This window comes from Lytechinus variegatus, chromosome 6 (genome assembly GCF_018143015.1).
Source record: "Lytechinus variegatus isolate NC3 chromosome 6, Lvar_3.0, whole genome shotgun sequence".
NCBI classification, from domain to species: Eukaryota; Metazoa; Echinodermata; class Echinoidea; order Temnopleuroida; family Toxopneustidae; genus Lytechinus; species Lytechinus variegatus.
In genome coordinates, this window is record NC_054745.1 from 26,492,233 (window position 1) to 26,564,321 (window position 72,089).

Consider the following 72,089-nt stretch of genomic DNA (forward strand, 5'->3'; position numbering starts at 1 on the left):
CAAACAGATTTCTGCGCGCTTTAACAGAAATGGACAGTGCTCACTCAGGTGTAACATTCTGTCAAAAATTTAGTTTTATTGGATAGATGAGACCCAAACCCAAGATTGTATGTGAAAATATTATCCACATGTTTTATATTTTTTAAATTCCCACACCTTTTTCAAAGTGTAAACTTTTTTTAATACGCACTGTACTGTAGATCGTGTTCCTGCTGGAATAACTTTTTTTAAAACAAGTTCACACCTAGTCACCAATAATGCATATAGCATTTCCATTTATTTTAAAGCAGGATAAAAGAGCATTGTAGATTAAATACCTTCCTCACGGGCATAGCTGCCGCGGCTGGGATCGAACCCCGGACTTTTTCATGCATAGCCAGGCGCCTTAGACCACTCGGCCACGGTACCCTCGAAAAAAATCAAACAAACAGCGCCATCTAGCGATAACATAATTTGTGTCGTGTGCTTTAAGTTAGTATACCTGGCAAGAGCTAAATTTGACCATTTGGGAGCCCTGTTTTGATCTGTAAGTTGTCAGAATTTGGTAATGTTTGCGCCATACCGGAAATTTGAAGTTGATGAAATTAGTTTTCTATTGTGTTTGTTGTCATTTCGTTCCATGACTTATGAGTGTTAGCTGATCTGTACTGCTTTCCTTGAAAAAAATAAGATAAACTGACTCGCCGCTGCCAGTGCCATGGCTGCGATTATCTGCCCGCGCCCCGGTACCGGTAGGCGCGTAAGCCAAGGTACGGTACCTTGGCTTAGCTTAGGCTTAGCGGCGCCACTTGTTCACTGCTACCATCTGGCCTGTGGAGAATCTACAGGTAGGACTATGGTTAGACCAAAAGCTTCGGTCTCTGTTATGTTGGTTGTTCAGCTGAACTTCGCTGGCTTCACTCACCAAATACATAGCATGCATAGACCCACTTGTTCACTGCTACCACCTTGCCTGTGGTGAATCTACAAGACTACAGGTAGGACTATGGTATGCCAATATTGTACAGGGCACACACTTTAAAAAATCATTAAAATATCACTTTTGTGACCAAAATTACTAATTTCCATACAGTTGCAATTTATTTTTCATTAGTAACTTGGGAATAATTTTTGTATTCACCAGAGCGCTCAAAAACTTGAATTTTGGGCATATTTTTGTGTACGCCCTCTATTGTTGGAAAGTAATATGGCAAGAAAATTTTCATTTTTTGATCTCTATTTTTAATTAAGAAAAAAATGATTTAAAGAATCAAATTTAAATAAGAGCCAAGTTGTATGAATAATAGGTGTAATGGAAACTGTCAGTGTAAAAAAATCAAGCATTTGCCCCAAAGAAAAAGAGAAAATAAGCCAAACATTGCCACCCTTATTTTGCCACACATGGAGATATAACTGAGAACAAGGTTATATTATAACCTTGTTCATTGAATGAGTGCATAGACCGAAGTTTAACCGTCGTCTGTACGGGGGCTCAATGGCCACGGCTAATTTCTTGTTTTTCTCCTCAATACCGTGATATTTTACACAAACAGTGCATTCATATGCACCTTTAGGTGATAATGTTTAAGTAACGACAGTTTCTTACCCTAAATTCCCGCTTTGAAACTGGCATTCAGAGGATTGTCTCTAAAAGTTGACACTTGCGACTCGGAGAGTGGGCAGCCATCTTGATAATGAATTATTCATGAAAAGTGGCCGGCGAAAGTTAGACTCCGCCCCATGACCTTTACGTCACACATATACAGTGCCCGGATGTTGAAGTTTTATCAGCTTGCCTGGCGAGCGCGAGCAAACGTTGAAAAGGAAAAGAATATTAATATTCATAAGCCTGACGTAAAAGAGATGATCTGATTGGCCAACGGTTTCGATAAGCAGTTGACCCGGAAGTTCATCCCACCTCATATGTTTGTGTACATTATCGACTTCGGAGGAACGAGTGAATTGGGAGCTACACGACAGCCGAGGAAAGTCACTGTTTTTGTTCCTTTCGAATTGATTTTTTACCACTTTGATGCCAATTAATGCCTAGAGGAAATAACAAGCTGCATTTTGGTAAGCTTCTTTTTATATATAGTTTTTTCATTAAGTTAACAATCGATGAGCCCCGACGGGGGGATTTTGCGTTGTACCTCCCCTAATGGCGGGGACACGCTAGCGAGCCGTCTGTCGACGAGGAGAAATAAAAAAATTAAAAAATGTTAAAAAACTCGAAACAGACGGCTGCCAGCTGTCTAGACTATGGTATGCCAATGCTGTATAGAGCACACACTTTAAAAAATTATTAAAATATCACTTTTGTGACCAAAATTACTAATTTCCATACAGTTGCAATTTATTTATCATTAGTAATGTGGGAATAATTTTTGTATTCACCAGAGCGCTCAAAAACTTGAATTTTGGGCATATTTTTGTGTACGCCCTCGATTGGTGGAAAGTTATGTAGTAGAATATATGCACATAGTTTCTGCGCTATATAAATGAGTATATTATTATTATTATTATAAGTTATATGGAAAGAAAATTTTTATTTTTTTATCTCTATTTTTAATTAAGAATAAATGATATAAATAGGAGTGGGCTATACATGGGTCAAAAATACTTTTTTTGTAATTTCAATATGGGAACAGTTTTTTTTTATTCCTTGTAATGTATCTCAACATGAAATGACAATATTTTTTGTCTTGGGTCCGAGAAAAAAGTGTGCCGGGCCAAAATCCAAAATGGCCGCCAAAACCACCCAAAATCACAGTTTTGGCCACAACTTCTTTATTTGGTGGTCTTTTTCTTTGGTTTTGGTGTCTATTCATATGTATTTGGGGGCAGGCAATTTGTTTTTCCTATAATTAATACTTTTAAACCATTATTTGTAGAGTTAAAAGGTAATTATACCTAAATTTTTCAATTTTTATAGCCTATTTTTTCAGCCAAAAAGTAGATTTTATCATCTTGGGGTTCTTCGATATTAGATGGTACGAGGTCAACAATAGCAAGCAGCTTCATAGAGCTATATCACTTTTATTCCTCTAACTGAGGGTTTTACGGATATTTGTGAAATATATCTTAAATAAAAAAAAATGTTAATTATCCATAGCGGCTATACAGTATACAATGTACTGTACATACTGCACTGCATAAATGCATTGGCCACCATGACAAGGCATGTATAAACTATAGTGTTATACATGTAGAAATGACCTCTTAGGTTTAGAATTAGATGCCTCAGAAATTGAAGATGTGTTTTGTCTCAGAAACTGAGGACATGTTTTGTCAAATATGCTAATTCAGGGGGCGGAGAAAGGTAATTAACCCCACATCATGGCATTTACACTGTAGATATTCTGGGTCCCGTTGCATAAAAATTTACCATTATGTTAACTTAATGGTAACTTACATGGAATCCTTGGTTCTGATTGGCTGTTGATCAACATTACCATGATTATATAGTTACCTGACCCCATAAACATAGGCCAGTTAGACACCACAACCAGGTAAAAAAGCCTCCAAATGAAGAAGATATGGCTACATGTAGATATGTGATGTACGTATATGATATGTGATATTTTATGTGCAATTCACGTTGCTGGTTTTATCATGTACATCAGCTGACAAGCAATCAAATTCACAATTCACAATCTAATTTTAAACTTTAAGAGCTTATTTCTATGACACTATAGTTTATATACAGGCCTTGTCATATGTCATGTTGGTCAATGCATGGAAATATGCAGTGAAGTATGTACAGTAACAGTACATTGTATACTGTATTGCCCCTATGGATAATTAACATTTTTTTATTTAATAAGATATATTTCACAAATATCCGTAAAACCCACAGTAGAGGAATAAAAGCAATATAGCTCTATGAAGCTGCTTGCTATTGTTGACCTCGTACCATCTAATATCGAAGAACCCCAGGACAATAAAACCTACATTTGTCTGAAAAAAGGCTATAAAAATTGAAAAATTTAGGTATAATTACCTTTTAACTCTACAAATAATGGTTTAAAAGTGCTAATTATAGGAAAAACAAATTGCCTGCCCCCTAAAACATATGAATAGACACCAAAACCAGAGAAAAAGACCACCAAATAAAGAAGTTGTGGCCAAAACTGTGATTTTGGGTGGTTTTGGCGGCCATTTTGGATTTTGGCCCGGCACACTTTTTTCTCGGACCCGAGACAAAAAATATTGTCATTTCATGTTGAGATAAGGTAAAAGGAACACAAAAAAACTGTTCCCACAGTAAAACCAAAAATCACCCATTTATAGCCCACTCCTAATATAAAGAATCAAATTTAAATAAGAGCCAAGCAGTATGAATTAACAGGTCTAATGGAAACTGTCAGTGTAAAAAAATCAAGCATTTGCCCCAAAGAAAAAGAGAAAATAAGCCAAACATTGCCACCCTTATTTTGTCACACAAGGAGATATAACTGAGAACAAGGTTATATTATAACCTTGTTCATTGAATGAGTGAGCGGCGCGGAGGAAGAACACAGGAGAGAGGTACCGTACCGCTTCTCGATTTAGCAAGCCGTTTAATCAGTATGGCCTGGTCACACCGCCCGAGCGTTGTTGGAGCGGTAGGGAGAGAGGGTCGAATTTCGCTCTCAAAATTGGGGAAAAAATCGTAAACGAAAATCTAAAGAAAAAAATAAAAAAATTTGGGTATCCTAGGGCCTAGCGAGTGGTGATGATTTTTTTCTCTCTGCTCCACGACCGCTCCAACAACGCTCAGGCGGTGTGACCAGGCCTCTCCGCTCCACGACTGCTCCAACAACGTTCAGGCGGTGTCTAAACTAGTAAAGGCCTGGTCACACCGCCCGAGCGTTGGAGCTGTCGTCGTGGAGCGGAGTCGGAGAGGAAAAAATCATCACCGCTCACTCTGTTCACCATTTTCAATTTTGATTGTTTTTTTTTTTTTTTTGATTTTTTCCCCCAATTTTGTGAGCAAAATTCGACCTCCCGCTACTGCTCCACGACCGCTCTAATAACGGTCAACGTTCGGGCGGTGTGACCAGGCCTTTAGTAGTTTAGTCATGTTAGTAGCTAACCCAGGGGGCTCCCGGCCGCGTAGCGGTCGGGAGCCCAGGATCGTACGTGCAATTTGGCATACTCACCTGACAAGCGTGAAGTATAGTCAAAATAATTCTCCGAATAAGTAGTTAAAACAGAAATCAAGCACTTACCACGATTATGTGGATGATGGTCTAACGAGTGGCAGTTTTTCTGACATCTGGGCACAGACTGGAACCTCAAAAAACGAAAAGTTCTCTCCTTCTACTCCCATCTCGATCGGCCATTTTTGTTATGAATTGTAACAAAATGGCCGATCGAGACAGGGAAGAAGGAGAGAACTTTTCGTTTTTTGAGATTCCAGTCTGTGCCCAGATGTCAGAAAAACTACAACTCGTTAGACCATCATCCATATAATTGTGGTAAGTGCTTGATTTCTGTTTTAACTATTAATTCGGAGAATTATTTTGACCATACTCCACGCTTGTCAGGTGAGTATGTCAAATTGCACGTACGATCCTGGGCTCCCGACCGCTACACGGCCGGGAGCCCTCTGGGTTAGTTAGTAGCGGGCCGAGCTTCGCGGCAGCTGCGGTGCTCAACATGTCGAGTTCTGAAGTAGCCTCTTGCTCTTAGGAGTAAAATTCATCTACTCTACGTAGGCTTACTCCCCATGCATTGTAACCCAGGGAGCACCGGCCCGCTTCGCGGGCCGGCGCCCAGGAGCTCACCGTTTATTTTACTCAAGGGACAAGGGTAGATTATGGTCAAAATATCTAGCAAGATAAATGGTGAAAACAGAAATTAGGGTCTATACACTTACCACGATAATATAGATGAAGGTCTATCAAGTGGTAGTATCCTGACATCAGGGCACGGACTGGAACCTCAAAAAAACGAAAAGTTCTCCCCTTCTACCCCAGTCTCGATCGGCCATTTTGTTGTGATTCATAACCATAATCTATACCCTTGTCCCATGAGTATACACGGTGAGCTCCTGGTCCCTGGGTTACAGGCATTAAAGCCTTGGACGCTAACCCGGGGGGGGGGGGGGGGGGGGGGGTAGCCAGGCGGCTTATGTAGAGAGTAAAAATCATTTACTAACGTAAGGTTACTCTCATAGACTCAATGAAGCCTGGTATTCCTATCCATTCATGTGTGTGTAGGCCGCCAAAACCTGAAACTTTCGCCCCAAGATTTCTACTTTCCTTCTAAAAGATCTAGCCCTAAATCATGTACATGGGATGCAACTTCCATTTCCGACATTTCTGCGCCAGAATCGATTTTATTTCTAAACAAGAATTCATTAAAAAAATGAGAAAAATATCATGACAAGACGGCAGAGACTTGCCCGATATTTACGCTGCCATCTTGTTTCCTATTGTTCTTCGCCAACGTTACGCGACTGTTTTACTCTCTAGAAGCCGCCTGGAGAGGGAGGGGGGGGGCACTTCCATTCACGAGTGAATACCATGCGCGACCATGAGATCTCAAAAAGCACCCTTAACACGTATTTTCCATATTCTGAAAATTGGTGTGTGAAACCCTACCCTTAACAAGTATCGGAAAAAAAACGATACTAAGTTTTTGGCAAGTATTCCCTAATCGTACCCCTATAAAACAAGTACAGCGATATTTCAAACACGGACGTCGGTCTTCGGATTTACCTTTACCAACATCATTGGGTTTAGTACAGCCCAACCCGCGCAAAGCGTACTCTAAACACGTATAGTGCTGACCCCTGGGGCAAAAAGTACACCCTTTATAAAACATTTTAGTCTTGATAGTTTATACCCTCGCAAATTTGACCCTAAACGTTATTTCCTAGCGAAATAGATACCCTTTTTTCATTATTTTAGTAGTGTTTTTTACACCCTTATTACGTTACGTACGTAATGTGCCCTATCTTGTAAAAGACATGCTTTTTACTTGTTTTTGGGGTCGCGCATGGTATCCACTCGTCAATGTAAGCGCCACCCCCCCTCCCCCCGGGCACTTGACCAAAAAAATGGTGGGGGTGTGCCGCAGGCGAGACAAAAAAACGGGGGCCTTGGAATGAGCTTATTTTGAAAAGGAAGGTCCTCGGAACAGACTTCGGAACTACAAACATTTGTGAAAACAGGGGTCCCTAGAACGGATCGCCAACGTGTGAATGCATACACTGTATATGCAATTATGCATCTCTATGGAAGCCAATAAGATGGAAGGATTTCAGTAGCTTTTAACCGTTATTTTATCAGCCTCTATACTGATCCTTGAATCATCATGTCAGTATCTGTATGTACATGTATTGTTGGTGGTAGTGGGGGGGGGGGGTGATGTTAATATCCCTCCCTATTTTAAGAGTAAAATCATAAAGAGTGCTGAATTCTTTCAATTTTCTTGACTTTCCAATGAACTTGATTTTTTCATGATTATTTCAATTTTACATGGCATAAGGCTAGTATTAACTTTGATGTTTGTCTCTTTAATAATTGTCTCTTACTAATTTGTTGGTTTGATTTTTGAATTGTAAAAGAATCTTTATAAAAAAAACCCTACCATATCATCGATAATCATTATTTGATTGATAATCATCACATGCATGTCGGACTGTCATCATGATGCCACCACAATTATTTCATTTTTTGCTCCATCATCATTATCATCAACCAGCATCATCATTAGACCAAAAGCTTCAGTCTCTGTATTTTGGTTGTTCCGCTGAACTACGTTGGCTCCACTCACCATGAATGGGGATTACAGTAAAATGTCAGCTATTGTTGAATAAATCTCCAGAAACAACGGGATAGCGTTCTGCGGCCACTTTTCACCAAAATTGCAGCTCATTGTAGCTGACCAATGCGACCTTAACTGCGTAACGAAAAATATGCGAAGCGTGGGGGCGGATTTCTTTTTTTCTTTTTTCTCAATGAAAAGAAAATGCTATGCTTTTGAACGGCTTTCTTTGTCCTTTTTCTCTAGAAGACAAAAATGCTGTGCCTTGGAACGGAAATTTGAGTGTAAAATGGGGGTTCCCTCCACAGCACACACCCAGAGCTGCCACGTAGTACTGATTTTCAGTATTTAATACTGAAAAGTTAGAAAAATAAAATACTGATTTATAAAGTTTCAGCTTTATGTGTTGTCCTATGGTATTTTTGTCTCAACTGCATAGCAGAGTGAGACTATAGGCGCCGCTTTTCCGACAGCGGCGTCAACATCAAATTTTAACCTGAGGTTAAGTTTTTGAAATGACATCATAACTTAAAAAGTATATGGATCTAGTTCATGAAACTTGGCCATAAGGTTAATAAAGTATTACTGAACATCCTAGTAGAGTTTCATGTCACATGACCAAGGTCAAAGGTCATTTAGGGTCAATGAACTTTGGCCGATTTAGGGGTTTCTGTTGAATTACCATCCTAACTTTGAAAGCGTGTTGGTCTAGTTCATAAAACTTGGACATTAGAGTAATCAAGTATCACTGAACATCCTTTGCGCATTTTAGGTCACATGACCAAGGTCAAAGGTCAATGAACTTTGGCCATAATGGGGGTATCTGTTGAATTACCATCATAACTTTGCAAGTTTATTGATTTGACTTTTGATACTTGGACATAAGAGTAATTAAGTATCACTGAATATCCTGTGCAAGTTTCAGGTCACATGATCAAGGTCAAAGGTCATGTGAGGTCAGTGAATTTTGGCCACATTGGGGGTATTTGTTGAATTACCATCCTATCTGTATTGGTCTAGTCATAAAACGTGGAAATAAAAGTAACCAAGTATCACTGAACATCTTGTGCGAGTTATAGTAGTTTTCAAAATCAGCAATGCTACTATGTTGAATCGCGCGATGCAGGTGAGACGGCCAGAGGCATTCCACTTGTTTTAAATTACTGATTTCCTCACCGACATACTGATTTTCAACTTTAAAAATACTGAAATATTCCTATTCAGGTTTGCAGCTCTGCATACCCACTATGTATTATATACTGAGTGCCCCCCCCCCTGGGTCATCACCATCATTGTATCATCATTATCATCATCACCACCAGGCTTCATCCTCATCATCATTAATATCATCATCAACATAATTATCATCATTTCATCAACAGTTTATCATCAATATCAGAATCATTATCATCATCATTATCACATCATCATTACATCATGAACATCGTCATCATCATCATCATCTTAGCTTTCATCATCATCCTCATAACCATCTCCACAAACATCACTGCCACCACCCTCACCGCATCAGGGGCAGCGGAATGATTGCCCGTTTCCGCAGCCTGTGCACATCATCATCACAACCACTACCTAGCTATCACCACACTTTCATCATAAATATCGCTAGCAGAGAATGAAATGTATTAACTCTTCATCCTTTACCTGTAAACCCCCTGTGTGTTGCATTATTTTAGCAGTGATCCCCTCTACGCAGTATAATACACTCTGTTATTTAGAGTGCCATATTAAACTTTTTATCTGATCATTTTGAAAGAAAATGTTGTGTAGCAAACTTGTAGAGTGTTTCCTGGGCTTTCTTATCATATATAAATTTATTGGATAAATTATGGAAAAATGTATAGTAAATTACATTTTCTAAATGCTTTCTCCTAATACTTCCAACAAAATTTAGCCCCCCTTTTACTTTGGTTCTTGTGTTAGTGGCATGATTTTTATTTATCCACTTGGACTCTAGCAGAGAATATCAAACACAAAACAAATAATTATCTTAACATGGAGGTCTCTATCTAGCCCCTCTACATGTACAGGTATCTATGTCACTGTCTCAGATTTTAAATTTCTCATTAGATCATTGTTTACTGCGTGTACATTGTGCTAGGGGAGTCGTGGTCTAGTGGTTTTGACACCCTTTCAATCTGAGGGACCTAGGTTCAAATCCCAGCCATGTTGCATTTTCCTTCAGCAGGAAATATACCCACATTGTGCTGCTCTCGACCCAGATAAGGTGAATGGGTACCCGGCAGGAAGAAATTCCTTGAATGCTTCATCGCCTATATGGCAGCACAGCTAAAGCCATGGTAATACCAGCAGCGGTTCGTATCCTCAGGCAAAAAAGGGCTAATGAATCCAGCCATTATAATTATTGTTGTCCGGAAACCTTGCCCTACATGTGTGTGAAGACATGACAACATGTTCAATTACAGAGCTGTATCAAAATGTAATGCATAGTTCATTTCAGTTCTTTGCCTGATAGAAGCTAATTAATCAATAACTAAGTATTGAATGGAAGAGGTACAAGCTTTGTCCTTGACGATCTACATGTACTCCAATGATCTTACATGTACATGAACCATTATCAACAGTCAACTTTGTACTATGAGTGTTTGATAAGAAAATCACAGCAGTCTAGTTATCTTGTGATGCGTATTCAAGAAGTTAACACTGTACTTGATATGTACAATGTGCGGTGTAAGTACCGTGCAGGCTTGATAAGCTCGCCTTGTTATTTGCACGCTATGGATCTCCAGGGGTCCCGATTTTCTGGGTGAATTCACCCTCCATCTTCCTGTAGGTACATACCACCTGTGGTGTATTGTCGTACTGTATTGTGGATTTGAGCGCTGAGTATCCACCGTTTGGTGACTTCCATAAAAAAGGTTGTGGTAAAAAAGGCCAACATATATAATAATATTTACAAACAAATGCAGACTAAAACATAGTCTGACATGTTGCACCTCACTCTTGAATATATTTGCTGAGGTGCTCTGTGCAGGTTATTTTACTTGATGTTGGGGGGAAAGTACTGTCATGTTATCGTGATTAATTTCGAGCTGGATACATTTATGGAGTTGATCACCAGAGAGCTATAGTCGAGAAAAAAACGCAAGTATATTGTACACTCTACTTGTTTTGATAACAACCAGATTGATTTTAAATTTGAATGCATGGTTGTACACATTGTATGGTCTTTATTATTCAGCAGCTGTTGAGTGATGAATATGATTGATTGTACAACAATGCTTTTGATAATTTGTGTAAATTTTAAGCAACAACTTTTCTCAGCAACGTACATTATCCCATGGCCCATGATATGATTCCATTTTGTAGGGTTAATGATGTACATGTACATGTACAATGTATGAAGCAAAATAGGCATTGCTTGTTGGCCTAGGTATAAAAGGCAAGTACTGTTTTAGTGACAAACAGAGGAAGTGGTCATGGCTTATTATTCATCCAAAGAGTCATGTGATTACTTGGTTAATTGGAGAGTAAAGTCTATTATACAAACGCAAAGTCCATTGCCTATAGATGGATTATTTTCATTTAGCTTTTATTTCTAATTTCATTTGATGTGAATTATGAGTGTTTTTCCTGTTGAAGACGGAGCCTGCATAAACTGTATGCGGGCTGTAGTCCACATGTGTTCAGCAAAATTATTCAGTCATTTGCTGTCTCCAATATGCAGGTTCAAGGTCAGAGGTCAAAAGATGTGGGTCATGTGTGTGATTTCATACAGAAGCGTGATTTTGAAAGTGTAATTTCATTTTGACTTTCCTTTTCATTCAAAATGAAAATTTAAACTTTCAAAATCATGTAGTTATGAATCTCTGAAATGTTTAGATTCATACCTACTCAAGATTTGCCCTTATGCGCATATAATGAGCACTTATAGAACATACATAAAAGACTTGTACGAGATGACATCATTTTTGACCTGACATATGCCTCAGGTCCTCACACACGTCCACTATCAGAATCGAGAACCTCGCCACTTCCATTCTACGGTTCTCCTAAATCATAGTCGAGGTGTACGTGAGTGACGTCATTTTAAAGGGCCCAGCAACTGACAAATCATGGGAAAATTGAAACAATGCGAAATTTGCAAAAGGCCAATTGACTTGCATAATATAATCCGTCCGTCATGAGGGCCCGTCGGACTAATGCTATATAAGCACGAATTTGACCGAACTCTTGATGGTTATTTACGTACTTCGGATCATCGCAGTTCCAGTTTCTAACATTCCCAATTCCTAGACTCAAAGCAGGTCTCTTGATTGCTAACCCCAAATAAATAAACCACTGTGAAGGTACATGTTTCATGAAAACACGCAGTTTACTTCTGGTTGGTCAGTCTACTTACTATTGCTCTCCTCCAGACCTCCCAGACATGCCACCGTCTATTACATAACACCCTCAGGCATGCAGCCAAGTGAAAGACTTGAATCCCTTCTCTGTTCCGAGATAAGCCTTGATTTCACCATGATTTGTCAATAAAAGGTCGCTTTAACCACTCAAGCTTAGCATGAAGATCAACCTTTCCCTTCTGAAACACAGTTTTCAGTGACTTTCCAAAAAATCAATGTAAGTTGTGCGATACATTATATGAATTTATCATATTTGAAATTGCTTTTTGATCTCCAAAATATATATCGATGTATATACAGTGCGTCCCAGAAAAAACGAAACCGAGATTTAGCGATCATTTATCATTACTTAATCATAAATAAAATAGACAAATGACCTACCAATTTAAAGCTTAGAATCTCCTCTTTCATCTGATATTACTTAGATTATTTCTCATTCACGCATGAGTGAGCAAATGCAATTTGAAGAAAGGATATCAAAAACTCATTTGGCGGGGGGTATCTGGGTTTCAAAAAGAAAACCACATTTTTGAAAAGTTCAATATCTCCTCTTTAATTTGATACCTAAATTACAGAAAATGGTCACGAAATAACAAAGTTCTGGTCATTTGAAATAAGGCTTGAATTTCAATAATTTCATAAAATGAAGAGGTTCTCCAGGATGGCTTTCAAACTCTCTCGACACTCTGTTTTGTTGACGATCAGCCATGCATTAAATTTTTTGTTCACCATCGAAAGCTTCTGTGGGAAACCGATGAAAACACGTTTATCTCATGAAATTATGGAAATACAAGCCTTATTTCAAATGAACAGAACTTTTTTATTTCTTGACCATTTTTTGTAATTTTGGTACCAAATTAAAGAGCAGATATTGAACTTTTCAGAAATGTGGTTTTCTTTTTGAAACCCATATAACCCCCGCCAAATGAGTTTTTGGTATCCTTTCTTCAAATTGTTTTTGCTCACTCATGCGTGAATGAGAAATAATCTAAGTAATATCAGATGAAAGAGGAGATTCTAAGCTTTAAATTGGTAGGTAATTTGTCTATTCTATTTATGATTAAGTTATGATAAATAATCGCTAAATCTCGGTTTCGTTTATTCTGGGACGCACTGTATATATATCCAAACTTACGTAAAAAGGAATCAAAGTGAGTGAAATGGCAAGTGTGCACAATTTGCACCTTTGCATCACTCGACCAGGTCGCCAGGCGACGGTACGCCAAATCTTCCGGTCGGGCAGCGTGTCATGACCCGCTGGCTATCACGCTTTTTCATGTGGATGTGAAATCTATTAATATTTGCATCTATATTGAACAATGGCAGACAACGATGTTGACTCGAACAATCCGATGCATGCGACGCCGTTCTCGTTCACTGCTCTTAGTTAAAACTCTATTATCATGTTCGCATCGGCGCTAAGCTTGATTTTAGGTCGCACTTACATCTTTGTGAAACACCCCCCAGAAATATTACATGTATGCTTATCCTAATTAATGATTTCCTTCTCTTCATATTTGATGTTTTGTAATCTTAGACTGCTAACAAGAGCCTATGTGGCACCCGATAAGAAACTCTATCAGATATCTCTCGACGATCAAGAGCGGTTGGACCATTCAAAGGCAAGTTAAAATTTTGAACAAGTTTATTAAACAAGTGTGGTCAGAGGTTGTTTGAGGCCAACAAACCTAGGATTTATTTATTATTTATTATTGCTAAGAAAGCATGAATGCATGTAAGCAAGCAACCAGGGGACTGACGGCTTAAGGTCCTCGAAGGACCTGGTAATGAGGATTAATGCCTTTAATACCAAAGGGCATTAGCTCACCAAGTGGGAATCGAACCCGGATCACAGGAATACGAATCCACCGCTCTATCTACCGAGCTAGATCACACCTCCACTCTCTCTCTCTCTCTTTATTCTTTATGATGATTTTGAAAGTTTAATTTCATTTTGAAATTCACAGGAATTTCATATTTGTGCTAGATACTTCTCAACACAAACATTTCAGATTACACTTTTTGTTCAGCAGTGACATATCATGATAGAAAATGTAATATAAATTATAGATTTGACATTTATATATTTATGTCAATGTTTGAAAATATGATAAAAAACAATAGAATACATTTGGCACAAATATGACTTTTTCTTCCACCTGAAATATTCCTTAATCCCAACAGCATCCCAATCTTTTAGAGCTTAATACGCTCTTTCATTTAATACCAACTTTGTCATGGTAGTATTTTTATCTCTGAACATACATGTATATAGTAAATTCTACAATATTTGGCAAGCGAACAAATTCAACTGCATGCATATTCCATGGGGTGTTTGTAAACTTTTAAACTTCATCAGGGAAAAATAAGGGAATTTTGTTTTCTTGAAAAGCTGGGAACCCTGTTATTAGACCCCCTAAGGCCCATATTCTGAAGTCGGGTTAATGTAAACTCAGCTCTAAAGTTGTGGTTTAACTATGGACAGCCAATTGTGACATACATGTACATGTAAATCTCAAAATGTAGAGGTTCATTTTAGTACCTCATTTGATTCTCAAATCATTCTTAACTTTGTGGGGAGGGATAAAGTTAGTTGTCTTCACAATCAAAGCACTAGGAAAGAGCACAGAAAATGTAAAGAAAAATACATTGTCAGAGATGCTAAGTTCAAAGACCAGCTATGCGTGAGATTTTCTGTGAATCTGAGTGAGATCACAGACATTGTGTACAATGTATATGGGGATAGGCTGTGATAGTTGCGTGAGACAGAGATTTGAGGGGATGAACAAGAGTCCAAAATGCTTGAGTCTCACGCATAATGCGTGAGACTTGGTAACTCTGCATTGTAAACAGCGTAGGGTTAGACCATGAACTAGGTTTAAACCAACTTTGAATACAGGCCTGTAGAGTACTGAAGTGTGACGTCATCAATTTTTCACCTTTTGCATATCAGCGTTTTTGAAACGGTATTTTGGTGGAGCATGGTGAAAAACCCCCACTACCGAAATTAGGTGGGAATCAGTCCATGGGGACCTGAGATATGACCTCATGAATACATAATTACCCCCATTGAAGTCAATGTGTTATTGTCCTGGGGCGGTATTCTGAACATTGTCTTATCTCCATATTTTATCTTATCTCAGAGATATGACAAAATCGGTATTCTGGTGGATGTCATAACTTTTGTCACAAAAATTGTCATAAATTTTGTCTTATCTCTTTGGCGCGCACCAAAAATACGCGGCTTTAATGCGCGTAATCCTTTTATACAAGCAAAAGATATGACAAAAGTTATGACAGGGGGTAGCAGTCATAAATTTTGTCATATCTTTTAGTACCAAATATCCCGATACCCTGCCGACTGAATGTCAAGCATATAACGATATCATTTAGATTAGATTGTGGTATTAGTTTCACTCATCATCCACGACAATTTTTAAAATTATTTTTTCATGCTACAATTAGTTAGGCCCTACATATTAATTTCTCTTTTTTTTCTCTGTTTTCCTTATTTTTCTACTTCTCCTCTAAAATCCTTCACAGCTCCCTGTCTCTCTTTGTAATTAAGCGCATCAATATTCGCGTAGTTGCGCGATGCCACCAACAGAATTGGGAATACCCCCTACCTGTCACGGGGCATTCCTATTGGCTAGAAGGGCTCCCACTGGGAACTAACGATGATTTTGATTGGATTGCTTCCGAAAAGATGGGCGGGAACTTTGAGAGATATGACAGGGAAAAGACAATGTTCAGAATACCGATTTGTGACAATCATAGCGGTGTCACATCTTGGAGAGAAATGACAAAATTTATGACAAAAGTTATGACAGAGTTACAGAATACCACCCCTGGTTCCAACCATTTAGAGCAAGGCCAATAATACACTGACTTCAGTGGGATTAATTATGTATTCATGAGATCATATCTAAGGTCCCCATGGACCAAATCCCACCAAATTCTGGTAGTAGTGGGGGTTTTTCATCATGCTCTACCAAAATACAATGTATAGTATTAAAAACGCTGAAATGCTATTAAAAAGTTGTTTTGTGACGTCATCACTTCGGTACTCTATAGAAGGTCACTTATCATTTTCATTTTTTTTTTCTGTAGGTGTATTCATCGTTTACCACATTCTCCCATCTTCCAAGGATTCACCAGACCTGTTACCATGGCAACGTTTGATGCAAAGGCGGTAAGTTTGTACTCTTTCACGCCATGACTTGGAAGTAGCAGGAAATTTGTGATTTGTATTGAGATTTGAAAAAGGACTATCAGGATAAAAGAAAAAGAATTAAAGGGCACATCATTTTCATTGAAAGGGATATTGAGGCCCTTTAATGGGGCATCCAAGACCAGGGAATAATTTTGCTTTACAAATTTAGAATAGCATTTTTGGTCAGAATAGAAAGGCTCTCAACTATTAAGTACAGTCCTATGTAAAGACTTTATGCAAAGCAGTCTTTAAAATATGTGGAGCAAATTGCGAGGGGATACCAGGAAAATTTTTCCCTGCAAGACCATGGTTTTGAAAGACCTTGGATTGATTTAAGCCCTAAATAAGACCTTACTACCGGTATATTATCAAAAATTGGCGTAGGAAAAACTTAGGGTGACAGGCAGTTTTGCCCTCATAAGACAACCAAACAGCCCCTTGAATTTGAAAAATGGAATGCTTTGGGAGACCAAATTTTCTCAAGTTTCCCCAAAGATCTGCCACAAACATTAATCAAGAACATACATGTAGAAAATCATTATTCTTCATTACATGCAGCAAATGAGATACATGTATGCTTTTACAGCATAAATTAGCCATTGCAACAAAGAAATAACGCCCCCCCCCCCCCACCGCTATCACCCCATGGTGGCAATTAAAAAAAGTCCTTAAAAATAAAACTTATTTTTATACCTACCCTCTTTGAAAAATATTGAACACCTGCATATATGTAGGCCTATATAATGCAGATCTACTGTTCATAATCTTCCTTGGGTAGAGCAATCCTAAAAAGATATCCAGACGATCTTAGAATATGAATGCACTCTTTCATTTTTAACAGGTGGTCGAGCGAGGGCGGGCTGCATTCAGAGCGGGGAAGACACGATCTTACGAAGCGAGGATCAAACATCTTTCAGACTGCCATCGCATGATCAAAGAGCATCGGCAGGACTTTATCGATGCCATTCACAAAGATTTGAAAAAGGTAAGATTAACAGCTGGGGCAGGTACAATGAAGCATCCTGACACTGATTTTCACTGACTAGTTTGCTCTTAGCCAATGAGATGCAAGGGTTTCACTAGCTTTCAACAGATTCCAGTGAAAAATCAGTGACCAGTTGTTTCATGATATGCTCCAAAGCTCAAATGAAAGGAAGATGAGGGAAAAGGGGGTGGGAGAGAGCAATCATCGTCCATTACGTTGTCCTTCATACTGTATGGGGGATATAAGGGGGAGAAGGATATCAGAGCTTCTTCCATGATAATATGCACTTTGCAATTGTTACGGATGTGAGTATGCAGCCAAGTCAAATGATAGTACCGCTCTCATACAATCAGATTGCAGGGATTTTCTCATCCATTCTATATTAAACAAAATGACCTGCATTCTAAAGTTGTGTTCTAACTATGGAAAGCCAACTATGAAACAAATCTCTCACGGTACAAGTTCAATTTATCAACTCATTTGGCAATCAAGTCACTCATCACTGACAGGAAATGATGGTAATTGTTTTCTTCATCATTAAAGATAAATGCCAGTTGTGGTAACGATTTCAAAATGAGCTCATACAGAATCCAATGAAATGACCACCAAAGTGTCTGTTTGTAGAAATGAAAAATATGTGCCAAAGGATTCTGGAAGAAAAATTGCTGAGAAATTAGCAAATAAGCACTGGATTCCAGTCAAGCATCGGGCCGACATTCAAAGCAATTCCAACACACTGTCCCACGTGCGCTTTATGTGTTGGTGATCTTCAGTGTGAACATTTTTTAGTGTAGAGTTCAAGATTTCACAAAGTTCAGTTTATGTAACTGTGCCAGATATAGATCCTTGATGATTTAGTGACAATTAAGCTTGGTTTTACAGACTTTCTCATGAAATCAGTGTTTACTGCAACTACTGGCATTTATCATTAAAGCAAGAAGAGAGAGCACATGAGAAACAAAAATGTTAACGAGCTTTTTTACCATGGTTGTTGATTTGTGTTGTGAATCTATTGTTCAAGGGGGGATGATCTATTGTTTCAACCCCCACTTGAATACTATGATGTCACCAGTGCTGTTTACATTTTCAGCTTTGCATGATTTTAGCTCAGAGTTTATACACCATTTAAGTTAAACCAGATTTCAGAGTGTGGGCAATGGTATATTGTATCGCTTTTGTTCTCGTCCAATATTTTGGGTGCGTCATGGTCAAATGGTTATGACTATAGACTTTCAAACAGAGGGTCGTGGGTTCGAATCCTAGCCATAGCATGTTTTCCTTCAGCAAGAAATTTATCCACACTGTGCTGCACTCAATCCAGGTGAGGTAAATGGGTACCGGCAGGATATAATTCCTCAAAAAGCTGTGCGCGCCAGAATTGGTAGACTAGCTTAGCTGGGGTAATATTGGAGTGCCTTGAGCACCTAGCAAGGTGGATACGTGCGCTATACGAATCCTATATTATTTATTTATCATTATTATTATTATATTTTCATATAACTCTTTACGTGTATGTTATATCATTTTGATCCTTAAACAGCCAGCCTTTGAATCTAATGCATATGAGATCATGATGGCAGAGAAAGACCTGGTTCAGTTCATGAATGAATTAGAAGATTGGATCAAACCAGTCAATGTAAGTATAATCATCAGGAATATGAACACTCTTAACCCTATCTAGGCCGGGGTATTTTGGGAGTTCATATGGCGGGGGGGGGGGGCCTCCCAGGCCCCCCCCCTAAGATCTCGGCCGTCGACCGCGCGATCGCGCCGAAAATTGGCACACGGGTTGCCTGGGACATAATCTACAAGATCGTATAGTAATTTATTTCATGCGAATTGCTATTACGTGATTATGCTAATTTATGCGTAATTAGTATGCGAAATCATACTTTTTCCTCTAACTCCCTAAATAAAGCTCCAAATGTACTAATTCTTGGTATAGAAACTCTTTGTGCTGTTCTTAGCAAGTGTACATGAAAAAAATTGCGATATCAAATCATTTTCTTATGTATTGTTTTTTTGCAATTTGTTATGTATTTCTTTGTTTTTTGACCTTTTGTTTTTCATTGTTTTTTCAATGAAATTTGTTGGGGACTCTTCTGTGATCATAAAAAGCATAAAATAATTACATTTAGACCAGCAAAACTAAAAATAATCATGCATTTATGAATTTTGGTTGAAAACACAATTTGCATTGACTTTGTACACAAAATCACGTTTTTGAGCAATTTTTGGTCTGACATGCACTTACATAATGTTGCGTAATTTCGGAACCACGTACCCGGGTGATGCAAAATTGATCTCAAAAGTTGCGCAAGACTTGAAAGTAAAATGTCAGCGAGCGGCGCGGTCAAAAAAATTTGCGCGGCGAAAATATCGCACAATTTGTTGAGGGGGGGGGGCCTCCGAGGCCCCCCCCCCCCCGGCTTAGATAGGGTTAAGACATTCCAATCAAGTGTCAAATATTACCTATCTTTACAATCATATTAGTGAAGGCCATGTTTTTTCTTCATATGAATGTTATGTTTGATGATTTAAATTGTGATTATTTCCAATGTTTTTGTTTATGTGTAGCGCCTTGAGTTATGATCCATTAGAAAGTGCGCGTTAGAAATATTAGGGAACTTTGATCTGCCCAAAAGTCATAAGCATGGTAGTCAGTCAGACTCTGTTATATTTTGTTGCATATCAATACAATATCCATTGAATAACTGGTTATGGTGGTTTTTATAGTGTTTTTTTACTTGTTCACTGCAACAACTTAAAAAACATGCGAAACTGGAAATAGGTTTGAATAATTATCAGAATTTTCAAACTTCATCAGGGAAAAATCAGGGAATGTATTCTTGAAAAGCTGGGAACCCTGGTGCACAATTAGACCACTGTTCAATCTCGTTTTTTCTTCCATCTCTACATGTATCTTTCCTAGGTGTCCACCAACCTGATGACCGTGGGCAAGGTGGCCTACAACATCTGGGAGCCCCTGGGCCTGTCCCTCATCATAGGAGCCTGGAACTACCCATTCCAACTGGTCATCGAGCCCCTCGTGGGCGCGATGGTCGCGGGGAACACCGCTATCATCAAACCATCGGAGCTCTCACCCGAAACGGCCCTTCTCTACGAGAGGCTTATTCCACAGTACCTGGACAATGTGAGTTGTTGCTTTGATAATTAGATTGGTTTTCTTTATTTCTGACCTTTTAACCCTAGTTCGGCCACTAGGATATTTTAGTGTAAATCATAAATCCTCCCAGGACCCTCCCTCCCCCTGCCTTCTTCTAGATCTAAATCATGAATTGTGCAATCATCCCGGCAATTGGCACATGGTATGATTATGACAGAATTTACAGAATTGCTGAGTGAGTCATGGCTAGATCTGGATCCCGTTTCACAATGACTTGTTATGATGAAAAATTTACTATAAGCGGATGAGATTGAAGATTTTAACTGTCAATGTAAATTTATTATAACAAGTTTTATGAAACACACCCCTATACCAAAGTTTGATTGAATTCTCAAGAATGTTACCCTCTCTGTGTAGGAGAGTTGTCAAGTTGTGAATGGTGATGGGAAGAAGTTAGCACTGAAGTTTGGTCACATTCGCAAGACTGGTATCACTTATTTTTAGGCATGTAATGAAGTTGTGAATGCTGATGCTATAACCGCTGATATTTTAGAACAGTACTTTGATCACATACTCAAGACTGGTATCTCTTCTTTTCAGGACTGCTCTCAAGTTGTTAATGTTGATGCAGGATAAAAAACTTGAGTTGTTAGAACCAAAGATTGATCACATTCTCATTTATGTTTTGACTGGTACCCTTTCTATTTAGAGTGATTTCAAATTGTGAATGGGATGCCAAGGTATCAAGCAGAAGGTATCAGCTTGTTTGATCCTATTTTTTCACTGGTACACTTTCTTTTCAGGACTGCTCTCAAGTTGTTAATGCTGATGCAAGATAAAAACCAAGTTGTTAGAACCAAAGTTTGATCACATTCTCATGTATGCTTTGACTGGTACCCTTTCTATTTAGAAATGCTTTCAAATTATGAATAGGGATGCTAGGGTAACAAGCAGAAGATATTAGCTCAAAAGTTTTATTACATTCTACCATTTCTTTTCAGGACTTCTCTCAAGTTGTTAATGCTGATGCAGGATAAAAATTTGAGTTGTTAGAACAAAAGTTTGATCACATTCTCATGTATATTTTGACTGGTACCCTTTCTATTTAGAGTGATTTCAAATTGTGAATGGGATGCCAAGGTATCAAGCAGAAGGTATCAGCTTGTTTGATCCTATTTTTTCACTGGTACACTTTCTTTGCACGATTTTGATCAAGTTGTGAATGTTGATACTAAGATAATTGAGGACAGAAGTTTGATCACTATCTCAAGACCGGTACCCTTTCTTTTCAGGACTGCTATCAAGTTGTGAATGGTGATGCGAAGGTAACGACCGAGGTGCTGGCTCAGAAGTTTGATCACATTCTCTACACAGGAAGTGGTGTAGTAGGGAGGATTGTGATGACAGCTGCTGCAAAGCACCTAACACCGGTCACTCTGGAGCTTGGAGGAAAGAGGTGAGTATTGACCAGTTCGTAGTTACTTCATGGGCAATTTTGGTCAAATGACCTTTCATTTCTTTCACTATGATAGGCAGATTTCAAAGCAAGGTATTACATAAGCTTGCCTTACATAGCAGGATGAAGAAATTGAATAGACCAGGTGACTAGAATAGCACACCAATGAACACTTAATGAAGGTATTTTTGCATCCCTACTTTACATGCATATCTTAGCATGTTGCACAATGTACTTGACAAACTGTGAAAACCAGTCGTTCGTGGAAGCATTGTTGTTTTTTGTGGATGTAAATGAAAACGACAATTCAAAAGAATATATGAATAATCGAGACATCAAAGTTGGTGCTTATCTCATTAGATTTTAAAGCACCATGTCACTTTAGTACAAATGACCTTCTGATGATCATGCGTAGAATCTTTTGATCATGCGCAGAAAGGAACTACGAACTGGCTTATTCTATCTTTGTCATGTTTGGCCCCAGGGTGACCAGACGTCACGTATTTCCCGGGATTGTCCCGTATTTTAATTCTTTGTCCTGGCGTCCCAACAAACCCTTCCCGGGACGCCTATACGTCCCGTATTTGAGATTATTGAACAAATTGTATTCAAAAGTGATGAATTTTCATCAAAATAACCAACAGATGACGAAGTAGAGACAACAATAAAATCGATAAATAAACTTTTGCAAGTTCTGCGGTGATTTTATCGCTAACCCAATACATCGCAAATGAACTGACCTCCTGCCATTGTGTAGCAGGCTTCTAGCTGGCCATGAGCAGATTCTCTACACCAAAACAATCACAAAATTGGCAGGAAATTTGTATAATTACATTATGGGTTCTCAGATTACTGATTTGGAGATAATTATGTAATTGGTGGAACAAGTTATTGAGTTTTCATAACTAGATCTAGTTGTTTCAGCTTTTGTTTTGAGTCTTGTCGTGTATGATGCCGCGATGTTTCATCTAACATTTAAGTTAAACAAAACTTTGAAATTTTATTCTTTCTAAAACATTTTTTTAAAATTTTTTAAAAATATATTTGAGAAACACCTAATATCATCATAATTTTTGTTAGATGATTGGATTTTTTTATTTGCTTGAAGTTTGAACCTTTTTTCTTCTGTCTTTCTTTTCTATCCGTCTTTCTTCATCCTTCTATCCTTCCTGCCTTCCCGTTTTTGTTCCATCCATCTTTATTTCATATTTGTCTTTCCTGATCCTATCTCTCTGTTCATTTTCTTGCTTTCCTCCTTTTTCTTACCCATCTTTATCAAATTTCTTTTTTTATTTCCTTCATTCTTTCTTTCTTTCTTTCTTTCTTTTTTCTTCCTCCTCCCTTCCTTTCCTTATTCTTTTAATTCTTTCTCTTCCATTATTTTTTCATTCCCTCTTCACTTCATTCTTCCTCCCTTTCTTTCCTCCTTTCTTTCATTCTTTATTTTATTTTTCCTTCTAATTCTTTCCCTTATTCTTTCTTTCCCTCCCTTTCTCCCTTAATTCCTTCCTTCCCTCCTCCCTTACTGTTTTCCTTCTTTCTTTTTTTCTTTCTTTCTTTCTTTCTTTCAAAGAATGAAGGAAACATTTTTCTTTCCTTCATTCTTTCTTTCCTCCTCCTTTTTCTTACTTTTTTTCTTTCTCTCTATTTTGTCTTTCACACATGTATTCTTCTTCCGTTCCTTTCTCTTTCTTTCTGTATTCAATTCAATGAATGATGGAAACCCTTTTCTCTCTTTTATTCTTTCTTTCATCCTTTTATTCTAACTTTTTTATTCTTTTTTCCCTTTAATTTTTTCTTTCTTCCCAATTTATCTCTTTTCTTTCTCTCCTTCATTCTTTCATTCACCCTCCCTTCCAATACTTTATAATTTTCACAGGCCTAACACTGTGTAGCCTTTGTTGATCTTTTTTGTCGATTGTCCGTATTTCATTTTGTGAAATCTGGTCACCCTGTTTGGCCCTTATTCTGAAGTTGGGTTCAACTTTAATAGACAGTGGTCTAATTCTATGCTAAAATTATTGGAAGCCAAAAGTGCCAATTTTTTTATCAAGTTGTATGTTTCTTGTGTTTACTGTGCTCTCTCCTGATTCATCGATGGTGAAGACAATCATCTATTATACTTCCTTGACAATTATGAATGATTTGAGAGCCAAATGAGTTAAAATATGATATCTCTACTGTTAGTGATTTATGTAACAGTTGGCTATCCATACTTAAACCAAAACTTTAAACCTGAGTTTAAGTTAAACCTGACTTTAGAATACGGGCCTTTGTGTTCACTTGTTCACAGCCAAATGAGGTGAAATATGATATCTCTACTGTTAGTGATTAATGTATTAGTTGGCTATCCATACTTAAACCACAACTTTAAACCTGAGTTTAAGTTAAACCTGACTTTAGAATATGGGCCTTTGTGTTCACTTGGCCCGGTATTCATTTCGGTACTTATGCCAGAACTTGAAAGATTTACTTGAAGGCCTGGTCCCACTGCACGGAAAAGAATCATTGGAAAACGTTATGTATCCGATGTGTTCTATTTGGACATGTGCTTCATACGCTCTATATCCATCGAGCATCCGTCAACTGTGATTTGATTGTTCGCCCATTTTGTCCATTGTCTGAAGCAGATGAAAACGGATGGAGCCACCCCGAAATTTTGCTTGTCCGCTGTATCCGTTATGAATATGTTTTGTGTCCATCAGCCAGTGGGACCAGGCATTTATATGTAAAATACTTAACCATCTTTCTTATACAAATGTCTTTTCTTTAATAATAAATACCGTTCAGAATGCTCTCCACAGTTCAATATATCACACTGTTTTACAAATAATAAGTATCCAAGTGTATATGATATTTACGAAACATGTACTGTATATAAAAGAGATAAAGAAAGAGGAAATCAATAATCGGAAAAGAAATATTTTTAGGAGTTTCTTATATTGATCTGTAGGCTTTGATCATTCAAGAAGAAGGAATGTTTGGTTCTTTATATGCTGTTGCAGTAAATGTGCGATCACTCAGTCTTTGGAATGGTAAACAAAATTAAATGTGTTACTATGGTGACACAACATTTGCTCCTGCAACAATTGCTCCAGGCTTAATTTCATCTAAGATGTAGGATGAGGATTGCATTAGGGTTTTATTTTAGGTTTAGGGTAGGGTAAAGTGTTAAAGCCAGGGTTGAAGCTGGCCATTCCATCAGTGTGTGGAATTTAGAGCAGAACAATTGTGACCGGTGCAAGTTTTATGGAACCTTTTAGTCATCGAATCAATAGAATCAATTGTTCAAATTATTCACGATCAATTGTTAAGTTTTGTGATACTTAGCCACCATCTTTGTTCATTTCAGTCCTGTGTACATCGATTCGAACACGGACATCGATACCTCTGTGCGTCGGGTCACATGGGGACGCTACATGAACTGCGGGCAGACCTGTGTCGCTCCGGATTACATCCTCTGTCACTCACGAGATAATGACAAGATACTGAAAGCGTTCAGAGCGAACATCAAAGAGTTCTTTGGGGATGACCCACAGAAAAACCCTGCCTACGCTAGGATCGTCAACCAAAGGCACTTCAAGTAAGTGGGTCAATGTTTAGGGTGGTCTGGCCTGTAGCACAAAGGTTAGTGATTATTCGCTAGTTTGAAAGAACGAATCTGATTGGTTCCCAGTCAGTGTGCAGAGCGAAATGCACATGCAACGATGAGTTTGATAGGCCACTTCATTTAGCAATTAGATCGCCAAACTTTGTGTTACTGTGCCCAGATTAGATTTTAAGATCACAAGCTCAAAGGTCTCAAGAGGTCATTATTAGGAGCAGAATTTCTCTATCACATAATTAGGAGAATGTCGTCATTAATTGAAGGTCAGAATTATCAGTATTGTCACTGATGAATTCATTGCAAAGATGGGATTAGATTTTAGGGTCACAAGGTAAAAGGTCTGAGATGTCGTTGATAAAATATTCTCTTTTTCGTTTTATTTCTCTTTCATATAAACAAGAGAATATCAATGGTATCAGTAGGTCAGATTATACAACTCCCAAGAATGTTCTGTAATCTGATTGGTCCTATTTGGATCACATGATATTCAGCAAATTGCACTATTGCATCTAAAATGCACTATCCTGACCTCTGATGTCATACCTAATGCACTATCCGTCAGAGCGCAGGATAGTGCGAGGTCTGGATTTATCTAGAATTTAGATGAAATATTCGGGGCAACTCAGTAACATTGGGGAGAGGGTAGTTGTATAAAACAAACAATGCACGCATTCTTGTGCAAAGAGGACCTAACTAATGAACTCTGTGCTTGACTCGCCAAATGGATATACCACACTCGGTCTTGCGGACCTCGGTGCAGTATATCCATTGGCTCTTCTCGCACATCGTTCATTATTTGGCCTTGCATGCATGCGTACATGCATTATTTGTATAATATGGTGATCGGTGGTAAGACTGATAATTCTGATCTCTACATTGTACCCACTGGCAAATATCTCATTAGATATTAAAGTCACAAGGTCATAGGTCACAGAGTTCATCAATATAAAATTTCTCTCTTTGCTTTATTTAACTAGGAAAATATCAGCAATAATGGAAGGTCAGAATATGGTGATAGATGATGAGACTGATGAATCTGATCTGTACATTGCCACCATTGTGGAGATGCTCTGATTAGATGTTAGCGTCACAAGGTCATAGGTCACAGAGGTCATGGATATATATATTTTTTCTTTCTTTGACCTAACTAGGAGAATATCAGCGATATTGGAAGGTCAGAATGTGGTGATTGGTGATGAGACTGATGAATCTGATCTTGACATTGTTTTCACCATGACAATGATCTGGGCTCCGTAACTCCAAGATTAGCGATCAATCGCTAAATCAACTGACCAATCATTATCAACGTTACACGCGCATTAGGTTTAAAATATTGACCAGGGACCAATCAGAGCGTTTTTTTCATATTTGCAATTCATCGCAAACCTTTGTGTTACGGAGCCCAGATTAGATTTTAGGATCACAGGTCAAAGGTCATAGAGGTCATTGATGGAAAATTTCTCCTCTCTTTTATTCAACCAGGCAAAAATCAGCGCTATTGGAAGGTTAGAATACCGGTGTTGGTGATGAGACCGATGAATCCGATCTGTACATTACGACCATTGTGGAGATGCTCTGAGCAGATTTTAGGGTCACAAAGGACATTAATGTAAAATTTCTCTCTTTCTCTTACCTACAACTAGGAGAATATCAGAAATATTGGAAGGTCAGAATGTCGTGATCGGTGGTGAGACCGATGAATCGGATCTGTACATTGCCCCCACTGTTATACTGAACCCAAGCGAAACTGCTAAATGCATGACGGAAGAGGTACGTATTGAAACTAAAGCCAAGGAGAATCGCCCAATTAGGATTACTGCAGCTAGATTGATCTTAAAGGGGAATCCAACCCAAATAAAAACTTGTTTTTATAAGAAAAAGAAAAATCAGACAAGTTGATAGGTGAAAGTTTGAACAATATTGGACAAACAACAAGAAATTATGAATTTTTAAAAGTTGTAGATATTGGTAATCACTATACCCATGGAGACTTCAAATTGGCTGCAAATGGGATGTCATAGTGATGTAAGGCAAGGACTACTCTTCCATGTACTCCAATACATATTATAGCTAAAATATTATTTTTCCCAAAAGTTTTATTTCAAATTATTTTTTTCTTTGATAAGGACATAAAACATTATACTACCTGGATTATATTACAATTACTGCCCCAGGGGAATGGGTATTTAGGAGAAAACCACAATCACCTGATAATAAAGTACGTGGCCTATGGGAAAGTTGTCCTTGCCCCTTATCATAATTTACTTACCCAGTTGCCAATTTGAAATCTACATACTATTAGTGATCTCAATTTTAAAGTAGCTATAACTTTCTTATTGCTTGTCCGATTTCTTTCAAACTTTCGCCATTCTGTTAAATTCATTTTTCTCCTTCCCAGCAGAACATGTTTTGGCCAAGGCTGGATTCCCCTTTAAATTCTTTGCATGATTATTATTGCGATTTAATGAATTTGATTGTATGAATATGAAAAATACAACATTAGCAAGCCTGCCAAGTTGTACTGATATTCTGTGTTTGGTACTGAAAAAATGAGAAGAATAAGCCTGTTCACGATTGTAAACTGCGCACGAGCAGAAAAAGGTCATTTGAGATGAACCATGAAGGTGGCTTTCAAATTCACTGACATAGGCATTTGTGATTTGATGATTATTCATGTATTCCTTTCAAAATATTCATTTTATCACATCCAAGCTGAAGAGTAATAAATAGAGCCTTCATAATCACTGGTATTTGACAGTAGCCTAGACAGTAGTCAAATGTGCCAAAGGCAGACAATAAAACAGATTTCCAAACTTTATCCCTGATGTACTATTCTAGTCACCTGGGGCCTGTTGCAGAAAGAGTTGCGTTTAAACGCAAGTCAAAAAATCAAACGCAAGTCCCAAATGCGCGCTGTTGATTGGTTGAAAATCAAGTTGCGCATGATTTTTAGAGTTGCGATCGATTGCAACTCTTTCTGCAACGGGCCCCTGGTCTGTACAATGCCTTTTGTTCTTAGAATTTGAATACTCTACCAGTAAAACTTACGCAACATCTGCATTTGAAAATGATAGTGCTTATCCTAATGAAAAATCACAAAGGTCATTTGAGAAAAGTTGATCATGACCTAACCGTGAACTGGCTTATTCTGATGGTTTCATGCAAAATACTGATTTCTCAAGTTTCAGTTTATGTGCTGACCTGTGGTAATCCTTTGAAAATTCTGATTTTCTCACCAAAATGCTGATTTTCAGCTTTAAAAACACTGAAATGTTTTTTTTCATGTTGGTAGCTCTGTATTAGCATACAGGGCCCCGTCTTACAAAGAGTTACGATTGATCCAATTAATCATAACTCTATGGAAATCCTTCAGTGTCGTAATTTTTTTCTACAGGAAATTTGCAAAATGTCCTTTGTAAACAAAGGAGAACACACCAAATTGTCAAGAAATCAATGAATTTATGGATATACATTCATATCTAGAACAAGTTTTGAGCAAACATGTATTTTATATGATGACTTTGCTGGCTTTCCATAGTTGCGATAGATCGGATCAATCGCAACACTTTGTAAGACGGGCCCCTGAGCTGCCAACCAACTTCATAAGGCGTCTTTTCTGGGGGCCCGTTGCAGAAAGAGTTGCAATCAAACGCAACTCTAAAAATCATGCGCAACTCTAAAAATCACGCGCAACTTGATTTTCAACCAATCAACACGCGCATTTTGGACTTGCGATTGAATTTTTGACTTGCGTTTAAACGCAACTCTTTCTGCAACGGACCCCGGATTTTGATTTACCTCTGCTGCAACAATAAAAAAAAAATGCAGTGCTTGCTGGTATTGGTGTTAAAAACTGATGAATGTCGTTGGGGGGGGGGGGGTGTGGTCTGGTGGTTATGACTCGTCTTTCAACCTGAGGGAGGTTGGTTCGATTCTGATCAATCGCCTGTTTTCCTTCAGCAAGAAATTTTCCAACATTGTGCTGCACTCAACCCAGGTTAGATGAATTTGTACCTGGTAAGGAAGCAGTTCCTCAAATGCCTAAGTAGTTGTTATATATAAGAAGAATTGTAAAAGCAATTACGTTTATTTATTTAGTTATTTCCTCTTTAAGGATATTTATAGCTTAAAATGATCAAGAACATTCCACAAAATGTTTGTAAAAGCTTTTGTTAAGCAGGCCTCTGCCTATTTAAAGGCCAAGGATTATTGTTATTTCTGAATAGAGATTACTTTACAATAGACTTGTATTGTTAGTGTAAGCAACAATAGGCTTAGCTATTTTGTTGACACATGTTAATTTTGCTGAGGTCATTCAAGAGTCTTCCAGGATGTGATTACTCCAGAAAGAAGGAGAATGTACTTTTTTTAAAGACAATACCAGAAGCTTCCAGAAGAGTGAATACTAGAAGCCTCTAGAATAGTGAATACTAGAATGTTCTAGAATAGTTGAAATGTGCATATATATATATGTGCATGTATTCGACAGTCCCTCAGGCTCAATACACCAACCTAGAAATGTTCTTTCCGATGAAGTTTTTTTCTTGATTCGTGTTCCTAAGGGGTCCTAGAACAAATTCAGCTCGGTTGCCCAAAGTTGCCGTTTGGGCAATTTTGCTAATTTGCATAAATCCAAAATGGCCGCCAGATGCCATCTTAAAAACCTAACGTGTGAACCCCTTGCCCAAAAATAATGAGTAATGACTCTTCTTAGGGGTTTAAGGGTGTGTAGAATCGATTCCTGTTATCATTTTCGCAATTTAAGGTAATCTTCAGGTCAAAAACAAGATGGCCGCCAGATGCCATCTTGAAAAATTGACTTTTGATCTCCTTGCCCCAGAATGACGAGTAATACCTCTGTTTGGGGGTTTTAGGATAATAATAATAAATAATAATAAACAGTTCTTGTATAGCGCATATCACAATTATGAATAATGTCTCTATGCGCTTCCAAAGGACTTGGATATTATTACCCCAGCTGTAGCTCAGCTGCCGTAATTACAGCGCATACGCATTTCAAGGAATAAATTCCTGCCAGGTACCCATTCACCTCACCTGGGTTGAGTGCAGCACAATGTGGATAAATTTCTTGCTGAAGGAAATTACGCCATGGCTGGGATTCGAACCCACAACCTCCTGTTTCAAAGTCCGGAGACTAATCCACTGGGCCACAACGCTCCACATGTGTAGGATTTGTAGAATTGCTTTCTGCTATCAATTTTGCAATGCCATGCCTGGGATTCAAACGTCCCTCTGATTAAACGCCCCCACGATTTTCATTATTATCATTAGGAATTAAAGGAAAATTGCCAATTTCAAAGAATAATCGGTGATCCAATCCACTTTCCCCAACGTGAATTGGTGGATTTTTTCTTAAAGTGATCTTACCAGATTTTTTGAAGGCTTCTGAGGCAGAGAAATATTAGAATTCATCAATTTTGTGTTCACATTTTATGCAGAAGTTTTCAGTGATTTTTATTAACTTATCTGCTCTCGGCTAATTCTTAACACACAGCTTTTCTCTCTTTCTTCAGATCTTTGGTCCTATCATATCTATTTTCAATGTAGATACACTAGACCAAGCCATTGATTTCATTAACGACAGGTAAGATATGGTTCCAGAAGGGAGGGGGGGATGGGAACAAATTACATAGGGGGTCAGGGTGTTATTCCCCCCACCCCCCCCCTCCCCGAAATTCTTAAAAGATCCCTGCAAACCCCAAAAGGGGCCCTGGAAAATCCTCATTCATTGTTATGTTTACGCTTATCTAATGTTGCAGATGTGAAATGTTTGCCCACCCATCCACCCCCCCAAAAAAAAAAAAAATTGCCGGGGGGGGCACAAAACGATTTGTTTTGTTACTTTATTAATTTGTTTATTCATTATTATCATCAACATCATCATTATTATCATCATTATTATCATTATCATCATTATTGTTGTTATCATTATTATTAGTATACATTCTGTTTTTTTTTCTTTGACAGGGATAAACCACTTGCGTTATATGCCTTCTCCAACAACCAGAAGACATTAGAACGCATTGCTCATGAGACATCGAGTGGAGCCTTCGTTGGAAACGATGTAATTATACATGCTGCAAGTGAGTTACTCTACATTCTCATTTATGGAGCAAATTATACTATTGCCTGTATTCTGAACTTGGGTTTAAATTAATCCCTGGGGGCTGTTTCATAAAGCTGTTCGTAAGATAAGAGCGACTTTAAGAATGACTGGTGAACCTTTCTTGCGCTAAACCATCGCCAGTGAATATACCATTTACCACAAGAAAGGATCACCAGTCGTTCTTAAAGGAGAAGTCCACCCAAACAAAAACTTGATTTGAATAAAAAGAGGAAAATTCAAGAAGCATAACACTGAAAATTTCATCAAAATCGGATATAAAATAAGAAAGTTATAGCATTTTAAAGTTTCGCTTATTTTCAACAAAATCGTTATATGAACGAGCCAGTTACATCCAAATGAGAGAGTTGATGACATCACTCACTCACTATTTCTTTTGTATTTTATTATATGAAATATGAAATATTTTGATTTTCTCGTCATTGTCATTTGAAATGAAGTTTCATTCCTTCCGAACATGTGGAATTCCATTATTTTAACATTTTGTGCTTCAGGCAAGGAGGTCCTAACCGTCAAATTCGTAAAAATTGAAATATTGTATAATTCAAACAATAAAAAACAAAAGAAATAGTGAGTGGGTGACATCATCGACTCTCTCATTTGGATGTAACTGGCTCGTTCATATAACTATTTTGTCGAAAATAAGCGAAACTTTGAAATGTCATAACTTTCTTATTTTATATCCGATTTTGATGAAATTTTCAGCATTGTTTTTATCTGAATTTTCTCTATTGATTCAAATCAATATTTTTCTGAGGTGGACTTGACCTTTAAAGTCGCTCTTAACTTACGAACAGCTTTATGAAACACCCACCTGGTTTAAAGTTTTGGTTGAACCATGGGGAGCCAAGTAGGGCACAAATCCCTAATGGTTTATTCAATTTATTAATGCATATGACACCTATATTGTCTGTGAGTGATCAATGAAGTATTTTTCTTCATTATAAAACCAAAATGACAGAAAATAATAAACATAAGAAATGTACAATATAAACAAGATTTCTGAATTTTTGGCTCCCCATAGTTTCAGCACAGAGTTGATCGTGGTCTAAGTTAAACCTGACTTCAGAATACGGGCCTTAGTGTTTCTCTCACTTAATCAATTTGAAAGAGAAGTTCATCCTGATGAAAAGTTGAAAAAATACCAGCAAAAATTAAAAAAAAAATAATTGGTGAAGGGTTGAGGTAAATCCATCAAAGATCAAGAAAGTTATTAGAATTTTACATGTAAGTTGTTCCTTTTCTGCTATTTTTACTAGAAATGTTTGGTCAGGGTGAAATTTCCCTTTAATCAAATCCAGTTCAATTAAAAGCCTGACTATATCTTAGGCAAAGTGTCTGTAATTTGAATTATACTCCAGTTTCGTCCAATATTCCAGTATTACAACAACAGCGTAGTGCTTATTGAAAGTTTTCCATTAGAATTTTGATTTGGCATCTATCATCTTCTCTCATTGATTTTGGTATTCATATTGAAATATGAATTTCTGCACTTAATTTACAGTATGATGATGATCAAGATGATGGGAATGATGATGATGGTGATGATGATGATGATGGAGATGATGAAGATGATATGATGGTGATGGTGGTGATGATGATGGTGATGGTGGTGATGAATCATGATGATGATGGTGGTGGTGATGATGATGATTGTGATGATGATAATGATGATGGTGATGATGATGATGGTGATGATGATGATGGTGATGATGATGATGGAGATGATGAAGATGATATGATGATGATGATGGTGATGATGATGATGATGGAGATGATGAAGATGATATGATGGTGATGATGGTGATGATGATGATGATGATGATGATGGTGATGATGGTGATGATTGTGATGATGATGATGATGGTGATGATGATGATGATTGTGATGATGATGATGGTGATGATGATGATGATTGTGATGATGATGATGGTGATGATGATGATTGTGATGATGATGATGATAATGATGATGGTGGTGGTGGAGATGATGATGATGATAACGTTGATGTTGATGATGGTGATCGCGATGATGATGATTATTATATTGGAGGCGGCTATGATGATTATTGTTTTTGTCTCACCTGCGAAGCAGAGTGAGACTATAGGCGCCGCTTTTCCGGCGGCGGCGTCAACATCAAATCTTAACCTGAGGTTAAGTTTTTGAAATGACGTCATAACTTAGAAAGTATATGGACCTAGTTAATAAAACTTGGCCATAAGGTTTATCAAGTAATACTGAACATCCTTTTAGAGTTTCATGTCACATGACCAAGGTCAAAGGTCATTTAGGGTCAATGAACTTAGACCATGTTGGAGGAATCAACATCCAAATCTTAACCTGAGGTTAAGTTTTTGAAATGTCATCATAACTTAGATAATATATGGACCTAGTTCATGAAACTTGGACATAAGGTTAATCAAGTATCACTGAACATCCTGCATGAGTTTCACGTCACATGACCAAGGTCAAAGGTCATTTAGGGTCAATGAACTTTGGCCGAATTGGGGATATCTGTTTAATTCCCATCATAACTTTGAAAGTTTATGGATCTGATTCATGAAACTTGGACATAATAGTAATCAAGCATCACTGAAAATTTTGTGCAAGTTTCAGGTGTCATGATTAAGGTCAAAGGTCATTTAGGGTCAATGAACTTTGGCCGAATTGGGGGTATCTGTTGAATTACCATCATAACTTTGAAAGTTTATGGATCTGATTCATGAAACTTGTACATAAGAGTAATCAAGTATCACTGAACATCCTGTTCGAGTTTCAGGTCACATGATCAAGGTCAAAGGTCATGTAAGGTCAATGAACTTTGGCCATGTTGGGTTTTTTTGTTGAATAACCATCATATCTCTGTAAGTTTATTGGTCTAGTTCATAAAAAGTGGACATAAGAGTAACCATGTATCACTGAACATCTTGTGCGAGTTAGAGTAGTATTCAAAGTCAGCACTGCTGCTATATTGAACCGCGTGATGCAGGTGAGACGGCCAGAGGCATTCCACTTGTTATTGGTACTATTATTATTAGTAGTAGTAGTTTTATCATTATTATCACCATCGTCATCATTATCATCATCTTAATCATTATTATTTTCAGTTGAGGAAATGCCATTTGGAGGAGTCGGTGGATCAGGCCAAGGGGCGTACCACGGGAAGTTTTCCTTTGAGGTCTTCTCACACAAGAAACCAGTCCTCATTGACAAGCACATGTGGTTCACCGAGAAGGCACAGTCGTAAGTTCTTTGATAGATTTCCTTAAAGAGAAATTCCAGTAGTTACGGTAAACACTGATTTCATGAAAGTCTGTAAAACCAGGCTTAATTGTCAGTTTATCATCGAGGATCTAGATCTGGTACAGTTACATAAACTGAACTTTGTGAAATCTTGAAATCTACGCTGAAAAATGTTCACACTGAAGATCACCAACACAGATAGGCACACGTGGGACAGTGTATTATTATTGCTGGAATAAAGACCCGACGGAAGTGACCGAATCTGCGCTTATTTTGCTTATTTCTCAGCAATTACACAATTTCTTCCAGAATCCTTTGGCAGATATTTTTTATTCATACAAACAGACACTTTACTTGGGTGGTCATTATATTAGATTCTGTAAAAAGTCATTTTGAGATCGTTACCAAAACTGGAATTTATCTTTAAACTATACATAGATGACATGATAATGATATCGGTTTCGATTCTATTCCATTAACACAGCTGCCAATGATGTTATTTCCTTGATCATTATGCTTTTTCACCCAAATTTCATCATAGCAATTTTTCAAATATTATATATATTTAAAATTTATTTATTTATTTGTTTATTTATTTACTTACTTACTGACTTACTTACTTACTTACTTACTTACTTACTCACTTACTTATTAATTATTGCAATGTTCAAATGCTCATAACTTTCTTGTTATTTGTCTGATTTTTCCTCAAATTTCCTTTGTTCTTATTCAATTTTTCTGTTTCTATGCAAGTCCACATTCCAAAAATCTCATTCCCCTTTAATAATAATAACGTTTTATTTAACCAGGGTAGCCACTTCAGTTAGGAAACTGCTCTACCAGCAGGCCCTGCATAACATTATATGTTATTATTACCCTTCTCCAGTCTAAATGCTGAGCGCCTAGCAAGAAGGCAGAAGGTCCCATTTTTATAAGTCTTTGGTATGACTCGGCCGAGGAACGAACCCACGACCTCCCGTTCATGAGGCGGACGCTCTACCACTGAGCCACCATGTTGACAATTTCTCCTCTTTATCTTGATGAAAACTCCTTTTTTTCATGATTATGATTATGCCCAACGTTTACTGTGTAGGCTGATGCGGATAAGTACATGTATACACTAGCTGAATAATCATGCACATGCTACCCTCTGGTCACTAGACTGAATAGCCAATGTCAATGCACTTACACTGACAAGAGATTGGAGCCTCCATGTAGAAGCTTTCGGCGTGAAATTTAAACTTTTTTTTTTTGGAGACATTTTTGTGAAGTCTACATGTACTTGATAACTTCCGGCTGCATCTTCCATTTAAAGGGACAGGACAAGCGTGATAGCATCTTTGTATGAATTATTTTTGTTTTCACTCCTTTTAATACAGACTTCGTTATCCCCCATACACCCCTGGGAAGGCCTCCGTAGCAGAGTTCTTCCTGAAGAAGAGCCCAAAGAGGAAGGGGTTCTTCTACACCTTCCTCAGACTAACGCTCATCGGCTTCCTACTCGCTGTTGTATGCAAGGTAACAAAGATTCTCTGTTTATTTTAATACTTTCTTTATATTATTTTCATTCGTTTTTATTTTTGTTATGCTAAATGATGCATAAAATCAATAATTGACTAAATAATGCCCCTAAAATACTTAAATACTTATTTTTGGTATACAGACTCTTTATAGGGATTTTTGTTCACCATGCATAACAAAAAATAATGTGACAGAATATAGTCTACATCTTTTTAATGTATCTTTGTTTTTCAACCTTTGTTTTGTGTGTGTGCTTTTTATCCAAATTTACAGCAGAGCCTTTTTAAAAGCATGAATATGCTATAATTGATTAATTTCAGCTGATGGAAGTAAAAATAATCATATCGTCATGAATAAGATGAGAAAAGTCGATTTACATTGACCTTGTTCTCAAAATCATGTTTTGGGTCTGACATGCACTTACGTAATGTCGTGTAGTTTTTCAACCGCATACCCAGACATCGTAACTTTGGTCTCAAAAGATGCACAAGGTTTCGAAGTAAAAATTCAGCGAGCGGCGTGGTAAAAAAAAATAAATCGGCTCTCGCTTAATTTGACAAAGACCTGTTATGGCAATGACACGTTTGCTAAAATGCCCTCTAGATCAAACTTTCACCCCAAATGCAAAATGCTCGCTCTAATGAAATATTAAAATTGTCATGTAAAACTTGCCTCTTTTCATTTCTAAGAAGTACAATTTTGGTATATATTTTTCTTCTTTTGTCGTCATTAAACAGATTCAATGTTTGTATTAGTTACTCTTTCAACCTGCACGCTTTGAAACATCCGTGTAAAGCACCCGGCAAATGCTATAATTTAAAAAAAATGATTATTAATATTTTTTTCTATCTCTCTGACTCTGTTGTTTTCTAGGCCTTCGGTGTGGACAAGTACCTCCCCCAGGCTCTGAAGCAGTGAATGAAACGGATGATCAGACGATGGACCAAATTTTTTAAAAACCAAAGAAATCCATTGGTTTAGGATTAATACTCCATATTCTAAAGTCACTAATTGGAACCTAATTCAATGATTGGTTGAGAGAGTGACCAGAGCCTCGTCTTACATAGAATTTCGATTGAGTCAGTGAACCTCAGCTATATGGAAATCATCATCATAATTTGTTCCTACAGGAAATTTGCACAATGTCCTTTGAAGAACTTGAAGAAATTTCTTGGCCCCAACTTACAAATAGTTACAAGTGGTCCCATCAACAACAAGCGAAGGGCAACGCGAGTAATCTTGAAACAAAGGCAACAGGAAATGTCTTACACACAGCGCTTACAGACCCTTTCTTGGTTTACTCTCGAATCCAGAAGGAAGTATTTAATGATGTCATTTGTAATCAAAAACCTGTATAACATTGTATTATGTGAGGCAGTCAATGACAATATAACTGTCCGATCACGCCAGAGTGAACACACAATCCTATTCCACCACATGAAAGCCAGAACCGAACGTTTGCATCAAACTGCAATACATAGATTTCCAATTATATGGGAAAGTATGCCCTCACATATCAAAGATGAAATTGTATCTGGAAACATCTCAAAAGTTCTGAACCTCCTTCGTCGTGAAATTCTTTGTGTGTTTTTTTGAATAATTAGATGTCTGATTTATAATATTTCTTTCTATAATGTTTAATTTATTATTTTCCTCATTGACCAATTTCAACTAAAGAGCAAGTTTATTCATAATTTATACACTAAATTTAATCCGGCCTATTTCAGCCTCAACATCATGTCATTTGATCTCTCTTATATGGTTTTATCAATTCTTATTGTCCTATATCCCATTATTTATGGTAGATGCAATATTATTTACAATTTAAATTTACGATTGCTTTAATGTTTGATGCTTATCATTCTCATGCTTGTAGATACATAATGATGTGATTGGGGAGGCATTGTGGGGGTTGACTTGAGGTGACAAAGTCACATGAATGACCATTGTATTTTGCCGATTCTAAATATCTTATTTTTATTTTCACCATTACTGTTATGACCTGGATGGGGTTGGGAGGTTTGGGGAGGAAGACCTGTGGGTTATGGCTATTAAGTTAGCCTTTTCCATACCCAGGCAGCCTCTCCAACTCTCATCCAGGTCTTATTTTCTCTATCATGTACAAGTTTGATTGATCTTGTCTTTGATCTGTTTGTATTCTTTGTCTTTTGAATGCCAAATAAAATAATAATAATAATAATAACTATGGAACGGGAATTCCAAGTCAAATGAAAAGATGGTTTTAGACCAAAAAAAAGAGAAATCAGAAAAGTAGATTGGTGAAAGTTTGAAAAGCATGGAATTTCATTACATAGTGTAGTAGGTTTCACGGTACACCATGTATCTTTCTTGGGCAAATGTTGGTCCCGAAAAGGACCACCCAATCTCGACGTTTCGACAAGTGTGTTCTTGTCGTCCTCAGGAGAAATTTCATTACATGTTGGGTATTTTTCCAAGCAATATAATTACTCTGTCCCACATCTGCTCTTCTGTGTTAGTGATCATCAGAATTATTGGTTTTGAGCTAAGCTTTCATGGGCCTGACAGGTAATTCCAACTCAAACTGAAAAGATGTTTCTAGACGAAAAAAAGAGAAATCAGGCACGTAGATATGTGAAAGTTTGAACAGCACAGAATTCCATTAAAATGACCACCCAAGTGTTATATGAATAAAAAAATAAGTGCCAAATCAATGGCTCTGGGAAAAACTATGTAATTGCTAATAAATGAGCAAAAATATGCATGGAATTACATTTAAATGTCAGGTATTTTTCCAAGCAATATTAATACACTGTCCCACATAATGCTTTTCTGTGTTAGTGGTCATTATAATTATCGGTTTTGAGCTAAGATTTCATGATTTCGAAAAGCGAAGTGTACATTAATGTGCCAGATACATGGTATGGTGACAATTGACCTTGATTTAAAATACTTTCATGAAATAATTGTTTGCTGCAATTACATTCTTTACCTTTAAAAATGATTTTGCAGTCAAAGATAATTACTTTAGAGGGTAAATTGGTATTTATGACTGGTTTTTGTCATTATCTGTTCTTACAAGGATTTAATATGTACAAAAAAGGGCGAAATTAAGGTTAGTGACAAATGTAAATGATACAGGTACTGTTTATTTTGTTATATGATTTGTTTACATCAAGCAATATCTCTGAAAAATTTGCAGCTTTATTGGACTGAAGTTGGCACAAGTGACTTTGGATAATTAAAGGGATAAAAAGATGCAAGTTTCTGTATATCTGGGACTGCAGATGTACTTCTTTCATGTAATATACATTCAGGTTTGTTGATTGACATGATAAATGACTCGGATATGGAATTTTAGATGAAATTCTGTGCATCAAACCTTGAGGGACCATAGTAATCTGTCTTTTGGCTGTACTTAATTTTGTTCTTTCCTAGGGGATGGGGGGGGGGGGTGAGATGCATAAAAATTGAAGAAACTCAAAAGTGAGGAACCAATGTGACAGAGTTTGACATGTGGGCACTTTTGCATTTTTTGTTGTTGAAAAATTGAAGGATTTCATGCACGCTTAAGTTGAATATTCTTATAAAACTTTCAGTGAAAAAAAAATGTTTTAGTATTTTCTGGGGGTAACTGCCCCCATCCCCGCTGCATACGGCCATGGTCTTTTTAACGTGAGCGATGTTTGAAGAGACAAATCGACAATCATGCTGTGAATAATCTAGTCAGAAAGCATTCCCAGACATCAATTGTTGACTCAATTATTGGAAGGTTAATTATCGCTGACTGAACTCTATGGCCCGTATTCTGAAGTCAGGTTTAACTTAGACCGTGAAGTTTGTGCTAAAATTATGGAAAGCCAAAAATGTCAAAAATGTTCCTTGCATTGTGTTTCTTTTATTTACTACATGTATGTTCTTTTCTTACTCGTGAATGGTGAAGAAAGCTACCTTATTGAGCCTTCCGAAACCATGAAGAATGATTTAAGAGAAAAATGAGCTGATACATTGAAAGTCTACTGTTAGATATTTATGTCACTATTGGCTATCCATAGTTAAACCACAACTTTAAACCAGAGTTTAACTTAAACCCGATTTCAGAATACGGGCCAATATGTATATACGTGTAGATGTAGAATGTGTGCAATCAAACAATCAATAAAGCACCAATCTCCAATTCAATGTATGAATGTAGATGGTTGTATGAGTGAATGTGCCTTGTTGTTATGACATATTGTGATGGTACATGTACTGCCTTCAGTTTGCATTTTATGGATTTTTTATTTCCTTATTGTCTCTGACATTTATACATCTGGCTATGACTAACTGCCATAATTACTATTAATTGCCACTCTTGTATGAAATGTTGCGTGCGTGAATTTCATGTTCTTTCTGAATTAGATGATTCTCAGAGACATCAAATTTTGTAAATCGATTTTCGTGTATTATGATGGAAAGCTATATTTTTAATATCTGTAAATTTTCTATTTTCTTCAAATTTTTATTCTTGAAGATAAGCAATTGTTGTAAAGACGGAAATAATGTAAGCATGGACCCTAGAAGGGTCCATGATGTGAGCAATCAAATTCTATCACTTATTTTTAAGTTCAAAGCTGAGAGGAAGGTGCTACTGTACTGCAATTTCATAAATGGGATTATGCATTTATTTCAGTGCACGTCAGCACAGCACAGCCTGGCACACACTACACGATCCCGTGCAACCCGATTTTCAAAGAAATTGTAACAACATTTTATATTATGTGAATGAAATTCCCACCTATAAAATATTAACGATCTTAGTTGCGAACAGAATGTATATTGAAACCAGAATCCCAGTCTTTTTGGAGCCTTCCTGTAGAAATTCAAGCACATTCAATCCCAAATCGTAATGACGTCATCATTGGATGCGACTTGAAGTCGATTTGGACTTACCACAAGACTTTCCGCAAAATAGAATTCTGATTTTGGTACATTAACATTATGTCAAACTTCAAGTAAAATGGTACTTCTCAGAACTTTCACCTTTTAATGCAAAGTGCGATTTGTTGAAAAATTGTGCTGTAAGTGTATAGGCCACCGCACACCTTATGACCCGACTGGTCGGTGACTGGCTTGCGACTGGGTGAGGGGAGATGAATCGCAAGGTGGTCATAAGCCTCGAGACCGCACACCTTGCGATCCGATCTGCGACTCACGCATGTGCTTTTTGCTTTTCGGCATATCATCTGAGAAATTGCGCTTACTACTGCGTAAGCGCGTTGTTTATCATAATACGCGTTATGCAACTCTGCTGTCTGATTGGCTGGAGGTTGGATTGAGCTTGCGATCCAGTCATAATGATTCGGCATGTCAAATCCTTCCAATTTTCCTTGCGACTTGCCTCTGACGTGTCTGCGACGCTCAAGGTGACAAGAGCTGTGACGTCACATCTCCCCTCACCCAGTCGCAAGCCAGTCGGCGACCGGTCGGGTCGTAAGATGTGCGGTGGCCTTAATGTGCACTGGTCAGAATGTCTGGAGTCATAAGTATTTGTAAACAAAGCCTAGACATTGGTTTCCCTGCCTGGGTATATTTTGTTTTTTAGTGGATTAATCGCAACTACACAATATATTAATCGTTCGATTGGACCAAACAGCATGACAATTAGATGTCAAATCAGAATTTTAGACTATCAAGTTTTTTAAATTCAGCCTTGGTGGTTTGATTTGTTTCAGTTTTTTAGTGGATTGATCGTAACTACGCATCTATACATTTCAGATATTGATCGTAGAATTGGACCAAATAGCACGACAATCAAATGTAAGAATTTTAGACTATCATTTATTTTGTTTTAATTCAGCTGACATAATCAGACTTTGGTACCTTGTCGGGCGTCTACGGCGTCTTTTAGCGGGAATCCAATTTATTATAGGTCAAGTCCACCCCAGATTAATGTTGATTTGCATAAAAAATAGAAAAATGAAAAAAAGCACAACAGTAATACTTTCATCAAAATTGGAATGATATTAGTTATGGCATTTTTAATTTTTCACAAGTTTTTCACAAAATAGTTAGGCCTACATGCACAACTCGGTGAATAATGCAAATAAGAGAGAGTCATTTCTTTTGTTTTTTATTGTTTAAATTATACAATATTTCAATTTTACCAATGTGAAAATGACCAACTTGACTGAACCATAAAATGTTGCACATTGGTAATTCTACATATTCAGGGAAGAAAACAAACTATATGTTTCTCAGGAAAATGAAGAGAAAATAAGCATATTCCATAACAAAATACAAATGAAATAGCGTGTGGGTGATGTCACCAGTCACCTCATTTGCATGCAGCATACTGACCGGGGGCCGTTTCATAAAGCTGTTTGTAAGTTAAGAGCGTCTTTAAGAACGACTGGAGACCCTTTCTTACACGCTAAACCATCGCCAATGAATATACCATTTACAACAAGAAAGGATCACCAGTCGTTCTTAAAGTTGCTCTGAACTTACGAACAGCTGTATGAAACACCCACCTGGACGTTAATAAAACCGTTGTGTGAAATTTAGCGAAAATTCAAAATGTCATAACTTTCTCATTTTACATCCGATTTTGATGAAGTTTTTTCTCTTATTTGTTGTTGATCAAATCAACTTTTTGTTGGGGTGGAGTTGTCCATTGAGGCACTTTGCGTATTTTTATAGCGGTTTCCTGTATTCCCCATGGGGTGATTTCAAGTTCGGTGTTGACCTTTTGGTGTTGGTGTAAGGTCAATTTTTACACGATTTTAACACCAAACATAAAATGAAGATGGTCCCGAAAGGTCACTCACTAGTTGTTGAGATGTCAATAATGTGATGTGTATCAGTTTTACAAACTCTGAGTAAGTTTAGGAGAAAGGGGAAGCAATCCGAATTTCAACAGCAAGGCCAACACCGGACTTGAAATCACCCATTCTTTGTCTATGAGGAAGTGTGATGAGGGTTGGTAATAAAAGACTGCTTGATATGGCACTCTTGCAGGAAAGATGCATCTCTGGTCATTGACAAGAAACCCCGGGGGGCCACTTCCATTCACGAGTGGATACCATGCGCGACCATAGGGTCTCTTTGAAAAGCACCCTAAACACGTAATTTTCATATTCTAAAACATGTACCCCTTAACAAGTATTAGCGTGTGAACCCCCACCCTTAACAAGTATTGGAAACAAAACGATGCTCTTGGCAAATATTCCCTGAAATAAACCCCTAAACAAGTACAGGAATGTTTTATTGTTACGGGTCCTTCGGTCGTCGGCTTTACCTTATTTGAATTTAGTACGACCCCAGCTTCTACACCTCGCGCAAATCGCTAAACACGAAGTGTTGGGGCAAAATGGACATCCTTTATAAAACATTTTCAATTTGTTTTATCATCCCCGCAAATTCGACCCTAAACACGTTATTTTCCTAGCGAAATAGATACCCTTTTTTCATAATTTTAGTGTTTTTGACACCCTTATCACGTTACGTACGTAACGTGCCCTATCGTGAAAAAGACATCCTTTTTACGTGTTTTTTTGGTCGCGCATGGTATCCACTCGCCAATGTAAGTGGCCCCCCCGGGCAAGGTACCTTAGAAGAGGAGGTAAATTAACACTTTTTGCATAATGCCTTATGAAGACTTGTTTCGAATAGGATGTCTTACTGTGCCATGTTATTTCCTCTGTATTTAATGAAAATGTTCATAATTTATTCAATAAGATGAATAATCATGATCTAATCTCTACATTGATTTAATGTAAATACAATATTCACCTATAATTAAAATATCAAGATTGATTTTAGGCAAATGTGTTATACGTTTTTATTGTCATGTACAGTGGTGTCATAATAAGGATGGGACTGAAATTATTTCTATTTCTTCCAAAATACATGAAGCCAGTAATGTTCATGGGAGATTTAGTGACCTTCAAGGCAGCACAATTTGAAATCTACACCATTTCATTTTAACAGTTCTTTCCATGACATTTAACATCAAATTACATGTACAATGATTGTGACATTTTATTGAATCATTGCAGAAAAATTGCTTGTTTTGAGCATAACCAGACATATATGATGTATTTTTTTTCTCATTTGCTTTTTATGTTCAGAACAAATTGGGTACATTTAGTAAAATTTATTGTAATTATGGTGGAATTTACCTTTTTGTCTCGCCCACCAGAGGTGAAGGCGAGACTTAGGGATCCAAATGTCGTCTGTCCGTCACAAACCTAATGACACATAACTCCACAACTGTAAGTCGCTTTTCAACCAAACTTGGATGGTAGATTGACTTGGGGGACCTGCATGTCATGCTGCAGTCGGAGGTCACATGCTAAGGTCAAAACAAATTTCATATGCTTATTTGAATAATTGATAAAAAAATATAAGCAGTTAATTGTTTGAAAATTTAACTATACAGTCCTGCAGTTTCCAACCGGCTCTACACGCATGCATATTTTCGCGGCTAACGGGCGATCAATAGTCAAGATCTGAGGGGGGGTCAAATTGACCCCCCCCTCATATATGTTGGTCTGAAATAAGACCGGGTTAAGCCTGGTTTAGACTAGAGTTAAATAATATATGACATAAGCAAAATATTAAACTTTTCTCAGGTTTTCTATAGTTTATGTACTTGCTTGCTTTATTCAACATTGATCTGAATATACATACATGTAAGAAAGATCTGTAATATACAATAATCAATCCAAAATGAAATATTACATCATTAATAAGTAAACCAAGGTGATAGCATTTGAAAATATGTTACAATCGAAAGATAAGCAAAATTATTGAATTCTTCAAGGGGAATTTCACCCTCACAATAAGTTTGTTTTTATAATAAAAAAAGAAAATTCGAGAAAAATCTGTGAAGGTTTGAAGGAAATACGTCAAAGAATAGTAACTTTATAGATTGCTAAGTTTGGATTTTGTGATGCTAGTCAAGCAGCTCTTCCATTTCTGTGTTCCAATATTAATGTAATAATTCTATTTTATATGATATATGGTGGAGTTGTTCGCAAATGACGTCACAAATTAGGCTTTCTAAATTTGTAACTGTCATTCTTCATGGATTTTCATTAAAACTTCAATATTTTTCTCCATTTTATCTGCTTCCCCTTTAATAAATTATATAAGCATGTACACATAGCACAGATTATTGAGAGAAAATTCAAGGTCTTATTTTGGTGGAATACTGATTAATAATTTAATGGGTGGTCGTGATCAAGTTGATGATGATGGTGGTGGTGTTGATGATGATGAATTTTGGTGATCATGATAATGATGATGATGAGTTTTGGTGGTGGAGGTGATGATGACGACTGTGATGATGAAGATGGTTGTAATAAATTAATAATACAAAGCTGATAAAAAGAATAAAGCCAAAAGGGAGGGATTAAATAAAACTTGTGAACTGTTCTTCCTCGCAGGACAAAATTATACATTCAATCAGATACATAAGCACATTCATCAAATATAACATACACTCAATTAACATCATCTATTCTTAAAATACACAAACATACAATGAATACAGATTAATGTCAAGGTACACACAAAATCTATGAGTTAACACAGTATACACACAATACAAATATACACATTCAAGTAGTATTCATAAATTAATTATATATAAAAAAGATAGTTTCTCCAAAAATGCTTCTAACACTTGTCTCTTTACACAACAACATACTTCTGTTATTAACAGGAAAACAGAATTCATGATACAATTAGCACTTTTTTCAGTGCTATTTTTTAAGAGAAGGTAGTATGTTACACTTTCTAAGACAAGGTAGTATGTTACATTCCATGCCTCTAAATGTTTGGTTTTTTTTTTGCAATTTGTCCAAATTAAAAGCTGAGAGGAAAACATAACATTCCCCCCAAAAAAACATTTTCTTGGACAAAAAGGGTAACATATAAACATTGCTGAGAAACTAATAAACATGTAACAAACATGAAGCATATTTTCCAAGCCAATAATCGCTTCAGTAAAATTTGCACCATTCACACATTTGTACAAAAATCGCAGCCAATGGCATGTGTAGGGTGGGGGTATTTTCATTGTCAAAATCAATATTAAGACAAGTTCACGGATGTAGCCAATGACGATTGCTTACGCAAATCATGTACTCACACTTTAATTATATGCACCCACACGACGCTGCATTGTTCGTTGCAGCACTGTGCACTTTTTGCTGCACCACTTCACTTCTGCGGCAGAAGACTGAGATGCCAGTGACATCATGTTCTCTCACAAAAAAAGGCTATGGCAAGGATTTTGAGGCAGTTACTCAGCCCCGCAATTATACTGGCAAGGCTAATGTGATTTCGCGATAGAAAACAAACGTCGCCTCTTCGTCTGCGCAATCGATGTGAGGAAATGTGGAGAGATTAACAAATTCCTTCCTGCAGATTCAAAATGCTGAACCAATTTATAAACCAAATGATGCACAGATTGAAATTGAAAGGTAATGAGCTGATGCAGGCATCTCGGTTATTACAAATGAATATTTGGCGCAAGTGCCTCATGCTTCTCACACATAATAAAACTCTTGATGTGCTGCATGGCCACTCACACTCTCTCATACCTGTGCATTATTTGTATCTATCAAACCACTAAATGAAAAGCCCATAAATACTTTAAATCATCACACAAGCATTTTAAAATCTAACAGCTCAATCTTATCAATCAAATAATTATGATTTTGCAACTAAATTTGCATCAAACACTATTATAAATATACATTCAATAAAGACGTTTTTGTCACAATCGGCCGCGCAATCCTGTAGGCACCATCATACATACATGTACGATTGGTGTCACACAAGGAAATTTTCATCAAATCCACATTACTGACGTGAGAAGTCACCTATGCATCCCCCTACAGACAGTGAGATGGGCCTTGAATACAAGATATTCTTATCAAGTACTGCAATTTTCTTTGAATGAGTCACAAACCCTTTCAAATATTAAAATAAGCAAAGTGCATGCCAATATTGCCATGCAAGGCCTCCTTACTCAAAACACAGCAGGCGGGACTACACAAGCCCCCCACGACTTGCATGAATCCACCCCATATGGGACTACACAGCCCCTTCCTACTTACACAATCCACTCTATATGGGACTACATGGGGCAGCCCAACACCCAACACAAGTCACTGCACGTGGGACTTAAATCAATGAAATCTAAGATGACAGCCTCTATCAACAATCAATCAATGGCTTCCAGCTCACATGGTCATCTGGGAATCAATGAAATTGACCCAGTTGTCGTGATCGCGGGAAGCCGCTTCCTGATCTGCGGATAGGTATACGACGCAGTCTCCTGCAACCTGCTCTATGATGCTCCGGCATTTGTTTATCGTGTCCGTGCCATTGACTTCAAGTGATGTGACAAGGCCTACACGAGGAGGGAGAAATATACGGAAGGAATGTTGAAGGAGAAAAATTAATATTTTCTTCACAATGGTTGTTTCCTACAACCAGTGGCAGATCCAGGGGGGGGGGGCACAGCTGGCCCTTGCCCCCCTCCCTCCCCTTCAAGAGCCATAATCAAAATTTGTAATGTAAATATACCGTTTTTACTGAAGTTTGCCCCCCCCCCACTTTTCTTTTTAAGTGAGGACCTTATTTGGGTGTCAAATTTTTGGCTGACGAAATGACCTCCAATTTTAGGTGATTTTTTTTTGCTTGTCAAATTTCCATTGGGAAAATGTGCTTCCCCCTTTTGGAAAATCCTGGACTTCTGCAAAATGACAATTTTGATACAACTTGGTGGCAATTTCGGGGGCAGGGGGAATTATGGGGTGTTTTGAGTTCTAAGTGAATCACCCTGTGCCATTATACACTTTTCTTCAAGGCTGTTTTGTAGTGATGTTTTATATATTGAATAAAAAAACGTACAACAAAGTCTGGTCACTCCACTAGTATGATATCGTTGCAATATGTGTAGATGCAGCTAAATTTATTATTTGCTAATCGCAGATACTCCGCTAGACCCCTGGGCTCACAGCATCAACTAAGGGCTAGAAGCGAATAATGCAATACTTGTATAAACAAGCATGATGGCCAGAATGCAACGATATTGTAACACTCCGGAATGATAAAATATAATTGAGAAGTCTTGCATGGTAGTTTACTTCCATAGTCCCACTTGATGATAATATTATTTTTTTTTAGGATGTAGTTCTTAAACTGGTTACTTTTTGTCAGTCTGTGAATTTTTAATGAATTTCTTTATTCCGAGGGTCGACCAATCTGCAGGACATTGCACCGTTGGTTGGTTGGTTTGACTAGACCCTGGTGACCTCTCTCACTATCTGTGACCAGCCACTCCAAAACCAACTTTAAGTCCCCAGGGAGAGTTCTCTGTAAAAAGCCCAAATAGTAATTTGGTCTTCAAAATGAAGACATTATAAATATTGCTTATCTGAGAGAGTAATTCCATCTTCTTCACAATAAAGGACAAGGTATAATAGTTTCTTTGACACTGTTTTTCCCTGACTTGTTGGAAGTTCACCAAGGCTGCACTGTGTGTACATCTCATGCTTGAGTGAATCCTTGGTTTCCCTTATTTCTTTCATATTTTTTTAAAATCTCATCTTAATGTTTCATGATTAAATTTGATATTTGTATGTTTTTACATGCATATATTATCGAAAAATGTGAGCACTTTCACTCTCCCTCAAGACGAAACCGAAACTCAACCCCAAACTTCAATCTCTTAGTTTTCTCCTTTATATTTTTTAAAGCTCTCACCAAATTTCTTCTACATTCAATCAAGTACATGTACTTAAGTGGGCTACTGCTGATCAATTTTGACAATATACCATTTTAAAGCTAAGCAGAGCTGCCAACCTGAACAAGAACTTTTCAGTATTTTTAAAGCTGAAAATCAGTATTTTCAAAGAAATACCATAGGACAACACATAAAACTGAAACTTGAGAAATCATTTTTTCGCATGAAACCATCAGTATTCTTCTCATTTTTCAGTACTAAATACTGAAAATCCATACTACTTGGCAGCTTTGGCTTAGGATGCGCTATGTCAGCTCAATGAAATCTCAAAATTCATTTTTGGCGACTTATTCTTGGTTTTGTGGTGTCTGGTCACATTTATTTGATTACCTTTCTTCGTAGCTTCCTTATGCACAGGGTTTCCCCCGAACATCCTCGTCACATCCTGCTCATTCAATTTTGTTTGTCTTGTGTTCAGCAGCACACAGTCACTCTAACAATAGAGAACAGACAGAGGAAAAACAAATCTTGTAACAAAACGAGTTGTAACACGGGTGTGAGTGGTCACAAATAAAAATACCTGAAAAAAAGCTGAAGAGTGTTGAAAAAGTCTGAAATAGAAAGAGCTCCCATACTTTTTTGTACAGAGGAATAAGCTGAAATTAAGCTGAAAATCAAAACAAAAAAATTGTGAAATCAGATAAAAATCTGAACTCTCACACCCCTGTTATAATCAGACCTGCCAACATTTTACAACCAAAAAAGTATTCTTATAAGGAAAAAAAAAGTTCTAAAAATTTGTCTTAACGTAACGATCGCCAGCCTGTTGTAGTGAGATCGGCGGAAAAAATGTGAAATTACTCTACTTGAGAACTTGATAATTCACCCTTTTAAGCATGTGCTCGTAGGGAAGAATTTACTTGTTCTTTTCATGCAACGAGTTACCGGCCCGACAGCGATTTTTACCAGTTTGGGACTGTCAGACCGGCACTAGCATCACGGGCTATGTATAAATAAATACTCCATGATCAGAAATTAAAAAAGTATCGGTGTATTTATAGCAAAAAAGAGGAACAAATACTCAAAAAAGGGAACGGTTGGCATGTCTGTTATAATGCAGGGTTCGCACAGAATTTTGAAAACAGAATTCCACAACTCTTCCATGACTAAATTGCTGCTTTCCATGACTTCCCGTGACGTCCCAGGAGTTATGTATAATTTGAGATGTCACCAAACTGGGAAAAAAGGAAATCATGAACACCAATTATAATAGCAGAGTATGATCACAGAGTACGAGAGATGCGAGACACGACAAACTGGAAAGCTGCCACAGCTGAGAGGTAAATGCAATTCCATGACTTTTCATAATTTTTCCAAATTCCCTGACTTTTCACTGACTTTCCATTACCACAAAATTTTCCAGGATTTCCCATGACTGTGGGAGCCTCTTTCATGATAAAAATAATAATATGGACATTTGTAATGCGCCGGGTATCCATCATGGAAAGATGGTAATGGCACAGAAAACAGGAGAAAATCAATGGAAATTGGAAAGAATTATATTTACTTGAAAGCTTGCATAAATAACCAGGTTTCTCATGATTTTTTAAGGTGGTAATACAAAAAATAGCATATTTCGTTTTGCAGTTTACTCCACGGGAATGGCCCAGCATACTAAATTGATTGATCCCCATGAATTATGAGATTGCGGTACAGCAGTTATGGGAGATAAAAGGGAACAAACAGTGTCGAATGGGGGAGGTCATAAAGATCAAGATTGCACAGTTATTAACACTGAATTTTCCACCTATCATTCCCTTTCAACTCACAACAAGCTTACAAATCTATAAATCTGTCAAATGGAGGTCAGTACAATTTCTTCTTTCAACTGAGATAGGGTGGTCAAAGGGGGGGGGGGGGAGGCTGAGGGGGTTCTTTAAGACTTTAATTTGCAGTAAGATATCATGCTAAATTACAACTATAATTGACTTGTCAAATCTCCCAGCGTTAAAGATCAGTCTAATGACGACACATTTACTTTTTCTTTTACCGTAAGTAACGGTGTATTAACCGCACCTTTTTCTCGGCGGGATAGAAGCAAAAGTCGGGGGTGCGGTTTATACACGGTGACGGGTCCGAGCCAGCCCGCCGTAACCCCTCCCGTACATGTACGATGTCTGCCAGTTCACAACACATCGAGTGGCCGGGCGTAGCCGCCCAGGCAATGTCGTTTAGAGGGGTATGAGCCGCGGGTAATGGGAAGCGAACGATCTTAATTAAATGTTGTCCATAACAAACGCACCCACCTTCATGACACTAATTTTGACTTTATTCTCGATTCAAAGTAGTGAAGTTCCCTGGCTAATTTAAAAGAGACGCCAAGCATACTTGGTAATATTTTTGTCACCGATGAGCGAGAGTTGAGTGAGCTTGCTTAATTAGAGATTGCGTTGGAATGTGGTTATAGTGCGACTTAAGCTGGCGCTATTCAAAGTCCCGTTTCGCGCCAGCTTTTTTTTTGCCTTCCTGTTTGCTTTTCATAAGATACCATGTAAACCACGCACGAGAGAGACGGCACGAAGCCGTAAAAAACAACTGGACAAAATGTCAATTTCTTTGTTTCTTGAACCTTCCTGTAATCCTGTATCCAAAATTCATGCTTAGACATCAAATTTCTGAAAGTGATTGTGAGGTTGTGATGCAAGAAATGTGAATGTTTCTTCCTCCTACGTTGGGAAAGACACAGATCATAAGTTGATGTAGTGGCATGACTGGTACTGTATCGTAGTTTGCAATGTAATGGCAGTGCTGTGTGTGTGCGTGTACACTGTGACTGTGAGGTGAGTGAGTGTGTAAGTTGCCAATATTGGCGGGACCGTTCTTTCTTTCTAACATTTGTAGATGAATTGATCAAGAACAGCAGATTTCCGCATACCGGTAATCTCTTTGGATACTTTGAAATCTTAAAAACTTAGATTTTGTTTCTTCGTACCTGAAATATACAAATGTAAGATTTTTTTTTTTTTTTTTTAGTCCAAAGTTGGGGGTGCGGTTAATACACGGGTGCGGTTAATACACCGTTACTTACGGTAACTGATATTGACCAAGTATGGAAGGGGGAGGGGCTGGGCAAGAGGAATAGCTGAAATGAACTTTGTATTTGACTTACAGATTTGTGAACCTCTCTTATGATGGCTCTAATCCTTTCGTCAGAATGCTCGTTCCTAAACACCAACATCAGACACGTCTGTATCAAAGAATACATGAAAATAAAAACATTAGGTTCTTGACATACATCACACAGTCAATAAATGAAAGTTTCAAATGCATTTGAAATTTAGGATAACTAGCATTAAATGATATTTGATGAATAATAATTTAATAACTAGAGATGCTCGGCGGGTCGCACAGCCGAGCACATGTATCCCCCAACCTATCGAGTCATCCGTAATTGCAATATATAGAACTCACACAGAAATTTGACAATAAATACAATTATCATGGCAACAATAACCCTAGCATGCAGGTCCCCCAAGCCCATCTATCATCCAAGTTTGGTTGAAAAGTGACTAAAGGTTGCGGAGAAACCTTAACCTGAAAATGACCTTTGACCTTACCATGTGACCTACGACTGCAGCATTACATGCAGGTCCCCCAAGTCCATCTACCACCCAAGTTTGGTTGAAAAGTGATTTACGGTTGCAGAGTTATGTGTCATAAGGTTTGTGACGGACAGACGGATGACATTTGGATCCCTAAGTCTCGCCTTCACCTCTGGTGGGCGAGACAAAAACTATTGTTTCCATGAAGAAAAGAATGAAGAAGAAATGCAGCTGGTAGAGTGCTCACAAGGACATCTGTTTATTTTCACAAAAACTCTTGTTACCATAGCAAGGATTACTCCGCCCACACCAAAATCAATAGGCGGCTTCGCTATACCATACTCAACCGTTATGCCAAATTTGAAATTGATCGGAGAAGAAATGCAGCTGATAGAGCACTCACAAGGAAATCTCTGCGGCAACACATACATTTTTTTAGAGCGCAGAAACTATTCCCCAAAGTATATATTCCACTGTGCTTTATGGGACTCCTAAAAATGCTTGTTATGAGATGTTTTGAGCTTTGATTTAAAGTTTGCAGATGGTGTTTTCCTAACTTCCAGGGGCGAGATATTCCAGAGTTTGAAGGATGGGATCTGTAAAAGCAGAGGATCCGTTGAACTATGGAAATTGCGACCATGATTACTGGTTTTATACCTAAATAATTCTGTAATCTAGCCAGGAGCTTGATCAAGAACTGCTTTGTATACAATAAGCAAGACTTTGAATGCTATTCTCTATTCTATGTATGTGTAATCAAAATTCATTCATAAAATGCATTGATTAGTTTTTGACATCTTACTAGAAACCGCCTAAGCAATTCAGAGGTTATCTGTGATTTTTTTTAAAAGAATAGATGTATATGTCGTACAACAGAAACTGTCGGAGGCTCAAGCAACCCCCCCCATTCCCCAAACAAAAATAATGACAATAAAGATCAGGAAGATGCTAAAAATAAGCAAAAAAAATAGAGTAAGATCTAAAGATAAATGAAAGTAGTTGCAGAAAACACTGATTACATGAGAAAGTGTGTGAAACCAAGCTTAATTGTCACTATATCATCGAGGATCTAAATCTGGTACAGTTACATAAACTGAACTTTGTGAAATCTTGAAATCTATGCTGAAAAATGTTCACACTGAAGATCACCAACACAGATAAGCGCACGTGGGACAGTGTATTGTTATTGCTATGAATGTCGACCCAACGCTTGACCCGAATCCCATGCATATTTGCTTACTTCTCAGCAATTACACAATTTCTTCCAGAATCCTTTGGCACATATTTTTTATTTATACAAACAGACACTTTGGTGGTCATTTCATTGGATTCTGTACAAACTCATTTTGAAATCTTTACCACCACTGGAATTTATCTTTAAGCCCAGTTTATGGTAGTGATTGAAATACATATTTACCAGATCTCCCACACGTCTTCTTGTTCCGTGTGTAATGGGGACAACGCTCTTCTCAGGGTCTAACGATGCTCCCACGGCAACTAGTTCTTCGGACTTGGGTAACGGTAAGAACTCCTCCACATTCAAATCCTGTGAAAATGAATATAATGATAATAATAATTCATAATTATGAATATTTAGAGGTACTAAACAATCAGTACCATAACATGTGCAATACATGACATAATAATAATAATATCTGGATTTATAAAGCACTTTTTGCCACAGGATACAAAGTGCTGCTATTATTACCCCGGCTTTAGCTCGAACTAAAAGCCGGGGTGAACAACTTGTGAACAACTCTCCCCATTACTTTAGTATATATTTCACTTAAATTGCCTCTTTTATCACATCTATCAGTAGATCATGTGTTCTTTCTATAGGAGGGCATGTAATACAGATGTTTAAAGAATGCATCATGGATAAAGAGTTTGCATCACCATAAGAAAAAGCAGAAAGAAACATTCTAAGGTTATTTCATAGTCCATCAAAGGGAAAGTTGTTCATATGTGACATCACACATTCTTGTTGCATTGCCAACAGAGGATCTCCATAGCAGTGGTGATTGCCGTATTCAAATGCTCATAACTTTCTCATTATTTGTCCGATTTTTCTCAAACTTTCTTTGTTCTTACTTTTTTATTTTTCTGTTTCGACACAAGCCTTCTCATTCCAAAGGTTTCATTCCCCCTTAATTAAAAATAAATTATTGCCAATTTGAAGATTAATCCTGAACACATCATCAACATCGATAAGCTGGATGGAGCTCGTTGTGCACTGCCGCACACACGACCTCGGGGCAGAGGAAAAAGTACGCAATTAACAGCACATGGGGCTGTACCAACGCGTAAAGTACTCCACGTGCGATGCATGCACATGCAATAGAAAAAAAAGTGTGTAACTTTCTGCTCGCACTTGACCTTTTGGGGCACTATTTTTGTTCCCAAATGAGTGCATTGTAGCTATATCCACCTATTGATATCAATGGATCACATAGGACTTTGGGGGAGGGTTTCATGAAAGGACGTTTTATCCGACAAGTGAAGGGTAAATTGTGATTTTTTTACCCGACTGCTATTAAGGAAGCATGAATGCTTGTAAGAAAGCAGGAAGAGGAGCGACGGTTTTAAGGTCCTCTCCGAGGGATGTGGCAATAAGGATTAATGCCTTACCAAAGGGCACTAGCGCACCAAGCGCGAATCGATCCCGGGTCACCCGAATCCGAAACCCCGCTCTACCAACTGAGCTGTCGCATCTCCCCAAGTCCCATTTTGTCCGACAGTTACCATAGTAACGGTGCTTCTTAGCCAACCAACATCAAGGAAAGTTGTCAGACCTGACAACTTGTCGGACAAAACGTTGATGAAACGTTCCCCAGATGTGTCAGGCTTACCTCTGGCAAGAGGGACCAGTTTTCTTCCCCAGGGACTGGTGTATAATCATGTATATTACTCCATGTGTTACTGAAAGCCTTCAGTCCAGCAGCCTTGAATTGGTCTAAGAAAGGAGAACAGTCAAGTATTTAGAGACAGTGATTTTATATTGAAAAAAAAATGCCATTTGTTTCCGAAAACATGTTATTCTGTTAAACTTGATCTACGTGTCAAATAGAATTTCTGTTTTTTCAAAGAAAATACTCACAGCATGAAAAACATGGATTCTTTCATGCAAAGATAAATTCACTGAAAGTCAGAAATCAAATGGATATTCTCTTTTGATTTACCAGTAAACAGAATATCAAAGTTCGAATTCAGTATTTACATATAAAGCATTACACAAAGCTCTGCCAAATTCGTTATGCCCTGCCATCACTGATTCCACCATACCAAGTTATTTTTAGTCAAGTTTCTTGTTTTTATTGACAAATTAAACAACTGTCAGGTGTAATTTCAATGGAATACATGCAACTATTCACAATTTGTAACTGCAAAATATATTATAAATATTTGTTATGAAGAGCAAGATTGAAAACCGTGCCATTGCATGCCAGTTGTGGTAACGATCTCAAAATGACTTTTTACAGAATCCAATACAATGACCACCCAAGTGTCTGTTTGTAGGAATGAAAAATATGTGCCAAAGGATTCTGGAAGAAATTGTGTAATTGCTGCGAAATAAGCACGGATTCGGGCACTTCCGTCAGGTCTTTATTCCAGCAATAACATACACTGTCCCACGTGTGCCTATCTGTGTTGGCGATGTGCCTATCTGTGTTGGCGATCTTCAGTTTGATCGTTTTTCAGCTTAGATGTTATGATTTCACAAATTTCAGTTTATGTAACTGTACCAGATCTAGATCTGCGATGATATAGAAATACTTAACCTTGGTTTTACAGACTTTCTCATGATATCAGTGTTTTACTGCAACTACTTTCATTTAGCTTTAACCTGTTGCTTTCATGCACTCGAATATTGATATTCACCATACCACAATACAATTAAGTTTTGAGACAATTTTTCACTAATGCAATTTTTTATTTGAACACTGGCCAACGCAGTAATCCATTTACATTTTGCTGCTACTACTCACCGTACAGCTCTGGGTAGTAGAACTGGAAGCAGCCAAACTTCATTTTTATTGACGACTCTATGATAGGCTTGGAATCGCAGTGCAAAAGCGTTTCTATTGATTTGCAATCTCTCGTCCTGAACTGCTGGCAGGCGATCACACATTTCATCGAGCTGCAGTTCCTCAGGAAAATACTGTTAATGAGAGGTAAGCCAGAAAACATGAGTGACAGATCATATGGATACTAATCATAAAAATAAAAAGAAATATTCTTCTTCTTCTCCTTGTCTTATCCCCTCCTCTTCTCCTCTTCCTCTCCCTCCCTTCTTCCTTCCTTTGTCCTTCATCCTCTTCTCCTTCCTCATCCTCTTTTTCTTTCTCCTCCTTCTTCTCCTCTTATTTTTTTGTTGGCCTCTTCCTCTTCTTCTCCTTCTCCTCCTCCTCCACTTCATTCTTCTTCCTAGTCTTCTTCCTCTTCCCCTTCTTCTCCTCCTCCTCCTTCACCATTTTGTTCTTTTCCTCTCCACCCTCCTCCTTCACCATTTTGTTCTTTTCCTCTCCACCCTCCTCCTTCTCCCCCTCCTTCTTCTCCCCCTACTTCTCCTTCTCTCCATCCTCCTCCTTCTCCCTTCCTTCTTCTCCCCTAGTTCTCCTTCTCCTCTCCATCCTCTTCTTTCTCCCCCTCCTTCTTCTCCTCCTCCCTTCTCTTCTGCCTCATCTTCTTCAGGGTGTGGTCGTTGCATACACCAATCAAATGTATGAAGTAATTGTACTCGAGGGAGGGAGGGAGGGAGAATTTCCTCCATGCAAGTTTGGGCTTATCCAGGGTGCTACATAAGCACTTGCCCGATTGCCCAGGGCAAGTAAAAGTTAAAGTCAAGCAAGTTTTTTTAAGTAAAGATCAAAACTACTTGCCCGAATTGGGCAAGCAAATTCTCACAGTAGAATGACCAAATTAGAGTCCATATATGATATTGACCCTAATTTTGGTCCTGGCAGGCAAAGATGAAAATGAAATGCAATGACAAGGTAGATCAGTTCATGTCAAAAGAGAGAAAAAGGTCACTGGTGTAAACCGCAAAACTTTCCTTTGAAGAGGTAAAACTTTTTTTTCAAGGAATTTTTGGGGCAAGTGAAATAGATTTTGGGAGAAGCATATTCCAATTTTTTAAAAATTTACTTGCCCAACCGGGCAAGTGCTTCTAAAAAGTTATGTAGCACCCTGTCAGGGTACAGGGTGTAGCCAGGGCGAGGGTAAAGGAGGGATATTAGTACAATCCATCATCATAGGTAGAGTTCAAAATCAAGTTTAAAATACAAACCTTCCTTTGTTTGGTCCTACAAATAGCCTGCAGTTCGTGCAATCATCCACGGTGATCGTTGCCATGTGATCAAACAGATATATGGTACAATCCTAAGACCAAAAAGAAAAAATATTATACGGTAAGAGTCATACCAGGGGGGGCACTTCCATTTATGAGTGGATACCATGCGTGACCATGGAGTCTCGAAAAAAACCAAAACAAGTATTTTCCATATTCTGAAAATGCACCCCTTAACAAGTATTGGCGTGTAAGACTCTACCCTTATAACAGGTATTGGAAACAAAACGAAATCCTTGGCAAGTATTCCTTGAATTGAACCCCTAAACAGGTACAGCTATATTTTAATTATGTCACAGCTAGATGTTGGTCGTCGGTTCAATCTCTACGTTTGGGCTTAGTACGGTCACACCTTGCACAAATCGGACTCTAAACACGTAGTATTGACTGTTTGGGCAAAAACGGGGGGGGGGGGGGCAGAAAGTACATCCTTATTTTAGTCTTTTTTATACCCTCGCAAATTTTTACCCTACGCACGTAGCTTTCCTAGCGAAATAGATGCCCTTTTTCATTATTGTAGTGTTTTTGACACCCTTATTACGGTACAAACGTAACGTGCCCTCTCTTGAAAAGGACATCCTTTTTACGTTTTTGGGGTAGCGCATGGTATCCACTCGTCAATGTAAGTGCCCCCCCCCCCCCAGTCATATGAGGATGAGTTGCCACTTTTGGTTAGTTTAATAACTCCGTCATGTAGAATTAATAAATATATTGCAAAGCAGGATTTCCATAGCTCTTTTTTTTTTGGGGGGGGAGCATTTTGGGGGACAAGATATTTTTTGCTATATATATTTTCATTGTAGATGTTTATTGGAGATGTTTACCAATGCAACATGTACCTCCAAGAGGGTAAATGAGCATTGTTTGAAAGAAATATAGAGATGGGATGATGATACATTCCCACACATTATTAGTCTTCTGTAAACCTAACCCTATGGGGTACAGTCTTCATTAAATGTACAAATGGCAAAATCCATATCATGCACCCTTAAAGGTCCAACTCTGAATGCAACAAGTTGCCAATTGAATCTCAGTGCAGTAGCATTGCAACAGCACTGCAGCGCATTGCATGTCATGTTGCTTCTTCTTTTGCATGTATGTTGTCTATGTAGCAGAAGCGCAGCAAATTGGCCATGACGTCATTGTTAGAAAACTAATCCGATCGGCTGAAATGAGCAAAGCAAAATCACAGAAAAATTGCGGATTTGTTATGCCAAATGTCTGAGATTTGGTCTGCGATCCTATTGCAACAAAGCAGCTTGCATTCGCAGCGCGTTGTAGGTTGGCGCTCAATTCTAAGATTTTTTTGCCATCGGATCTTGGAGCAATCGCGTTGCATTGTGTGCCCTGGAACTTACAGACTGTACTACACTCAAATACCAATGGGCAATTCCATAAAATGACCAACCATTTTTTTACGTCCGACCCCCATTTTTCTCAAGTATCACGTCACTTCATAAACTGACCAAGTCATTGTCCCTTGAGAACATCACAGACTGTCAAGAGAACAAGAAATCAGAGACAGAAAATTTCATGAAGGTCCCATGTAGAAGGGGTTGGACGTACATATTTTACAGAATTGTCCTAATGACACTTACCTCTAGGCCCGTTTTGAAAGTCCATTTTTGATGCACGTGTACACGGCGTGTTTTTCGGTCGTGTACACGTGTACACGTTGTAAACACTGTGAGAGCGAGTTCTGTTTTCATGTCGACACGGACCCGCATCAATATGTCAAAAAAAGGGGTCTATATAGCCTAAGTCACGGTTTTAAAGCTTACCTGAGAAGTTTGAAGTATCAATCCACAAAAATTGGTGCAAATAAAAAGTTTACTCGGCTTAGCAGCGCATTAAATTAATAAAGAATGCAAAAGAAAATCAGTGCAGGGCCCTAGCTATCGCCGACGCTCGGTGGATGCGCATTTTGTATACTGTACCGTACATGCATGCACAGATCGCTGCAGAATAAGTGTAACTGAAGTTATCGATTAATTTTCATTATTATGTTGCCAATTTGAAGAGCGTTTGTTTGTAGGCTTGTGTGCGAGCGTATAACACGTAAGTTGTAGCGATGATCGCTATCGCAATTTGTGATTCTCAAATTGACTCTGAGTGTGATTGAGCAACACTTTCGAGCTTTTGAGACCGGAGCAGACCCATTTCGTGCCGATTTCGTGGTACAAAAACGTGAGTCTCCAGAAAGAATGTGGATTAAATTGGCGATTTTGGAAGTGAACTCACTCTGGATTAATTGAAATATGTTGACATATTAGTAATTAAAACATGTGCAGTGTCTGAGAACTAAGATTTAATGTGAGGCTGTGAGCTTGTTTATGCAGATGCTACCGTGTACACGGTGATGGAATTTAGTACACGTGCACTGACTTGACCGTGCGTGTACACGTGTACCCGAAACGGGCCTACTTACCTCACAATTCTTGATGATGAATCGCTGGCCATTTATCTTCCCCGGAACCTTGCCGACCTCCTCGCCCTTCAGGTCAGCGAAGGTGAAGTCCTTGATGTCGAGCTTTTCTCTCTTTTCCCTGCAAAATAGAGGACAGGAGATACAACTGTAACAGCAGAGAAGGGCGGAAGCAACGCATGCGAATATGGATGTTTGAATATTGAATAAGGGAGAAAAAAATTGAATATACAGAACATGTATGATTGCAGAACAATGAGAAGATAGGGATATATGTAGAAATGGAGGGTTAGTAATTAATAGAGACAGAGAGGGAAAGAGAAACAAAGAGAGAAAGAAAATGGTGTGAGAGGAGAAGATATCAAGAGGAAGAGTAATCAAGAGACCGATAGAGATATTGAAAGATAGCAACAGAAACCATGATATTGTAAAGGAGAAAGAAAAAGAGGAAAATATAGATGAATTCAGGAATGATAGGGAAAACGGTGGGAAAGTCATTCAAGTGAAGAGGAAAAGAAAGAGAGAGTGAAATAAAGAAAAAAAATAGAAAAGAACCGAGAGAAGGGGAAGGTAAAGAATACATGGTGTTATTGTCAGAAATTAGAGAAAGAGAGAGAAAAGGAGAGCGAAGCAATATTATCAAAGTGGGAAGATAGGAAAAAACAGTGAGAATACATTTTAGTATATTGGTGCTATCTACATGTATATGTATCATCAATACATGCAGTACTTGGGTTCTCAAAAATTCACAATGGATGACAAAAAACAAGGCAAAAATGATGACATAAATGTGACCGAGACTTAAAAATCTTCAGAGATACACATGCCTAGTAAAATTTTTAGATCTCAGTATGGTGCAACAGTCATTAAAGTAAAAAAAAAAAAGATGTGGATCAAATAATAATGTGATACCAAGATACATGTACAGGAAATTCTTCCCTTTCTTTGCACTTTCAAACTTTCGTATGAAAGCGCTTTATAAATTATATTTATGAGTGCAGTACTCAACCCAGGTGAGGTGAATGGGTACCCGGTAGGAAGAAGTTCCTTGAATGCTTTGAGCAACTAGGTAGCCCAGCTAAAGCCGGGGTAGTAATAAAAGCAGGGGCCCCCTGGGAGAACAGTTTTCAGAACTGAAGTGGCTTCCCTGATGGGTAAATAAGCCTATACGGTACCTATATTATTATTATTATCCCTTCCTCTGTTTTCTTTCTATCTTTTCAATCTTTCTTTGTTTTTTCCCTCTCTTTTTTCATTTTCTTGTTACTGTAGAAATTTTCCTTTTTTCTTTGTCTAATTTCCTCTAAAAAATATTTTTCTCTATTTATTCTTCTTTTTTTCTTTCTTTTTTTCTCGAGTCCATCCATCCTATTCTTTCTTTTTGCCCTTTCTTTCCTTCATTATTTGTTTCTTTCTTTATTCTTTCTTCCTTCCATCCATCCTTTATTTACCCTAAGTTGTTTTTTACTTCTTTCAGCCTTTTCTCTTTTTTCTGTCTTTTGTTCTTTCTTTTTTTCCTCTTGGCGTTCAATCTATAATTTTACCTTTCCTTTTTTTTCTTTCACCACCAGTGGGGACAACCCCTTCCACACCACCCCCCCCCCCCCTCGGGCACTCTGCGCCCTCGCCTCGGGCTTTCACTTGGCCTCAGGTTCACCCCCTCGGCCTCGGCGTAAACTAGTCTAAGACTAAGTCTAAGTCTCTAGTCTCACTCCAAATCCAATCCTCATGATCCTCTTCTCAAATGTTGGCAGCCCTACCATTCTTCGTAATCGCCCCAATCGGCTTTGTGAAACAGTTGAGCGATATCTCGTTCTTACGAAGAGCAGTTCTCCCAAAAACCATTTCTTTTTCGTGAAAGTTGAAACAGGTCAGGGCCGGGCTACGCCCTGCCCCTGGCCCGTGGGCCTGGCCTGGGGCAGGCTGGGCCAGAGCAGTGCAGGGCCGCCAAGGCAAGGCAAGGATCTCTCTCATTTTCTCAGTCTCCGCCGGCTGCATCTGCTTGTAATGAGATATTCACCACGAAATCAACTCCATTCACATCAAACTCACCAACTAAATTGAGGGGCAGGTTCCTCTTGCTCAGCCAGTTTTCCATCACCACCAGAAAAACAACATCCCATGGTGAAATCAAGAGGTAATTTCTGTCAAAATTTGTCTCTTCGGACGGTAGGATGGGGGATAGTAGCGTCTCGTTGCAAGGTTGCAATTTGTTGGTCTATTCCATTATGTCAGAGGGTATCATGTAAGGATAATAAAAAAAACATTATTTCAAATTGGAATATCAAGAGCTCAGAAGCTCTAAGAATTTATATTACATGTAAATAACTGCTTTTATCATTATATTTCATTATGAATCACTCTGAAATGTTTCGAATCATGTTTTTGAACAGGAAAATATACGCTTGTATTTTCAAATATTACCCACAATATACACAATTGAAAACGTCTGAAAAAATTTCGCTGATACACAGAATTGCGCATAAATCATAACGTATAAAAATTGTGTACATCAGTGAAAAAATTATGAGATCATCGGAGCCGAAAGTGAACATCAAAACATGGAAATTGGGTAAGTTCTTTTACAGATTGTCTTCTTGTTTTATATATGATTTCATAAAATGATTAGCGGAAGACTGATTACGTATATATTGAATCAAATTATAAATGTCTTGAAAGTATCAATGTTTTATTCTTGTCACTTTTATCATTTTTTAATTTTGTTCTGTATGGCATTGAGAAGGGAGTCTCATTTCGGTCCCACCCATATATAATGTTGTAGGGCTATTCTGCTACAGTAGACAAGTATTGAATTCAGCATAGGGGGCCTAATTTGTTCCCATTCCAGCTGCAGCGTCGGATGAGGATTTGTCCAGGACGTCAGGACCAGGGTCCAGATCACGTCAACCATTAAGAATCTACACCATTTTCTATAATTGATTAGGCATATTGCGACATTTTGATGAGAAGACGTCATTCGATTCACTGTAAAAATATTTTTTTAAATAACCTAGGGTCTAAAAAATAAAAGTAAAAAGTAATGATGATATAAGCCAACGCCAGATATTGGCACCTTCCTCTAAAATGAAGAAAATAATCCACTAAATCACTATAAAAAATGAAAGAAAGAAAGAAAAAGGAGGGAGTGAGTGAGTGAGTGAGAAAAAAAGGTATGAAATGCTAAAGAACAGAAAAAAGAACGAAAGAGAGTGAGAAAGAAAGGAAGGAGAAGGAAGGAAGGAAGGTAGGAAGGAAGAAAGAAAGAAAGAAAGAAAGAAAGAAAGGAAGGAAGGAAGAGCAAAAGGAAAGGAAAGGCAGAAAAAAAGAAAGACAAGCTAAAGATGCTGTAGATGCTGGAAAAAAAATAGAGCCAATAAGATATGACTACAAAAGCCCTTTTCCTGGCCTAGAAGTAAGCCAGCCATCTTGAAGAGGAAAACCTGAACTAAATACAGAGGCATAACATGCCTGTGTTCAGAATGTAATCTATGTATCCGTAGGTAAAGAAGAAAATGGTGGTGGGTGGGAAAAGAGGGGAGAGCTAGAAATCAAAATAGAGGAAAGAAAAAAGAAACGTACATGTATGTAAAGTGTAAAAGAAGGAGAAAAAAATGAAAAAGTTAACGAAGAGATTGAACTTCAAGGATGGGAGAGATAAGAGGAGAAGAAAAGTAGTCAGATTTTTCACACAACATTTTAAGAAATTTGCTGAAATGTACTTTGGTACACGCAGAAGGCTATTGCTGGCAAATGCGATTCTTTCGGCATACATATCCTTTGGATCGGTAATTCTAACTCTCCCACCCCCCCCACAAAAAAAATAATAATAACAATATTTGAATAAGTGCAGGGCTCGAATTAATCCAAGGCCATCCAAGGCCATGGCCTTAGATGCCCTCAGAAATGGCCTTGATGCCCTTTCAAATATTTGTAGACTTAAGGCCAAAATAACTGCCCTTTTTTGCTGTGGCCTTGGTGCCCTGTGGTAATCCAGTGCATGTGCCCCATTGAAAAGTGCATTTATTATTGATGCCCTTTTTTTGGTGGCCTTGGATGTCCCATAAAGTGAAAACTGCCTGCCCTTTCCCTTAAGTGCCCTTTTAAAAATGGCCTTGCCCCTTTAAATTCTTAATTCGAGCCCTGAAGTGCATCCCACAAAAAATTAAACCAAGGGTTAGCGATGATTTATCATAAAAAGCTTAGAATGTCCTCTTTCAGCTGGTATAACAGATAAGATTTTTCATCCACACATGAGTGAGTAAAAAAATTAAAGAAAGTAGCAAACAGTCATTTGCCTTGGGGTATCAAAATTTCGAAAAGAAAATCACATGCCTAAAAAGTTCAATATCTGCTCTTCAATTTGATAGCTAAATCGCAGAAAATGTTTTTTTGAAACGATGGTTGTATTCCATAATTTCAGGAAAAATATGTGTTTTCACAGGTTTTCCACCAAAGCTATCGTACAGTTAACAAAAGACTTTCTGCATGGCTGATCGTCAACAAAACGGAGTGTCGAGTAAGTCTAAAAGCTATCCTGTAAACCCTTGAGCTCTTCACTTTTTGAAATTATTTCAATGACACTATAGATTATATGGTGGTCAATGCATGGATGTATGCAGTGTAGTATGTACAAGTACAGTGCATTGTATGTATGGTTTAGCCCCTATAAATGACATTTTCTTTTTTTATTTGATAAGATATATTTTGCAAATATTCATAAACCCCAATTTAGAGGAGTAAAAGGGTATAGCTATATAAGCTTCTTGCTACTGTTCAACTGGTATCATATGATCCAAGAACCACAAGAGGATGAAACCTTTTTGGCCGAAGAAATGGCTTTAAAAATTAGTAAGTAAAATCACCTTATAACTCAAATAATGATTTAAAAGTACTAATTTTTAGGAAAAACAAAATACATGTACCTGCCCCCCAAAACACACATGTATGAATAGACATCAAAACCAGAGAAAAGACCACCAAATAAAAACAGCTGTGGCAAAAAATGTGATTTTAGGGGTTTTCAAGCAGCCCTTTTGTATTTTAGCCTGGCACACTTCTTGGACCCAAGACAAAAAATACTGTAATTTCATAAAGGTAAAAGGAACCCAAAAAATTGTTGCCACAGTAAAACCAAAAATCATCCAATTATAGCCAACTCCTACTATAATTTCCATGTATGTACAGTGTACCCTACAACTGGTAGCAGCGGTGTTCGAACCTCATGCCTCGCTTATCTGTTCGCCACAAACTTTCAATCATATTTCGTCAACTTTATCGTCATCATGTTCCTGTTGGAGAAACATTTAGCCCTTCACACTTCTGTTCAGCCGTTACCTCTTGCCTGATTGATGCTAGCCAGCAGCTCGCCTACAACTTCAACGTCAATGCTGTGGCTTGTCTAGTAGGATGATGCTACTACCAGCCAGTCTTCGCCTTTAGCTCTACGTGAGTGGATGAAAGCCTTGCCTGAGTACCAGCTCGGATCTTCGCCTATTGCTCTTCGTGAGTGGATGAACGTTCTGCCTGATTACCAGCCAACCTTCGCCTTTTTCTCAACGTGAGTAGATGACAGTTCTGTCTGCGAGTCAGCCTCTCGCCTTAAACTACAACCATTGCCCGACTACATGGAGTGGATGATGTCGCTGCCTATTTTTCTTCAGTCTTTTCGGCTCAACAGTCTCCCACCTTTGCCTCATGATACCTTCTAGCCTCTCGCCTTGCTTCTCTTCGTCGAGTGGATGATGCTGCCTTTTGGTCTTCATGTTGCTTTGTCCCTCTATCTTCGCTCGATGCATGACACCTTCCAGCCTCTCGCCTGTTACTCTGTCGCCTGCGCATCTAGAGTTGATGACGCTCTGCTTTGATCTTCGAAGCCAGCCGCCACCTTTTGCTCTTCAGTTGCTCCAGCCCACGAGTGGATGATGCTGATCCCCTTGTCTTCATGCACACAGTGAAAACTTTTCGCCCCTAGGAAGGACCGATATTCAACAACTTGAACTTGATGTCTCCATTTTACCACCAGACTACATTCTTTTCTCAAACTCTTAAACTTTAATTGGAACTTTTGGACAATTTATTTCCCTGATGGTGAGAACACTAACAATTTTCATTAAATTTTGTCACAGATTTTAAATTCGTTAAAAAAATTCTGATCAAGATATTTCTGTGATCATTAAATTCCCTTTACTTTAGATTTATGCAATTTTTGTTTATTCAATAATTTTGTATCAGTTTGATCTATGGAGTAATCTTGCCAAATGTATTAATAAGTTCTATTCAATCAGTTTCGTATAAAAACGATAGACATTTACTATGATAGCCAAATTCTAAATTCAATTTAATAACATTTTATCAATTTTTAGACAAATTATGTATCCAAACTGATCTATTTCTTGATATACTGTAAAAGGCATATGATACACAAATTCCAGTATTTTATGAGTGTTTTCTTATACACAAATGAATTCGATTAAAAAAAAAGCAATCATTCACTTTTTTTTTCATCAAACCCATGTATTTGATTAACTGGAATTTCACATGCCTTAATTTTGATTTAATGTTAGGCTTAAATAGAAACATCTTATTTTAGCAAGATCATTCAAATTATACAATTTTTTGTTTAGTGAATCAGATAATTTCTTTAGGTATTTTTTTGGTACATGTAATTGTCTTAAATGTACATAAATTGAAATATATTTACGATTTGTCAAATATGGATCAAGTGATTACAATTAATGTGCAATATATCAAAATCGTATTTTCTCAGCTCAATATTGAATCTGAATGTAATTTAATATTTTGATATTAGAGATGTTTAAATATTTAAATTTTGTCAATCTCTAAATCTGAAAATGTGAACTAAGTGCAATATACATGTATGAAATTGTAAAGCTGAAGATTATGACAAACAACATATTTGAAATATTTTATTTGTACACCCTAATGCTCAAAATTATTTCAATGTTTAATCACTGTATATTTATTGAAGTTTTATCAATAATATTGCACAAAGTCAGACTTAGTTAGATGTTCAATTCAAATCATTTATCATTTTTAGACTATAGACTGATAGAAGTTTCATCATATTGTAATTTTACATATTATGCGAACTAAGTTTTTTTTATTTGTATTACTCAGTAATTTCTTCCAAATTTCAGTTAAAAATCTTAAATTTTTGATACCCCTATTTTAATGTCTTTTTTATGTAAAGTCAAAGATTGAACTCAATATACTTTGTCATATAATTTCAGAAAATATGGCTTTATATAAATTCAAATGTTTGATTTTTCATAATTTCTGGTAATTATGTTATTTGCTGAACATCATATGTTTAATTTTTGTAAAGTTCAGTAGTATTTATCTCGCACTTTTCAATGTTATTCAATATTCCTTTGAGCTACCATAATTGTTTTTATCTATTTGTCTAGTAGTGCTCTCATAGGTTTTTCATTTTTTTTGTAAGTCTAGGAGATACATTTTTCCAGTTGGCAAGACATGCATAATTTTAACTAAAACAGAAATCTTTAATAATTTGAAAAAATATATATACATATATTTATATTCAAGATTATAATTTTTTTTCTTTTCCAAAATCAAGACAATTCTTTTTTGTTCTTTCTTAATTGATTGTATTTCATTTCATGGCATGCACGTATAAGATATACATTGAAATTATTTGCAAGTTCATTATCCATTGAAGTTACACATATGATGCCAAAAAGGAAAAGTTCAAAATTCTGATAAAATATTTTTTTCTTCAAATTTTTCTATCCTCTCCTAGTCTTCACATTTATTGTAAATATGGAATTATGTCATGGTTACGTTAGTTATTTTTAAATACTTTTATGTAAAAAAAAATGTTAGATGTTCAACTTGTCAAATTCTGGTTTTGCAGTTTATTTTAGTTCTTTACTTTTAAAAATTGAGGACAATTTTTTTGAAAGAAGGATGTTTATGTAGGACTGTTATTTTGACAATTGATTTCCTTTAACAGTTTAGTTATTTACAGTTCAAGCTTTGGTATTTAGTTCAGCTTTGTTTAAATTCTCCATGCTTCTGTTGTCATCCATTTAGTAACATTTGACTTTCAACCTACTTCTCCTGTCATTCCTTTCCTATTCAGATGTGTTCATTCATTACATTCTCACATCTGATTCTTTTGTTCAACATTCTTATTATGTAATCATCACAACATCTTATTCATCTCCATCCTCTATCTCTTATTGGTTATTTTTATGAATTAGACTTTTCCACTTTCAGTTGGCTTCTCCATTCTCTTTATTCTCATTGGTTGATTTTGTGTAATTTGAATATATGCTAATTTTGTATGAGTTTTACTGAGGCAAGGAAGCCCAGCAAATGTATCAGTGTACAACCAGACTCCTTCGGTTTAAGTTCTCTTTATTTGCGTCTCAGTTTCACTTATTCCCCTTCAGTTTGATGATTTAGAACTTCATTTATTTTCAACTCCAAACATATAATTTTCTTCAACCCTACAGTATTGTGAACATTCATGTACATGTATGCCGGTTGGAGTATCAGTGAATTCGAACAGATCCCATCAAACGATCACCGAAGTGTTTATACTTTGAATAAAAACATTTGCCAAATGAATCTGGTAGAAAATGTGTAACCGAACATGGAGAAATTGAAAAAAAATATGGTTGGTATTCCAGCAAGATGTCAGCCTTTTGACAAGGCTATTTTCCTCATCAAGTAGTGGCTTAAGCAAGACTAGGGTCCGACATAGAGAATTGGCGCGACCTGAGTGAGCGTGAGAATGAGCCTTTTGTAACCTGGAGGAGACGTGAATGTATGAATTATTTATAAGTATTGTAAGGTTGAGAAATTATAAGTATGGAGGTAGAAAATAAAGTTCTAAGTCAGCAAACTCAATTATCAAACTGAAGGGGAAATAGTGAAACTAAGACGCAAATAAATAGAACTGTAAACGAAGAAGTCTGGTAGTGCACTGTTTAATATCTGGGCTACTTTGCCTCAGCTAAAATCAAATCATTCCATAATTTACATAAATATTTAAATTAGAAATAACAACCAATCAAACTAAAGAAAATGGAAGGATCGAACTAAAATGTAAGAACCAATTCATAAGATAAACCAATAAGGAATGAGATGAGATGACAAAGATGTCTGGTGATTATGTAATAATGGAAGTAGAAACTAAGAAGTCAGGTGAGGGATGGAATGAGTGGAACACCTGAAGAGAGAATAGACAAGGAATGAAGATGACAAAAGAGAATTGGAGGAAAGGCATTCAGAGAAGAATGAATGAATGACAACTGAATATCATTAAACTCAAATAACCTAAGTTCAGACTGCAAGGGCAGTGCTGAAAAGAAATGCAAATGAACATAAGTCTAGACAGAACAGAAATGTAAAACAGCTGAAGAATAAAGAAATAAACAAAATAGCAAAATGACAAAATAACCATCTTACAGTATGTCAATGTTCCAATCCACTCTGTCATTGTTGATGATGTCATGGGACCAGCAACTTTCGCTTCTGCCGTATGGGGTCATCCAGGCTTCATTGAGGCGAATGATATGCTCGCTGAGTGGCCGCTACCTGAGAAACAATTATTACCGTAACAAGTCCTGGGGACGTTGCAGAAAGAGTTGCGTTTAAACGCAAGCCAAAAAATCAATCGTCAGTCCCAAATGTGCGCTGTTGATTGGTTGAAAATCAAGTTACGCATGATTTTTAGAGTTGCGATCGATTGCAACTCTTTCTGCAACGGGCCCCTGGGCCCTGTTGTACAAAGAGTTACAATTGATCCGATCAATCGTAACTCTATGGAAATCCATCAGTGTCAAAATTTTTTCTAAAAATTTGCACAATGTCCTTTTTATGCAAAGAGAAGCGCAGTGAATTTTCAAGAAAACAATGAATGCATGAATATACATTACAGCTAGAAAATATTTTGAACAAACATGCATAATACATGTAGATGTTGATGTTGCTGGCCGTCCATAGTCGCGATTGATCGGGTCTGTCGTAACTCCTTGTACAACAGGACCCTAGTCAGGTTCATAAAGACCCTGTGACCGGGCTCACAATCCTGGCATTCACCCACCCTTTCACAAATGCTCTATTTTCCAGTTGACAGGCATTTTATTATTGATTAAAATATCGTAACAAACACAGGGCGTCGTTTAAATGCTATCCAGATATTTGGTCTTCTCCAAGCAGTGATATTACACTGTCCGTTGTGTGCTTATTTTTGTTGGTGATTTTACAGAGTATTAGGTTTATGTTAAGATTTTTATTTGAAAGACCCCCTCATGAAGTCATAATTGTTTGCTGCTATTGCAGTTGCTTAGCTTGAACTCCATCATGTTAATCTTTTTTTTTATTCTTTATATCCCCATGTATATATCTAGGAATTTCACTTGTTTCTTCATTCTGATCCATCTGCACTAACTTTAAAGACTAGCTCCTTATTAGTCATCACACGTGCGAAACATGGATCCACGCATGGATCCCCGGCGTCGCAGGAGACGACTTGCCGACAACGGCGAAGACCTTTTTGCCCAGCTCCTTGGTCGCCGAAATATGCAACCCCCTCGGCACATCGCGGCAAACCACATTCAAGGACCGCCTGGGCCGGTAAATGTGGGTCGACCATTTCATGCCCCCAATTTCGCCCCACCGGCACTGCGGTTTGGCCAGCAGGCTCCAGCGCAAGGTGGAGCCAAACGAGGAGAAGTCCAGTTCATCAAGGGTCTCTCATGCATGTTGTTGAATCTGTACGGAAAAGCGAGGAGCTTCCGGCACACGGGAGGGAGAACGAAGGAGCCGGTGGCGTGCATAGCCTTGGTTGATTTGACGGAAGAGGAAAACTTCTTTGAGGTATGTTATTGATAATGATAAAAAATGATGATGATAATAAAAATAGTAATAATTGTAGTGATGATGATGATAATAGTAACAGTAGTAATTATGATGATAATATTAATAGTATAGAACATTATATATCTACCCATTGTAGCCACTTCAGTTCTGAAAACTGTTTCTCCCAAGTGGGCTCTGCCTTTCTTGACAAATACTGTCCTTGCTTCAGCTCGGCTGCCTTGATAAGGCACTCAAGCATTAAATTCAGTTCAATTACTTTGAGAAAGTGTCTCCCGCCATTCAAGAATTTCATCTTTATTTCAAGAAGTTATCTTTTTTGGGGTAAGAAAGCCCTAATATTGAATATTTAAAAATTTCTTTAAGAAAAATTTAATAATATGCAAATTTATGCTAATTTGGGGCACCTAATTTGCGTAGTTGGTAAAATGGGCGTCACGTTTGGGACAATTATAAAAAATCATAGAAAATAAAGAAAAAACTTATGAGATTTAGTCATAGGTGGGACATGGACCCCCCTAACATCTTATTACTTTGGGGGGGGGGGGAGTGGTGTCATCAGTATGATAACTAGGTCTTGCCCAAGGATGGATGTTGCATATGTAACAGATTGAGGGTGTTTTTTAAGTTATTTCTTAGAATAAATTATTTGTTTTGTTGCATCTCGGGGAAGTTCTTATTCATTGAGTATGAAAAGTTTCAAAAA

At 37.6% G+C, this 72,089-nt stretch overlaps 3 protein-coding genes across 5 annotated transcripts in view; 2 read left to right on the forward strand and 1 right to left on the reverse strand.

The window, feature by feature from the left end:
• Nucleotides 1–476: 476 nt before the first annotated feature.
• On the forward strand, nucleotides 477–38,738 carry LOC121417280 (aldehyde dehydrogenase family 3 member A2-like). 2 transcript variants are annotated; one of them, XM_041610923.1, is made up of 14 exons: nucleotides 477–526; nucleotides 13,657–13,741; nucleotides 16,230–16,311; nucleotides 17,174–17,317; nucleotides 18,858–18,953; nucleotides 20,250–20,471; nucleotides 21,737–21,900; nucleotides 25,253–25,483; nucleotides 27,151–27,277; nucleotides 31,042–31,112; nucleotides 31,496–31,611; nucleotides 34,760–34,895; nucleotides 36,275–36,413; nucleotides 37,290–38,738. In XM_041610923.1, the coding sequence occupies exons 2-14, from the start codon at nucleotides 13,674–13,676 to the stop codon at nucleotides 37,332–37,334; spliced, it is 1,641 nt and encodes a 546-aa protein (XP_041466857.1). In that variant the 5' UTR covers nucleotides 477–526; nucleotides 13,657–13,673; the 3' UTR covers nucleotides 37,335–38,738. The 2 variants fall into 2 exon arrangements, with proteins under 2 accessions (XP_041466857.1, XP_041466858.1); XM_041610924.1 differs by lacking the exon at nucleotides 477–526 and adding an exon at nucleotides 10,615–10,631.
• A 7,618-nt stretch (nucleotides 38,739–46,356) lies between these two features.
• On the reverse strand, nucleotides 46,357–62,710 carry LOC121417281 (protein XRP2-like). Of its 2 annotated transcripts, none has more exons than XM_041610926.1 (9): nucleotides 62,567–62,710; nucleotides 60,518–60,635; nucleotides 58,030–58,121; nucleotides 56,729–56,901; nucleotides 55,592–55,695; nucleotides 54,160–54,288; nucleotides 52,310–52,387; nucleotides 49,531–49,633; nucleotides 46,357–47,802 (listed from the first exon to the last, which is right to left on the reverse strand). In XM_041610926.1, the coding sequence occupies exons 1-9, from the start codon at nucleotides 62,635–62,637 to the stop codon at nucleotides 47,633–47,635; spliced, it is 1,038 nt and encodes a 345-aa protein (XP_041466860.1). In that variant the 5' UTR covers nucleotides 62,638–62,710; the 3' UTR covers nucleotides 46,357–47,632. The 2 variants fall into 2 exon arrangements, with proteins under 2 accessions (XP_041466860.1, XP_041466859.1); XM_041610925.1 differs by having other exon boundaries at nucleotides 60,518–60,662.
• A 249-nt stretch (nucleotides 62,711–62,959) lies between these two features.
• The window catches only part of LOC121417282 (SPRY domain-containing protein 3-like), a 19,534-nt gene continuing 10,404 nt past the window's right edge, over nucleotides 62,960–72,089 (forward strand). Inside the window, exons 1-2 of the mRNA XM_041610927.1 lie at nucleotides 62,960–63,086; nucleotides 70,915–71,383. Coding sequence (XP_041466861.1) covers nucleotides 70,997–71,383 — 387 coding nt within the window. The 5' untranslated portion in view covers nucleotides 62,960–63,086; nucleotides 70,915–70,996. The remainder of the gene's footprint in view (nucleotides 63,087–70,914; nucleotides 71,384–72,089) is intronic.

Coding starts and splice junctions, on each gene's coding strand:
- LOC121417280 (XM_041610923.1), top strand. CDS start 13,674: ATGTGGCACCCGATAAGAAACTCTATCAGATATCTCTCGACGATCAAG. Junction 20,472..21,736: donor TTCCACAGTACCTGGACAAT/GTGAGTTGTTGC, acceptor CTTTCTTTTCAG/GACTGCTATCAAGTTGTGAA. Junction 21,901..25,252: donor CTGGAGCTTGGAGGAAAGAG/GTGAGTATTGAC, acceptor TGTTCATTTCAG/TCCTGTGTACATCGATTCGA.
- LOC121417281 (XM_041610925.1), bottom strand. CDS start 62,637: ATGGGATGTTGTTTTTCTGGTGGTGATGGAAAACTGGCTGAGCAAGAG. Junction 54,289..55,591: donor ACTGGTCCCTCTTGCCAGAG/GTAAGCCTGACA, acceptor TCATTTTCACAG/GATTTGAATGTGGAGGAGTT. Junction 49,634..52,309: donor TAAGAGAGGTTCACAAATCT/GTAAGTCAAATA, acceptor CTCTATTGTTAG/AGTGACTGTGTGCTGCTGAA.